The 72,089-nt window shown below is 45.7% G+C and overlaps 1 protein-coding gene across 2 annotated transcripts; it reads left to right on the forward strand.

Annotated features, from left to right (window-relative positions):
* Positions 1-4,265: 4,265 nt before the first annotated feature.
* Positions 4,266-55,144, forward strand: LOC144495281 (serine protease inhibitor Kazal-type 1-like). 2 transcript variants are annotated; one of them, XM_078215353.1, is made up of 4 exons: positions 4,266-4,355; positions 14,657-14,682; positions 47,324-47,436; positions 54,377-55,144. In XM_078215353.1, exons 1-4 carry the CDS (start codon positions 4,301-4,303, stop codon positions 54,441-54,443), a joined length of 261 nt encoding a protein of 86 aa, XP_078071479.1. In that variant the 5' UTR covers positions 4,266-4,300; the 3' UTR covers positions 54,444-55,144. The 2 variants fall into 2 exon arrangements, 1 of the variants encoding a protein (XP_078071479.1); XR_013498224.1 differs by lacking the exons at positions 4,266-4,355; positions 14,657-14,682 and adding an exon at positions 27,176-27,291.
* Positions 55,145-72,089: the final 16,945 nt, after the last annotated feature.

Raw genomic sequence — 72,089 nt, forward strand, 5'->3', positions numbered from 1 at the left:
TACTCTTTATGTAGAGATTCCCATGAAAGGAGCAGTGTGCTGTACCAGTTTTTAACTGCTATCATTTTGACATGCCCATGGTATAGTACTGAGATAACTCTTACAACGATTTCTACTTTCGGGATTGAATTTTCATCGTGATGGAAGGAATTTAGCCAAAATGATGCCAAATCCCTGATTCCACAAGTAGTTCCCCCCACTGAACCCAGCACCCTTGATTTTTTGCCAGTGTGGGGTTGGGCGGCGGTGGGTGGGGGTTGGGGGGGCGGGGGGGGGGGGGTGGTGCGTGGGTGGCAGGGGAAAGGGTGGGTTGTAGTTTGCCCATCATAGTTACAGCGACAGCTGCTTTCAGTCAGATGTGTTTTCATTACCCAGGTTTCTGAAATATGACTTGTAGGCATATACACTCTTCATGAGAAGATCTAAAGTTAATAATAGATTTTTGGGGAGGTAGGATACACTTTGGTGAGGTTCGGAAGCCTTTGGGGCAGGTCCAGGGATTCCTTTTGGAGAGCTAAGTACCCTATGGAATGGTTAAAAATATACATGTATGTGCGTAAAATGTGGGTCAACTCATAAAATTTGTCAAGCTGTTATGGTGTTTAAATCTCCCTCCTTTAAATCTAAAAGAACCTGTAGTTTAAAAGAATCAGTGCTTGCTATTTAACTTTGTTTGTTGACATTAAACTGAAGGCGAACATTATAGGATTTGTGCTGCATGACTGATTTCACAATCTATCATTATCACAGAGGGGTGTCTGTCAGTTCACAGTTTGACTGAGAGCTCCAATTGGTTATAGTTTTTTGATATGGGGTTATGAATACAAGTGTTTATTATTATATGGGTTAAATACTTAAAACATTGCTTGTTTATTATAGGGGATTAATTAGTTGAGGGAACTTAAGCTAAGTGAATGGATTTTTAATCATGAATTCTTAAAAAAACAGTGACGTCATCAGTAGACGCTTAGAACTTTATTTGTTTAACCTCACTATGGCTTTTGAAGTCTACCCATAGGTAGACTGGGTAAGTTGGCAATGAAAGCTTAAGGGCAAAGGGTGGTGAGTGATGGCATGTGCTGGTATTAGTTGGCACTAAGTTGGCATAGGGCCTATAAAGGCTTATGGGGTGGGTAGAGGGATGTAGGTTGCATGGAAGTTATGGGGGCCAGAGGGGTGGGTAGAGGTTTATATGTTGGCATAGAGGGTTTGAGGGGCTATGGAGATGACATGAAATGGCATGGATGGGGCTTAGGGAGTGTGTGGGGTGTGAGGGGTGAGGGCTGTTTTTTGATTTATTCTTTCCTTTATTAGTATTAAAGCAGCAAGTCTGACCATTCACATTGCCATTCACGTGGTCTGATTCCTACTGTCTCCAAACATCTGGAGAACTTCTTACCTCTGTCAGGTTTGCAGAATCGGACATTTTCCCTACTCTGTGCACCCACATTGGGAGTGAAAATCTGGGGCTTTCTATCTTATTGCTGCCTTTCAGCTTAACAAAGTGGAAAATAAGAAATCATATCTGTCAATGTTCATTATGGTAAGACAGCTAGGAATCACTCCATTTACTCACATCAAAAATGATGGGTTAGAAGGGAAACAGGCGTGGAATCCTTCAGAAAATTAGTTGATTTAAAGGGCAGAGTGATTCCCTGTGTTCCCTAAATTCCCTAAATTTTAGGATTTATTACTCCTGGGAGACAACTTCAGGTGGCGGAAACTTTGAGTGAGAGGCAGGACTTGTGTTACTGAGCCACGGTTGACATGTTGAAAGATTGGTAAGGAATCCATGCTTCAGTTAGCTGTTGTCTTAACGTATACCTGTAGAGATACATCTGAAATGACCAATACACCCAGTATACACTGATGGATCTATATAAGATTAACCAGACCTTCTCCATTACACATTTACAGCAAACTGACTTTAATAAGGGAAGCAGTTTGGGTGTCATTTGATATCATGAGTAATATAAAAGAGAATTTTACTTTATGTTTATTATGGGTGCGACATTTGTGAGTTATGTTTGCCATGGCATTAGATCCTGAAAGAGCTGCAGACTGCGATTAAGGTATGAAAGCCCGGTAGGACCAGTGCCCCTTAGAATTGCTAATCGTGAAAATACTTCGCCACACGTTTAGTACTCCAATGGACTCCAATGGATTTCTGGCTTCTCAGTGAGACTTGGCTGAAAACCAGAGGTCCATTAGCCTATTAAAATTCCTGAGCTCCAGGGAAAACATTGCTTGGTGAACAACTCTGTTTCTCTGATCTATGCTGTCAATGTCACAATGTTTATTTCCACAAAATAAAAATGGTTCCAGTGCTTGCTGTTTCAGCTATTCATACATTAAAGGGTCTGAATTATCAACACTTTTATTGGCTGCAGTAAAAAAAGTTTTTTTAAGAGAGTGAAAAGTTATCAATGAATGGATCATAGAGTCATAGAAACCCTACAGTGCAGAAAGAGGCTATTGGGCCCTTCGAGTCTGCACTGACCACAATCCCACCCAGGCCCCACCCCCATATCCCTACATATTTACCCGCTAATCCCTCTAACCTACACATCTCAGGACACTAAGGTGCAATTTTAGCATGGCCAATCAACCTAACCCGCACATCTTTGGACTGTGGGAGGAAACCGGAACACCCAGAGGAAACCCACGCAGACAGGAGGAGAATGTGCAAACTCCACACAGACAGTGACCCAAGCCGGGAATCGAACCCAGGTCCCTGGAGCTGTGAGGCAGCAATGCTAACCATTGTGCTACTGTGCCGCCCCTTTGTTTTAACATATTTTATTTATATACCCTACTGTCACCATAGTGTTCTTTGCTTCTATGCAGTGTATTGTGGGTGAATGGGTATGGATGTGCTTAGTATGGGGGAATGAGGGACCAAAATGATTGTTTGGTGGACATACATTGGCATGCGAAGCATGAGAGGTCATGGGATTGTTTGAAAGGCATCATTGGCATGGAGCATGAGGGTTCGTAGGGGTTGTTTGGGACATAAATTGATATGGGGGGTGGGGCGGGGAGGGGGGAGCTGGTTGGTGAGGAGAACATTTCAGAATGTAGACTTTGAGGTACCATGAATCACAACTCTTCGAAAAGCTGGTCCGATTCCATGAAGATCGCCTATCACTGTACTGAAGCCGACCATGTAGAAACAGGGTGTGGGCTAACGACCAGAACCAGTCCCCAACCTTTAAAGTCATGCTCCAAGAATGGACGAGATTGAGGGAGATGGACCCTGATTCTTTTTCTTCAGAGCTGAACCTAAACCTGGGCATTCCCAGCTATGGATTCAATAAAGGGAGTGGATTATTTACATTATTTACACTGATCGGAAGAAATGTGCAAGGCGAAATTTCAGTTTATCGTTTGAAGTTGCAATTATCTCTTGAAGTAATTCCAGTCATTTTGAATATACGTGATGATTTTCTGAGATGTCGTATATCTTCCCTTCATTCCTAATGTGCTGCAAAATGTGGCCTCACACTTGAGGAAGTATGTTCCACTACCAGTATGAGGGGCGGGGAGGGGAGAGGAGGGGGGGGGGGGGGGGGAGGGTGGTGGTGGTGGGGGGGGGGGGGGTGGGTGGCATAAAGCCAGCTTCTGCTTCCACCACAATGATACCAGCCGCTGTGATGGGGGGTGCTGGGGGTTAGTACTTGGCTCCCTGTCTGCCTGTGGGCCAATTGAGGCCTTTAACCAGGCAATTAATTCCCACTCTTAAGCGCCTTGTCCTGCTATTACCATGCAGCAGTCATGTTGGGGTCATGTTAGGGTCTACTGCTGTCATGTTAAGCTCCTGGCAAATCGATCGACAGGTTGCAGCCTCGCACGACAAGCCCGGTGATAGTTGGCCTCTCAGATTGGTTTCCAAGACAATGGCAGAGAAAGTATTTGCATCCTGTGTGGAGCTGAGAGGGAGGCACTGAGGTGTACATGACTGTTTGGACACGCTCAGAAAAATGTTAAAAATAGCATCAGGGACACATGGGCCCTTGGTAAGATCTGTAAGCATCACATGGCCCTGTTAACTGGAGGCAATCACACTCCCCAATCCTTCCCTTACACCCCCACTCTCTATACCAGAGGCAGCCCTTGCTCCAGCCCAGCCCCAAGTCCAGCTGGATTTGTGTAAACGTTAGGCAGCTGTACATTTCACATTGCTCAGTGAGTCAGTGAACAGCCCTCCCTTTATATTTAAACCAGCTCCATTCTCTGAGACAAGTGTTAGTACAAGTGGGTGACTGCACAGTTACTGACCCAACGCTTCCACTGCACGAGAATGAAACTATCCTCAGCTTTTGCTCTACTCTCACCGTTCTTGTTCTCTACAGTGGGTAAGTTCCTCTTAAGACTTTCCTTCTCACGCTCATATTTATTCATTACCATTTTGTTTCTGAGTTCAATAAGAACTGGAGTCAACACGTTCAGTTGGTGCTTTATATCATCTGATCAGCAATTGATTAAGACTTGAAGTGTCAGTGAGGGATTAACTGTTCTGGTTGCTTTCGATCTCAGCTTCATCAACACGTGTTGTTTTTAAAATGTATCTGCGATGCTGCTACACTTGTTCACAGAACATTTCATTTCCCACTGTTGATTGGTGAAGAGTCTGACTCCCAGCTTTGAATGGTGACTGGCTCTAACTGAGCTGAGTGTTGTGAATGGTCTTCATCCTTCTGAACCACCTGTAGCCCATGCCAAGAAGGGGTGTCACCCCGGTATGTTTAGTAAAAAATTCTCAACAGCATAATGAAATGGATTCACACCCTCCCCATATTCATTGTGTATGCTCCAAATGAGGCCAGTTCCAACAAGCAGGCTTGCAGTAGTGTAAGTACTTCTTAGCTGCACTGTTAATGAATTCTAATTTGGGATGTTCTCGGTAGATATTGAAGGAAGAGACTGATGACCCTTCCTTCAACTCCCTAAAATATATCAATGCCGAGAAATTTGGCCATGCTTTGTTTTTCAGGCCTCTTAACCTTCCCGGGTGGGAAGAGTATCGTCATTACAGGCCAGAAGTGCGCCTCCCACCATATTGGTGTAAAGGAGGTGTGGTTGCGTCAGGAATATGAGCCTTGATTCTGCTAATAATGGAACTTGTTATTTAAATTAGGGCCCTGTGTAATTTGTAAGGTCCGTGTTCAATATTTTTATTCTCCAGCACATTGCTCACAACACTTTGAACTTAACGCAATGTGGCACTAATCAGCAGGACGGCCCTGATATGTGGCTGAATGCAAAAATACTCCAGAAACCCACGTTACAAGAATGTGGGCAGCTTAGCTGCCAGATAGAAATCACCCCCCCCCCCTCACCGACCACTGTTAGTGACCAACCCCCCCACCCCCCTCCACCAACCACTGCTAGAGACCACCCCACCAATTCCCCCCTCCACCGATCACTGCTAATGATCATCCCCCCTCCAATGACCACTGTTACCATTACCCCCCAGATCCGGCCACTGCCAGCCACCACCCCCCGGCCACTGACCACTGCCAGCCACCACCTCTCTCATCACACACCCCCCCTGCACTGACCACTGCTAGCCACACCCCCCGCACTCCCTCTCCAATGACCACTGCTAGCCACCCCCCTCCACTGACCACTGTTACCATCATCCCCCTGATCCAGCCACTGCCAGCCACCTGCCCTCCCTCCATCGACCACTGTCAGCCACCACCCCCCTCCACCCCTCGCCCCAAATTGCCAATTGCCCCAATCCACACCCCAAGGCCCAGTCGCCCAGCCTTTCGCATTCAGATGCAGGGGCAACGGATCCGGCAGCAACTTGATCTTCATGAATGATTCTGTTTCCACTGAAATGTGGCCTGAAGATCAATATCAGGCTCTTCAGCATTCAAGCTCAGGGCCTGTAACCTGTGCATGGAATTCTCGAACAAACATCAGGATGATAATGAGCTGAAAGCGGGTCACTGACCTTCAACACGAACAATGCTTAACCTGAGAGGGGAGTGCTCCTTCATTACAGAGCTAGCGTTCTCTGTGTGATTCCATGCTACAAGCTCTGTTCATCCTCTACAGATTTTCTACTGTTCAAAGGCAGAAACAGGATGGTGACTTTGAAGCCTTTGAAAGAAAAGCCTTGCTGTTCAATATTATTAATCGTTGATCTTGTTCTCTTACCTTTCCATTTACTTCACCTTCAGAGGATGTTAAACATCCATCTTTTCACCTTTTCCTAAATTGTGTTTCTTTTCCTGACTTTTCTTTTGCTCTGAGAACTTTGATTCATATTTACTCCATTATTTCCCTCCTTATCATTTCTCCCTCTTTTCTTTTCAAGCTTACTGATTTTCATGGATTTATTTTTAAAGTTTTCTTCTGTAGTTTTTGATCTTGTTTCCTCCCCAATGATCAGCAATAGTCACCACTTGCACGGTCACCACAGACTGCACAGCACCAGAGTAAGGTCACAGTCCAAAGGTTGTGTAATTGGCATCATAAGTGTATCCCTGTTTTAGTGCACAGACAGCAGTGCTCAATTTATAATCACCTGTTTTGGTTGACAGGATCTCCATTTATTGCTGTCGTGTGAAATAGTGCATTTAAGTAATCATAAGAACATAAGAAATAGGAGCAGGAGTAGGCCATCTAGCCCCTCGAGCCTGCCCCGCCATTCAATAAGATCATGGCTGATCTGACGTGGATCAGTACCACTTACCCGCCTGATCCCCATAACCCTTAATTCCCTTACCGATCAGGAATCCATCCATCCGCGCTTTAAACATATTCAGCGAGGTAGCCTCCACCACCTCAGTGGGCAGAGAATTCCAGAGATTCACCACCCTCTGGGAGAAGTTCCTCCTCAACTCTGTCTTAAACCGACCCCCCTTTATTTTGAGGCTGTGTCCTCTAGTTTTAACTTCCTTACTAACTGGAAAGAATCTCTCCGCCTCCACCCTATCCAGCCCCCGCATTATCTTATAAGTCTCCATAAGATCCCCCCTCATCCTTCTAAACTCCAACGAGTACAAACCCAATCTCCTCAGCCTCTCCTCATAATCCAAACCCCTCATCTCCGGTATCAACCTGGTGAACCTTCTCTGCACTCCCTCCAATGCCAATATATCCCTCCTCATATAAGAGGACCAATACTGCACACAGTATTCCAGCTGCGGCCTCACCAATGCCCTGTACAGGTGCATCAAGACATCCCTGCTTTTATATTCTATCCCCCTCGCGATATAGGCCAACATCCCATTTGCCTTCTTGATCACCTGTTGTACCTTGGTGATAGCTCTCTGTAATCTCTGAGTTATAACATGTGTCCAGAGGGGCAATTTTTTCACACAGAGGGTGGTGAGTGTCTGGAACAAGCTGCCAGATGTAGTACTAGAGGCAGGTACAATTTTATCTTTTAAAAAGCATTTAGACAGTTACATGGGCACGATGGGTATAGAGGGATATGGGCCAAATGCGGGCAATTGGGATTAGTTTAGGGGTTTTAAAAAAAAAGGGCGGCATGGACAAGTTGGGCCAAAGGGCCTGTTTCCATGCTGTAAACCTGTGTGACTCTATGACTCGATGTGTGTCTTGAAGTCTTGAAGTCCTATTCCAGAGACTTGTAGCTTCATCAGGTTGACACCTCATTTTTTAGGCATGCCTGGTGTTCCTTCTGGAATGCACTCCTGTAGTCTCAATGGAGAGGACAGGAGTGCATTCCAGGAGGAACACCAGCTTGCCTAAAAATGAGGTGTCAACCTGGTGAAGATACAACCCATGACTATTTGAGTGCCAAACAGCTTAAGTATCAAGTGATAGAGATAATAAATTCCACAACCAACGGATCAGATCTAAGCTCTGCAGTCCTGCCACATCCAGTCATGAATGGTGGTGGACAATTAAACCAATCACAGGAGGAGGAGGCTCCACAAATATCCCTATCCTCAATAATGGAGGAGCCCAGCACATCAGTGCAAAAGATAAGGTTGAAGCATTTGCTATAATCTTCATGGAATCATAGAATCTCTACAGTGCAGAAGGAGGCCATTCGGCCCATTGAGTCTGCACCGACCACAATCCTACCCAGCCCCTACCCCCATAACCGCACATATTTATCCTGCTAGTCCCCCTGACACTAAGGGGCAATTTAGCATGGCCAATCAAACTGACCTACACATCTTTGGAGTGTGGGAGGAAACCGGGGCACCCAGAGGAAACCAACGCAGACATGGGGAGACCATAAGATATAGGAGCAGAATTAGGCCACTCGGCCCATCGAGTCTGCTCCATTCAATCATGACTGATATTTTTCTCATCCCCATTCTCCTGCCTTTTCCCCATAACCCCTGATCCCTTTATTAATCAAGAACCTATCTCTCTCTGTCTTAAAGACACTCAAATACCTGGCCTCCACAGCCTTTTGTGACAAAGAGTTCCACAGATTTACCACTCTCTGGCTGAAGAAATTCCTCCTCATCTCTGTTTTAAAGGATCATCCCTTTAGCCTGAGGTTGTGCCCTCTGGTTCTAGTTTTTCCTACTAATGGAAACATCCTCTCCACGTCCATTCTATACAGGCCTCGCAGTATCCTGTAAGTTTCAATAAGGTCACCCCTCATCCTTCTAAACTCCAATGAGTACAGACCCAGAATCCTCAACCGTTCCTCATACAACAGGCTCTTAATTCCAGGAATCATTCTTGTGAACCTCCTCTGGGCCCTTTCCAAGACCAGCACATCCTTCCTTAGATATGGGGCCCAAAACTGCTCACAATATTCCAAATGGGGTCTGACCAGAGCCTCAGAAGTACATCCCTGCTCTTGTATTCTAGCCCTCTCGACATCAACGCTAACATTGCATTTGCCTTCCTAACTGCCGACTGGAGCTGCACGTTAACCTTAAGAGAATCTTGAACAATGACTCCCAAATCCTTTTGTGTTTCTGATTTCCTAAGCATTTCCCATTTAGAAAATAGTCTATGTCCCCATTCCTCCTTCAAAAGTGCATAACCTCACTTTTTTCCACATTGTATTCCATCTGCCACTTCTTTGCCCACTCTCCTAACCTGTCCAAGTCCTTCTGCAGCCCCCCTGCCTCCTCAATACTACCTTTCCCTCTACATATCTTTGTATCATCTGCAAACTTAGCAACAGTGCCTTCGGTTCCTTCCTCCAAATCGTTAATGTATATTGTGAAAATTTGTGGTCCCAGCACCGACCCCAAGGCACACCACTAGTCACCGGCTGCCATCCTGAAAAAAAACCTTTATCCCCACTCTCTTCTGCCAGTCAGCCAATCCTGTATCCATGCCAGGATCTTACCCTTAACACCATGGGATCTTAATTTATTTAACAGCCTCCTGTGCGGCATCTTGTCAAAGGCCTTTTGGAAATCTAAATAAATCACGTCCATTGGTTCTCCTTTATCTAACTTCCTTGTTACCTCCTCAAAGTACTCTACCAGATTTGTCAGACATGATCTCCCCTTGACAAAGCCGTGCTGACACAGTCCTATTTTATCATGCACTTCCAAGTACTCTGCGATCTCATCTTTAATAATGGATTCTAAAATCTTGGCAATGACCGAAGTCAGGCTAACCGGCCTATAATTTCCCGTCTGCTGCCTCCCTCCCTTCCTGAACAGCGGTTTTACATTAGCTACTTTCCAGTCCTCTGGGACCCTCCCAGCCTCCAGTGATTCCTGAAAGATCACCATCAATGTCTCCATAATTTCCTCAGCTATCTCTTTTAGAATCCTGAGGTGTAGCCCATCTGGTCCAGGTGATTTATCCACCTTCAGACCTTGAACGTGCAGACTCCACACAGACAGTGACCCAAGCCGGGATTTGGCGCTGTGAGGCAGCAGTGCTAACCACTGTGCCACCATGCTGCCCCACTTCAGCTAGAAGTGTCGTGTGGATGACCCATCCTGGTCTCCTCCAGTGTCCCCAATCATCACAGATGCCAGAGTTCATCCAACTTGATTAACTCTGATATTATGGGCAGCACGGTGGCACAGTAGTTAGTACTGCTGTCTCACAGTGCCAGAGACCCAGGTTCAATTCTGGCCTTAGATGGTAACTGTCTATGTGGAGTTTGCATTTTCTCCCCGTATCTGTGTGCGTTTCCTCCAGGTGCTCCGGTTTTCTCCCACAGCCCAAAGATGTGCAGGTTAGGTTGATTGACCATCTATATTGCTCTTTAACGTCAGTGGGATTAGCAGGAGAAGTACTTGGGGTTATGGGAATAGGATCTGGGTGGGATTGTTGTCGGTGCGGACTTGATGGACCAAATGGCCTCCTTCTGCACTGTAGGGTGATTCAAGAAACGGTTGGAGGCACTGGATATTGCAAAATCTATGAGCCCTGACAATATTCCGGCAATAGTCCTGAAGACTCCAGAACTTGCCGCACTCCTAGCCAAGCTGTTCCAGTACAGCTACAACACTGGCGTCTACCCAGCAATGAGGGTATTGCCCAGGTATGTTCTGTTCTCAAGAAACAGGGCAAATCCAACCCGCCAATTACTGCCCAATCAGTCCACTCTTGATCATCAATAAAGTGATGGAAGGGGTCATCAACAATGCAACTGAGCGGCACTTACTCAGCAATAACCTATTCGGTGACGCCCAGTTTGGGTTCTGTCAGGGTCGCTCAGCTCCTGACCTCATTACAGCTTCGATTCAAACAAAAAGAGCTGAATTTCAGAGGTGAGGTGAGAGTGATAGCCCTTGACATCAAGGCAGCATTCGACTGAGTGTGGCATCAAGGAGCCCTAGCAAAACTGGAATCAATGGATATCAGGGGCAAACTCTCTGCTGATTGGAGTCATACCTGGTATATAGGAAGATGGTTGTGGTTGTTGAGGGTCAATCATCTCAGCTCAAGGACATCTCTGCAGGAGTTCCTCATGACAGTGTCCTAGGCACAGCCAGCTCCAGCTTCTTCACCAATGGCCTTTCTTCCATCATAAGATAGAAGTGAAGATGTTCGCTGATGATTACACAATGTTCAGTACCATTTGTGACTCCTCAGATACTGAAGCAACCCATGTCCAAAGGCAACAAGATATAGAGGCCAATATTAACCCGCATTTCCTCCTGTGGACGCAAAGGTGAGTATAGCCTCCGGGGCAGAGGGACATGGCCAGGCAGTGGCCCTGGCAATGCCCCTTGCCACTGACCCCTAGCACAGGTTGGTTTGTGGCACAGTACCAGTCTGGTGTGCCAACCTATGTCAGGGGGCAGTGCCAAGGTCTGGCCCTATGGAGAGCCTCATGTACGGTGACTCATTTATTTTTATGCCAGTGAAGGGGAGAAGGGTTGGAAGAGAGATGCTGGTGATGGGGGGATGGGCAGGGCGGAGATGCTGGTGATGAGGGGGTGGGGAGAGTGGAGATGCTGGCGATGACAGTTTTGAGGGGGGGGGGCGGTGGAGTGAGCCATGGTGGGAGGGTGAGTACGTTATTTCTTGGTCTGACGGGGGCATTTTGACCTCAGTGGAACTAGCTTTACCAGCATTGAGGCCCTGCTCCTCAAAATGATGCGTGAAAACAGTTGCCTCCCTTCTGCACCACCCAGCTCCCCCTCCCCCCCTCGCCCACCCACCCTGTGCTACCGTGCCGCCCTGGTAGCACGGTAGCATTTTCTAAATGGTAAGTAACATTCATGCCACGCAAGTGCCAGGCAATGACAATCTGCAACAATAGGGAATCTACTATCGCCTCTCGACATTTAATGGCATTACCATCATTGAATCTCCCACGCTTAATACTTGGGGTTGCCATTGACCAGAAACTGAATGGGACTAGCCATATAAATACTGTGGCTACCAGACCAGGTTAGAGGTTGGGAATCCTGTGGCGAGTAACTCATTTCCTGACCTCGCAAAGTCTATCCACCAACTACAAGGACAAGTCAGGAGTGTGATGGAAAACTCTCCACTTGCCTGGATGGGTGCAGCTCTAACAACACTCAAGAAGCTTGACACCATCCACGACAAAGCAGCCTTGCTTGATTAGCACCACATCCACAAACATCCACTCCCTCTACCAGGAATACATAATGGCATCAGTGTGTACCATCTATAAGATACACTGCAGGAACTCACCAAAGCTCCCAAAGCAGCACCTTCCAAACCCACGACCACTACCATCTAGAATGACAAGAGAAGCAGATACCTGGGAATACCATCACCTGGAAGTTCCCCTCCAAGCCACTCACCAACAACTGTCCTGGTCCCTCCATGCGGATGCTATAGTTAAGAAAGCCCACCAATGCCTTTACTTTCTCAGGAGAGTGAGGAAATTTGGCATGTCCACTACAACTCTCACCAACTTCTACAGATGCAACATAGGAAACATTCTTTCTGGTTATATCACAGCTTGGTATGGCTCCTGCTCTGTCTAAGACCGCAAGAAGTTATAAAGGGTCTTGAATTAAGCCCAGTCCATCACTCAAACCAGCCTCCCATCCACTGACACTGTCTACACTTCCCACTGCCTCGGAAAAGCAGCCAGCATAATCAAGGATCCCACGCACCCTGGACATACTCTCTTCCACCTTCTTCCATCGGGGAAAAGATACAAAAGTCTGAAATCACGTACCAACTGACTCAAAAACAGCTTCTTCCCTGCTGCCATCAGACTTTTGAATGGACCTACCTGTAAGTTTTAGGGCAAATCCTCCATGATTAAAGAACCCAGGGAGAAGGAAAATGGCCGGCTGGCTGTCAGGAACTTTACAGCCACATGAATATGCAAGAGGCTGGGAATAACGAGAAGGTCGAGACAGGGATGATCTAATCAACAGGAAACAAAGGAGAAACCATGGCCAGCAGACGAGGAGTAAATAGCCCAGCAGCAAGACAATGAGAACAGAGATCAGTCCATCCACGGACAACATTAAGACCCATCTCGCTGATGGGATACCAATCAGCCTGATTCAGAAAACATTTAAAAGACATTAAAATATCGATTAAGGGCGGCCCCGACAGTTCCGGCCCTTTGTTCCAGTCGATCGAAACTACCAGTGATCAGAAACTGTTTTATGTGAGAGAATCACCGGTGAGGTTTCAAAAAGGGACAAGCAAGCTCTCACTCACTCTCTCTCTCTCTCGCTCCCGATGTGTGCTCTCTTAGCTCTTCGCCTCTTCCTCATGGCACTTGGCTCTTCAGCTCTCGCACCACGTGTCCCCGCTCCTGCCCGCCAGCTGGACTCGCATCAAGACAAGTAAAACCGCTCTCAAAGTTGTAAGCACCTCCGCCGGCTGAAGTTCCCGATATAAGGTAGAGGACGAGGGTTGAAAGAGGGTGGTGTTTAGTGAAGTTAAGTGTGATAAGACTGTGTAAAAGTAAGAGTTTACGTTGTGCCGATAGTGTTTCCTCCCATAGAAAATAGTTTAAAGTATAAGCTTTATTATTGTATGGTGTGGTGTTGGGAAGGTTGATTTGCTGTTTGAATAAATTAGTGTAACTTTGAAACCCGTTTGGAGCTCGTCTTGCTTTTCTGTTCTCTCATCCGTGTACTCTGGCGGGGTCACAATTTCAAGGGCTCTCACTGTAATTCCGGAGTCTAGAACCAAGGGTGTTCTGAACGCCTCGAAAACGCTCACTCGGGAGAAACGACTGGTCAGGGATAAACAGTGCAGTTTCCCTCTTTCTCTCTCTCGTGGAAACTACCTGAGTGAGGTGGTTACAGGGTGGCTGTTTGCTCCACAGAGAGAGAATCACCCAGGCGTTGGTGGTGGTCAGGATACCTGGTGTGGAATAAGGTCCAGGTCACTGGTTAGGTATCAACAGTGAGCCTGGCCCAGCACTCTCTCCAGCGGAAGCTGCCCCAGTGCGGCGTTCCTCGGCTTTGAAGTTTCAGAGCCCGCTGGAAAGAGACCCCATCGGTATTGCTGCACACCGATACCAGCCTGTGCGTGGAGTAAAGGAAACAGACCCGCTACATACCTCGCATTAAGTTGATCTTTCTCTACACCCTAGCTATGACTGTAACACTACATTCTGCAGTCTCTCCTTTCCTTCTCCATGTACTGTCTGGTTTGTCTATATAGTGCGCAAGAAACAATACTTTTCACTGCATACTAATATACGTGACAATAATAAATCAAATCAAAATCAGATTAGGAAATATATCGCCTTTCCTTCACTGTCACTGGGTCAAAATTTGGAATTCCTTCCCTAACATTGTGGGTGTACCTACACCACAGGGACTACAGCGGTTCAAGAAGGCAGCTTGCCATCACCCTCCCAAGGACAATTAGGGATGGGCAATAAACACTGCCTACCCTGAGACGCCCGCCTCCCTTGAATGAATAAAAGAAAAACTCTGGGCACAAACGAGCAGGTAGGGAATAAAGGGGAAAAGGGGATTCAATCCACTAGCTGCTCTCTCTATATGAAAGCAGTTGCTCAGAGAGTAACAAAGAGATGAAGCTGCCGCCTGGCCAGACAGTAAACAAGAAAAAATAACAAAATGTTGGGTTAAAATTAATTCTTATTCAAGCGATCAGTGTAAAAGTGAAAGACAGATTAAATATGTTGTTTGGAATATTTTATCATATTATTGTTCAGATACAGCTAAAGATGAAAATGTGTTGTGTTTATGAGTGATGATATTAACCAGTGCAGTAACTATTTCTCTTCGCGCTATTTTGATCATTACAGTTGCAAACACTGACAGAGGAATGGAGGTAGGAAGTGTATATTTCACCTTCAAATTTAAAGCATTTATGTTTTAGTATGTATATATGTTTATTCTGAATAGATTTTATGCACACACATCTAAAAAAATAAGATTCCAGGGTGGCACATTGCTTAGCGATCTGCCTCACAGCGCCAGGAACCCAGCTTCAACAAAGTTTATTTAAGAATATAGTTGACATGTATGGTAAAAATATTAGCAATAACTTCCATCAATTACAAACAACACAAAAACAACCACGATAATGTATAAACCCTTAACGAATATAGGAGCTGTCCCAATCAAACCAATCCCATGAAGAAGACCCTTCAAACAGGTTGAATACAGCATAGACTAATGCTCACATGATACTGGAATTGAGTCCTTTGGATGAAGTTTTCAGTTCTCTGGATAGACTCAGAACAGTTTAAAGTCAGAACAGCTTCCCAAAATACCAGGGACTCTCGGCAAGCCGCCAACAGCAGATTCCTCCCTTCAGATAGGCTAAACCTTGCTTTCAGATAGCCAGCAGAATTTCCAAAACCAGGGAGCTAGAGAGAGAGTGACAGCTTCTTCCAGCCTAATGTCCCTTCTAAAACCCAACTAAACAGCAGCTCAAACTCAAAATGAAACCTTACACTCACTCGAAAGGAAAAAAGAAGCTGTCCAAAAACACGACTACACCGTCCTCTTCATAATGCAAGATCAATGTAGAGTTAAAATAAACAAACCCATTTAAGCTATTGAAGTAGCAATAAAAGGACATCTCCAGACAAGCCAGTGCCAAAATGACATTAGCCACGGCTGTGAGCTGAGAAACACTGAAGCTGTGAGAGCCATGATGTGGAGATGCCGGCGTTGGACTGGGGTAAACACAGTAAGAAGTTTAACAACACCAGGTTAAAGTCCAACAGGTTTATTTGGTAGCAAATTGTGTGGCTTTTGCTACCAAATAAACCTGTTGGACTTTAACCTGGTGTTGTTAAACTTCTTGCTGTGAGAGCTGCAGAGATCATGATTTTAAAACAACCTTCTTAAAGGTACATTAACGTCACACCGCTTTAGAACATTTGTGTTTCATCCTCAATTGTATGTTTCTGATTTTCATTCTCCATTTGAGATTGCTCCTATCTCCTTCTCCATTTTGTGATGCCTATGCTTCTCTCTCTAGCTTGTAGTGCTAATGTTTCAGTATCTAATTCTGGAGCAATTACATTTCACTATCAATACTGGAACACCCCTTTTTACTGTCCATTGGTGAATGATTTAGCTTCAGAGTATTCAATAGTCACAACTGGTTCCATTTGATGTTGCAGCCAAACTGTGGACGATCAAGCCAGGTGTATGAAATATGTACCATCCAATACGATCCAGTCTGTGGAACTGATGGAATTACTTATAGCAACAAATGCATCTTGTGTGAAGCCAGAAGGTACGACCTTATTCTTTATACTCTTCCAGCAAAAATAGAAACTTGATGCCCTTGAATGTTTTAGATTTTGTAAAATGGGGGCATCCCATTGGAGGATAAGCTGACAAAATATTTATTTTTTGTGTCTGTTAAAAAACAAAGTTTAGAAGATTGTTACATGTTGGGAATGTCTCCTTAATTAAAGATGATCATGTAACCTACTCTGAACTCTGCCCGACAACCAGTCTTGGTGGCTTGGTTGCTTTGGGGACAAGAGATGCTGAGAAAGCGCAAGAATAGCAGGAGAATCCAGACTGACGGTGCAAGACTATTAGTCCTCAAGTTTCAAAGGGTGGTGTTTGGAATATCAGATTTTGTAGATGGTTATACTTTAAACTGCCTGTTTAATTCCAAGACAGAATGGTGTTGGGGGTCTAGAGAATAGCTAATCACCATTTCTAATTGGATACAAGGGTCATGTGATATACATTATCATGGAGATGGATTTGAGAAGGGAAGAAATCCATTGTAGTATTAGGGTTTCCTAAAGTCTCACTGAACATCACAGACAGAAGTCAAAGTGCAAGAATCTGAGAGAGAGAACAGGAAAATGCAGGCAGCCAGTGAAGCCACACAAAGCAGAGAAAATGCTGAGGCTAATTTTCATCACAAAGAATGCTGGTGGAAGCTGGTGCTCAGATTGAAGAGATTGGGTTTGAGAGGATTAAGTGGAGTTTGAGAGATCCAGTTATCTTGGTGTGGTGAACCATAGATGGTTACCACAATGGGTACTTGTACATATGTTACTCTTGTTACTGTTGGGGTTAGGGTTGGGGTGTTCTACCTGTTGGTATTGTTCTGTGGTACACTCCGGTTGGCTCCACCTTCCTATAGGAGTATAAAGGTCACTGCACTTCCTAGTGACCCTTTAGTCTGGGATTGTATTGTTAAGCAGTATGCTCTATTCTTGTTGCTAATAAAAGCCTTTATTTCCCGGGTACGATCCAGCCTCCCGAGTGAATTAATTGCGCATCACTTGGGTTAGAGATCAGGAATCCCCAGTGTAACCCTCACAATGAAAGTCAGTTCTGGGATTCGAAGTTCCCTTGCTGGGAAAGGGAAAGAAGAGAAGATAGCTATTAGGAGTGAAAAATAGCTGTGGACAAGTTCCGAGAGAATGCAGTGTGCACTTAAAGAACAGAGTACAGTGGAGCAATGGAGTGAGATTGTCACATGAGGAAACTTTTCTGTAATTCAGAGTACATATGCCTAAAATATAATGTTTAGTCAATGTTGATTTTTGTGTTGGAATCTCATTGTGCTTCAGTCAGTCACTGGAAATTCAAATATCTTTTTAAAAGTTATTGGTCTCTACAGAAATTGCAACATTGCCATGATGCTGGATATATTACACTTGGGGACTCTTAGGGAGTTGGTGATGTAGTGGTATTCTCATTGAGAGAGTAATCCAAAAACCCAGAGTAATGTTCAGGGGACCTGGATTCAAATCCCACTGGGGCTAAATTGAAATTGAATTCAATCAATTAAAAAAAATCTGGAATTAGAAGTCTAATGATGTTCATGAAACCATTGTTATTGTAAAAACACTTTAGGAAAGGAAATCTGCCATCTCTGCCTGGCCTAGCGTCGCCTACACGTTACTCCAGACCCACAGCAACATGATTGACTCTTAATTGCCCTCTGAAATGGCCTGGTAAGCCAGTTACTTATATCAAACCACTAGAGAGTCAATAAGGATTGAAACCAGACAGATCAAACTACTTTGAACTAAGGAGCTGAGATAATAAGAGCAAACTCAGTTCTGTTGACTTTGCAAAGCCCTTCTTACTGATATCTGGGACTTATCAAAATTGGGAGAGCTACCCCACAGATTAGTCAAGCAACAGTCTGACATTGCCATACTCAGAATTATCCCTTACAGGAAATGTTCCCGATCCATCCCTGGATATTCTTTGTCCCATGGGTAGGTTGGGTCCAGCACAGGTGGTGGCACAGTGGTACACAGTCAAGAGGAAGTTGCTCTGGGAGTCCTCAACATTGACTCTGGATGGCATCAGGTCAAGCATAGGCAAGGAAACTTCCTGCTGAGATCAAGGACCTCCTTCCAACCCTCCCCACCCACCCTGTCCACTGGCCTATCCCCAGATACTTCAAATTTCCCCTACCCTACTCTCGCTGGATGTCTACCACCTACCTGGCCTCCATGTCCTAACACTTAACACCAGGCACATCACTGCAGTGCCTCTTCCAGCTGCTGGAAGGGCCTTGGAGAGCTGTTGGCCAACAACTCCACAAGGTGCCAACCAATGCTCATTCGAGCATAAAATGGCAGCGGGCCTGTTGGATCCCCACTGGATCTCCAGCTGGTGGGGATTGATCCCCCCATCTTCCTAAAAATTCAGCCCAGGGAGTCGGGAGGCCGTGCAAGAAGTTGAAAACAAGGGTGGAAATTGTACATTTTAGGCTGGTTGTGGAGCTAGTACAGGTCAATGAACAGAGGGTTGATGAATGAATGGGATAGTGCGATTTGGGAAATGGGCAACAGAGCATTGAAGGTGCTCAAATTTTCAGAGGATGGCAGATTAGAGCAGCCATTGGAATAGTGAAGTCTGGAAGTAACAAAATTATGAGTGAGGTTTCAGCAATAGGTTGACTTGGGCAGAGTAGATGGGTGATAATAAGGAGGGGGATTTAGAGGTTCTTGGTGATGCAGCTGAAATGGCATTCGAAGCTCATTTTGGGGTCAAAAAAGATGAGTTGTGAGTAGTTTGGTGCAATATCCAATAGTCAGAGAGGCAAATGGAATAACTAGGGAGTTGAGTTGGTGACGGGAGCCAGGATTTTGTCAATAGCATGCTGTTCATCATGCTGTAACTGTAACTGCACAACCCTCGTTTTCCATTTCCCATAATTTTCCAGTTAAAATTCAAATTTCTGGCGGCATGCACAGAAAACATGTGCAATTTAATTTAAAGCTTTTTGTTGGTTAAACCTGTCACCAGTTGACAGTGCTGCATCTACACTCAGCTAAAGAACCTCTTGGTCATCACAACTTACCTGCCCGATACCATTGTCATTAACACAAGATCTGAGAGGCTCAAAGATGTTTTTCAAAAATAAATTTCTCTTGTCACATTGGTTTCATGTTATTCATGAGTGTGTCATTTTATTTTGTTGAGATTAGCTGTGTCAGAGAGCTAAATGTACTGGCGTGTCACATGGTTGGCTAGCACTGAGGATTTAGGGACATTTCCTTTATTGTTTCTTCCACGATGTTGTGTTGTTTGGTTTATTGTTTATGGAATGTTCATGTTAATATACAATGTTGTATCCACCACTCTGGAGGATATGACTGAACCCATAGGCCCAGCTTACCCGCTCTTCAATCCATTGTAAAGGACATTGTCCCAGTTCATTCTTACTGGGGAGAATTAAGTCACCCCACATGCCAGGTTATCCATTCCTGTGGTATTTTACAGTAAGGAGTCTAACAACACCAGGTTAAAGTCCAACAGGTTTATTTGGTAGCAAATGCCACTAGCTTTCGGAGCGCTGCTCCTTCGTCAGATGGAGTGGAAATCTGCAGATTTTCACTCCATCTGACGAAGGAGCAGCGCTCCGAAAGCTAGTGGCGTTTGCTACCAAATAAACCTGTTGGACTTTCACCTGGTGTTGTTAGACTCCTTACTGTGTTTACCCCAGTCCAACGCCGGCATTTCCACATCATCTTTTACAGAGGCAGAGGAATGAAGAATATTTTTATTTAGGAAGGTGTGTTGACAGTATAGAGGAGAGGGAATCATTTAAATCTGGTGGGGAAATGAGCAAGAAGCTGTTTTAATGTAAAGTAGTCCTTTGTTGAGGAAAGTTAAGAATTTGCATTTACATGGCACTTCTAACTTCAATATAAGAAGGTTTTTCATAACCAATGGGTTATTTTAGATGTGTTGTCCTTGCTGTTATGTCAGCAAACTCAACAACCAAATAATATACAAGTTCCCCCAAACACCCCATTAAAAAACTGTTCTTGGGATGTGGGCGGGGCTACATTTATAGCCCGTTCCATCTTCCCCGGAGAAGGTTGTGGTGATGGATCCCCTCCTTCAGTGATTCTTTACAACTGGCTGTACACACAGTTTTACACATTACCTACAGCACAGAAAAGGCCCTTCATGTCTACAGGTCCATGCTGATGTTTCTGCTTGACATGAGCCTCCTCACAATGTACCTCACCTCGCACCACCAACATAGGATGGCATGAAAAATGAAGGAAATTGGGCAGGATGTAAAGTAGCATCCTGTACATACAACCCTTTATCTGTCCCAGTAATAAAGGTTAAAATAACCCCCACTGCGTTTGGTGGCCATTAGAGCACAGTAAAATAAGTGAGAGCTGCAGGAGTGTCCTACAACCTAGCAGCAAGGCTGTACTACAGGTAGATTCAACAACATTGTACACTGGCAATAACTCCCTTCATTCTAGACTGTGACTTTGCTGATGCTCTGCTGCTATTCCAGGGAAACCGGGATGAATATCCGGATCCAACAGAACGGAGAATGCGGGAGTAACAATAAAGGCAAATGAAGGCTTTCATCAAACCAGGATTCCTGCGATTCAGATTGACTTTGTTCTTTAAGAATCATTCAGCCTTTTGTGTGCAATTAATTAATCCATTTTAATAAGAACATAAGAACATAAGAAATAGGAGCAGGAGTAGGCCATCTAGCCCCTCGAGCCTGCCCCGCCATTCAATAAGATCATGGCTGATCTGACGTGGATCAGTACCACTTACCCGCCTGATCCCCATAACCCTAAATTCCCTTACCGATCAGGAATCCATCCATCCGCGCTTTAAACATATTCAGCGAGGTAGCCTCCACCACCTCAGTGGGCAGAGAATTCCAGAGATTCACCACCCTCTGGGAGAAGAAGTTCCTCCTCAACTCTGTCTTAAACCGACCCCCCTTTATTTTGAGGCTGTGTCCTCTAGTTTTAACTTCCTTACTAAGTGGAAAGAATCTCTCCGCCTCCACCCTATCCAGCCCCCGCATTATCTTATAAGTCTCCATAAGATCCCCCCTCATCCTTCTAAACTCCAACGAGTACAAACCCAATCTCCTCAGCCTCTCCTCATAATCCAAACCCCTCATCTCTGGTATCAACCTGGTGAACCTTCTCTGCACTCCCTCCAATGCCAATATATCCTTCCTCATATAAGGGGACCAATACTGCACACAGTATTCCAGCTGCGGCCTCACCAATGCCCTGTACAGGTGCATCAAGACATCCCTGCTTTTATATTCTATCCCCCTCGCGATATAGGCCAACATCCCATTTGCCTTCTTGATCACCTGTTGTACCTGCAGACTGGGCTTTTGCGTCTCATGCACAAGGACCCCTTGTGTAGTCACCATTGGTGATAAAATGTAGTCACCATTGGTGATAAAATTGATAAACAATGAAATAAACAGTGTCATTAAAGAACTCTGCTATATTGATGATATTACAATTTCAATTTTGAGACGGCATTTACCAGGAGCAAAGAAAATCCCATTGAAGAGGCATTTTTAAACTAAGCAATTTGAACATATCCTTAATGTCTCTCAAGATCAAAGACATTTACTGGTGAGGAAGGTGATCTTCACCCACCCAACTTCCCATATCCCATTTCAGAATTTAATTGATTCTTAAATTAAAGGTAAAGTCACCACTGCCCCAGATGACTATATGCCGCTCTCCTCTTAGAGGGGGAGAGCTGACTGGTGGTGATTCAACCTGAGGATCACTGCACCTCAGGCAAGGAACAGCGTTGAGAAAGCAAGCCTTTATGTATAACCTCAGCCGGCATGGGAATCAAGCCCATGGTGTTGGTCTCACTCTGCATCACTAACCAGCCATCCAGCCAACTGAGCTAATCCCCCCCCCCCACCCCCCCCCCAATTCTTAAGCTGCTCTATTCTGGTGTGATCTTTGTATGGTTATTACATTTTGATTTTACTACATAGCTATGCCTCTCTGGTCTCCTCTCACTCCTTGGTGTAATATTCTCGATTTACTTTCTGAGGTGTCAACTTGGTTCATTGGTGGCTTTTTTGTAGTTGGGTTAGGAAATTGTGGCTATAAGCCCCACACCAGAGAGCTGAGGACATAATCTCAGCAGATGCTGGAAAATGGGATTCAATGAGTGGCTAGTTTCTTTTTCTCTTTTTTGGCTGGCGCAGACAGGTTGGGCTGAATGGCCTCGTTCTACACCATAACTTGTCTATGGTTCTAGGTTGGCAGTCCTGTTAAGAGTACATTGTCAGAGGAGCCATGTTTTGGAAGAGATGTTGAACTGTTGTCTTTTTCCTCCAAGATTGGTATCATTTCCAAATGTCATTAATTTGCATTGAGTTTCTGAATCCAACTCAATGATGTAAGCTGGCAACGGAAGTGATCCCAACATTGAACCTTGACAATTCCGCTGAGTACTTCACTCCATCCCAACATAACTCCTTCAACAAGTTATCATTCATTTCTACTCTTCAGCCAATTCCTTACCTACTTTAACAAATTATCTTGAATCACCACAACACGGGTTTAACTATTAGCATTTCATGGGGAACTTCCCCAAATGCTTTTCAACAGTCCAGGTACATCATTGCATAACACTTATGCAGCATGGTGGCACAGGGAGGTCCAGTGGCACAGGGTGGCACAGTGGTTAGCACTGCTGCCTCACAGCGCCAGTGACCTGGGTTCAATTCATGGCTTGGGTCACTGTCAGTGCAGAGACTGCATGTTCTCCTGGTGTGTGTGTGGATTTCCTCTGGGTGCTCCGGTTTCCTCCCACATTCCGAAAGATGTAGTGGTTAGGTGCACTGGCCATGCTAAATTCTCCCTCAGTGTACCCGAACAGGCGCCAGAGTGTGACGACTAGGGGATTTTCACAGTAACTTCATTGCTGTGTTAATGTAAGCCCACTTGTGGCATTAATAAATAAACTTATATAGCATAGTTGAGATGTTAAGATGGCACTTTATGAGATCATAGAATCATAGAAACCTTACAGCACAGAAAGAGGCCATTCGGCCCATTGAGTCTGCACCGACCACAATCCCACCCAGGCCCCACTCCCACATCCCCCCACCCAATTTCTCCAACCTACGCATCTCAGGACACTAAGGGCAATTTTTAGCATGGCCAATCAACCTAACCCGCACATCTTTGGACTGTGGGAGGAAACCGGAGCACCCGGAGGAAACCCACGCAAACACGAGGAGAATGTGCAAACTCCACACAGACAGTGACCCAAGCCAGGAATCGAACCCAGATCCCTGGAGCTGTGAAGCAGCAGTGCTAACCACTGTGCTACCGTGCCGCCCTGCTGATGTAGGGAAATCAGCAGGATTTCTCCTCCTGAATTCATACGGACAGCTGTTAACTAACCAGTTGTCGATTTTGATAATTAATTCCAATCATGTGCATGGAATTGAGGTAAAACTCTTAACAATTAAATAGGATACGATGGGTTGCCCCAGTACCACCAAAACCCCAATCTTAAATGTGCCCCACTGTTTCTTTAAAGGAGCAGAACTGGTAAAAGAATTTAATCATAAACTCAACAAAACAAGAAGACTTATAAAGCTAAATCCTATTTTTTTCTGAGGTCTGGGGAATTCATCAATTCTTGCAATAACCCAAGTTATAGAAGGGGCAATTGGGTCTGTATTGCTTACATCACCACTTTCAAAATAAGAAAACCACATTAGCCTGGTTTCAGTCTATTGGCATCTTCCAGAGTCTAATGACTCCCGGATTTGAGTATCAAAGCCTCACAAAGCTCCCGACTAAAGACTCTCAGCTTACTAAGATAAATGTTGTTTACCCCGAGAGATTTATCTCTTCTGGGTCTTTAAGCCTCTCTTGTTCTTCCTTCTCATTTCTTTCAAAGCCATTCATTTTGCTTTGCTTAACTCTCTTTGGCGAGGACTTCAACAGATGCTAATCTGAGAATTTATTTGAATGCTATTTTCAAATGGTTTCATTTGTGCTCAATGTGTTCAAACTCTGTTGTTTCCTACCACACTCACTATCTGGATTGGATATAGTAAGAGACAGAGATGTGAGCCTGTTGCATCCTAAATGCTCTTCTCGATCTTGACTTGGGTGTGTAGGGGACAATTTCAAAATTTGTGGATGTCACAAAACTTGGTAGCATTGTGAACTGTGAGGAAATAGTGATGACCTTCAAGAGGATATAGGCTGGTTGAACGGGTGGACAGATGGCAGATGAAATCTAATGTGAAGTGATACATATTGATAGAAAGAATGAGGCGCGGCAATAAAACATAAAGGGAGAATAAGAATGTGGAATATATTTGTATAAACTGTTGAAATAACAGAGCAGGTTCAGAAAGTAGTTTGTTACAGTCAGGTGAGGAGGGGTTGGATAGCTCCCCTCTCTTCCTTTTCCTCATTTGACCACAACAGTTTTTTAATAATGGACGCACTTGCCAATACTGAGAGATTAACTCTTTATGGGCTATGTCCATAAAAACATAGACAGGTTATCTTGAGTTTTTTTTTAAAAGAGATTTTTAATTGTACTTAACCCAGTCTAAGCAAAGGATATGCTCTGCCTTTCACGTATACTTACACAAATTCAAAGTTCACACAAGCGAATAGATTACAGAGAGGGGAGGATGAATTATGTAACTTAGGGTCCAGTAAAATTAAAGTGATGTACAACTCTTGAAGGTTGGTGACTTTGATTTGGCTTCAGACTGAACTTGCTGGTTTGTTGCTTTCACCCCACTGCTTTCAGACTTGAGGTGGTTTAAAGCAGTAGATAGAATATTTATCTGTTCTTCTGGGGACATCAGCGCTGGTTTGAGATATTTTTACAATCTCCATCCATGGCAACTGGATAGTCAAAATCAGCAGACAGGGTTCAAAACGTGCAGGCTGAATGGAGGGAGGGAGAGTAGGGGATGCATTCCATGGTGGAGTGGGGGGATGTTACATGGAGAGGGTGAATAGGGGGTGGGGGGTTTGTGTCTGCGGGGTATGGGGAGTTCTGTGGATGGGGAGGAGGCAGTTCTGTGGTGGGGGAGGGGGCAGTTCTGTGGTTGGGGAGGGGGCAGTTCTGTGGTTGGGGAGGGGGCAGTTCTGTGGTGGGGAAGGGACAGGACTGTGATGGGGTGGGGACAGTTCTGTTGTGGGGAGGGGGAAGTTCTGTGATGGGAGGGGCAGTTCTGTGATGGGAGGGGCAGTTCTGTGATGGGAGGGGCAGTTCTGTGGTGGGGTGGGGGTAGTTCTGTGATAAGGAGGGGGCAGTTCTATGTTTGGGGTGGGGCAGTTCTGTTGTGTGGGAGGGGGTAGTTCAGTGGTGGGGAGGTTGCGTGGAGGGGCTGTTACTATTTTTATTTAAAAAGGGCATTGTTCAAGTCTTGATGCATGTGGGGACACATTGTCCAAATCCTCACTGAGTACTGTGCCACCATCGGCAACCATCCGGCAACATGGTCTCTCATAACCACAACCACACTATTAATTCATGATATGTCAGACATGGATATTGTCAACAGTCATTATTCAGAGCACTACCATTCTACACGTAATCCAATCACTCTGGGCAAAATCTCACCAAAAAAATGGCAGCGTGTTTGTTCCAGTGTGAAAATTGGAGTGTTTCCCGCCCATGGCAATGACGTGTTTTGATCGAATCTTAAGCCTCATTTGTGAAAATTTCCATGCTCACAAGTTTCATACTGTTCCAGTGGTGTGTTCCCTCTGATTCTCCCACCCTGCAACAACTGAACTGCTGCACGCAATGGGGAGCTCCATATAAACGGCTCTCCAGCACTTGTTCCACGGTGACTGCAGGGAATGGCAGCCAAGAAACCCACACTGTGCTTTTCGAAGGGGGCCCTCACCAGGATGCTGGATGGAGTGGAGCAGAGGCGGGACACACTCTACTCCTGCTCCAGGACACAGCCTTCCAGCAGGGTCACCACCCCCGCCTGGGATACAGTGGCAGCCCTGGTCAGTGCAAGCGCACTCCAGAAGAGGATGGGGTAGCAGTGCTGGAAGAAGATGAATGATCTTCTTCACTCAGCCAGAGTAAGTCAACCACCTCCAGTCTCCCACTGGGACATTTTGCACATCCCTTGCACCTCCAACCCTTTCACTCGCTCAGCCACCTTGGCCTCTGCCATCAGCAGGCACCAGTTCCCCTCCCACAATCGCCATATTCCCCCCAGTAGCTGCTAAGCTCCTCACACTCCAGCTCCCATCCAAGCCCCACGCTTGCTGCACCTCATCACCATCTTAAATGCCCACATTCCCACCTATACTCTGCCTGGATGAGATTCTCCGGCTTCCCAGTTGCGTGTTTCCTGCCGGCAGGAGATGGTGCATTGTTTGCTGGCGGTGGGATTCTCTGGTCCTGTTGCTGTCAATGGGAATTCCCATTGACGTCACTCACACTTCCACAAAACCCCGGGCAGGGGTGCATTGCTCGTGGGACTCTTCCTGTTAATAAAAATATCATCTGACAGAAGGCAGCTGCAGTTTTATTTGTTGCTGCTGTCCCCATGAACATGAACACACATGTCTAAAGTGTGAGAACCCCACCCTTTCCCCAACCCGCAGCGGTAGGAGTGGATTAGGTTTGGGGGAGGGACTTCTGGATTTGGCATAATTTTGGATAAGACCCTCTGCATCATGGTGAACGTTTTAGCTTCAATATTTATAAAGACAAATCAGAGGGAGATGTAAGTGCTTCATCAAAACTTTATAAACATGGGCATTTCCGACTGTCGTTATTTTGTTTCTTTCAGCTTTGGAGGGGAGTGGGATGAGATGAGATAAACAGTTCACCCTTTACTCCAGTGAAAGGGTAAACACTCTGTGTGACCCTCTACCGATTGTGTCCTTGTAAATTTGATGTTTACCTGTATCAGTGACTCATTTCTGCTCAGAATCACACAGTCATTTTGTGTAAACATAAAGCTGTACATTTCACATTGCTCAGTGAGTCAGTGAACAGCCCTCCCTTTATATATAAACCAGCTCCATTCTCTGAGACAAGTGTTAGTACAAGTGGGTGACTGCACAGTTACTGACCCAACGCTTCCACTGCACGAGAATGAAACTATCCTCAGCTTTTGCTCTTCTTTCGCTGCTCTTATTCTCGACAGTGGGTAAGTTCCTCTTAAGACTTTGCTTCTCACTCTCGTATTTATTTATTATCATTTTGAGTTTAATAAAAACTGGAGTCAACACATTCAGTTGGTGCCTTATATCATCTGATCAGCAATCGCTTAAGACTGGAAGTGTCAATGAGGGATTAACTGTTCTGGTTGTAGGGCCCATGTTACAACAAACAAAGAACAAAGAATAATACAGCACAGGAACAGACCCTTCGGCCCTCCAAGCCCACGCCGCTCCCTGGTCCAAACCAGACCATTCTTTTGTATCCCTCCATTCCCACTCCGTTCATATGGCTGTCTAGATAAGTCTTAAACGTTCCCAGTGTGTCTGCCTCCACCACCTTGCCTGGCAGCGCATTCCAGGCCCCCACCACCCTCTGTGTAAAATACATCCTTCTGATAACCGTGTTAAACCTACCCCCCCTCACCTTGAACCTATGACCCCTTGTGAACGTCACCACCGACCTGGGAAAAAGCTTCCCACCGTTCACCCCATCTATGCCTTTCATAATTTTATACACCTCCATTAGGTCACCCCTCATCCTCCGTCTTTCCAGTGAGAACAACCCCAGTTTACCCAATCTCTCCTCATAACTAAGCCCCTCCATACCAGGCAACATCCTGGTAAACCTCCTCTGCACTCTCTCTAAAGCCTCCACGTCCTTCTGGTAATGTGGCGACCAGAACTGGATGCAGTATTCCAGATGCGGCCGAACCAACGTTCAACCGCAACATCAGACCCCAAACTTTTATACTCTATGCCCCGTCCCATAAAGGCAAGCGTGCCATATGCCTTCTTCACCACCTTCTCCAGCTGTGATGTCACCTTCAAGGATCTGTGGACTTGCACACCCAGGTCCCTCTGCGTATCTACACCCTTTATGGTTCTGCCATTTATCGTATAGCTCCCCCCTACGTTAGTTCTACCAAAATGCATCACTTCGCATTTATCTGGATTGAACTCCATCTGGCATTTCTTTGCCCAAATTTCCAGTTCAATACTTCTTCAATACATATCTTCAATATGTTCAATACTTCTTTCGCCAGCACATTGCTCATAACACTCTGAACTTAATACAACGTGGCACTAATCAGCAGGAAGGCCCTGATACTTAACTGAATCTAGAATTGAGATGCTTTACACAAATGTGGTCAACTCCCCCCCACCCCCAGACAAATATTGCCCCTCACCCAACCACTGCTACCCGCTGCCAGCCACCGATTGCCCCTGCCACCTGCCCCAGGCCCTTAATCACCCAGCCTTCCTCACTCAACAGTAGCAAGTTCATGAATGATTCGGGCGGCACAGTGGTTAGCACTGCTGCCTCACAGCACCAGTGACCCAGATTCGATTCCCGGCTTAGGGCACCGTCTGTGTGGACTTTGTACATTCTCCCCGTGTCTGTGTGGGTTTCCTTCCACAGTCCAAAGATGTGCGGGTTAGGTGGATTGGCCACACTAAAATGCCCCCTAGTGTCAGGGGGACTAGCTAGGGTAAATGCATTGGGTTGTGGGGATAGGGCCTGGGTGGGATTGTAGTCACTGCAGACTCGATGGGCCAAATGGCCTCCTTCTGCACTGTAGGGATTCTATGATTCTGTCTCCACTGAAATAAAACTCGAGCACCAATATCGGCCTAAATTTAGAAGCCTTAGAAATAAACCCCTTGCAGTTTTGTGTTATTAATCATTAACCCTGTTCTCTTATCTTTACTTTTACATCAAGTTAGCAGGATGTCAGGCAGTTTATTTTACGTTTTCCTAAATTGTGTTCTTTCTCCTACCTTTGCTTTTCCTCTTTGTAACTTTGATTCACTTTTACTCCATTGTTTCTCCTTTTTATTTACATTTCACCCTCCGTTTTTGTGCTCACTGATTTCTACGCTGTTATTTTCAATGTTTTTTTCCTGTAGCTTTTAGCTCTTTTCCTCTCTGATGATCAGCAATACTGAATGATAGAACACTCACCACGCACTGCACAGGACACAGTAAGGTCACAGTTCAAAGGTTGGGCAATCACTATTATTTGCGAGTCTTTAAAAAAATTAAATTTGCTGAACTTTCCAAGCTGAGAGAGCAAAACAAGCGCTGTCAAGAGAAACAACCAAGTTGATACAGCCCAGTGAGAAGCATTAATGTTAGAGTTATGGAGTGAATTGAGATAGGATGAAGCCCTGTGTTACAGAACAGTATAAACACATTTATATTGACTGTATGGGCTTAATGTCACAGAAAATTACTGGAGAAAGCAAAAGAAAAATGAACAACTTTCTGGGCGGATGCAGATTATGATTTAAACAATGGCTACAGAAAATAACTGGGTGTTTGTGATTGAAAAGAAGCTTCATTGGGTGGAATGGATAGGAAATGAATGCCACCTCCCTTGTAAAAAGATATAAAAGGTTGAACCCTTCGGAGACCTGTACTGCAGTCAAAGTAGTTCCCACAATTCGGTGAAAGGAAATGTCAAGGAGAAAGAGAGAGAGAGAGAGAAAGAGAGAAGGCCACCCGATCATTAGAAGAGGAGATAGCTACAAGAGCCAGTCAGTTTTGGTGCTTGTGTGACCACAGTTAGTAACACATTTGAGCTCGATATTGGTGAAATGTTTACTTGCTGGAAAATATTTGTACACTCTGATGCTAAATATCAGTGGAGAGTTGATTTTGCTGACAAGGCAGCTGCTTTCTGATATTATTTTAAATTATTTCAATTCCTCTTCTTTCTTTCAACCTATGAAATCTGCCATTGTTTTCTGTAAGCATTTTAATATTAAGTGTAACGGCCTTTTGAGCTTTTTCTATACTTTCATGGAATGTGAGCATCACTGGCTGGGACAGCATTTGTTCACAGTAAGGAGTCTCACAACACCAGGTTAAAGTCCAACAGGTTTATTTGGTAGCAAAAGCCACACAAGCTTTTGGAGCGCTGCCCCTTCGTCAGGTGAGTGGGATTTCAGTTCACAAACAGTGCATATAAAGACACAAACTCAATTTACAAAATAAACCCTCCGTGCTCTCATCCCAAGTACTCCCCGCGTTGGAGATCTCTACTGCCTCCCGAAGATACACAAGGCAAACACACCCGGCAGTCCCATCGTATCGGGCAATGGGACCCTGTGCGAGAACCTCTCCGGCTACGTTGAGGGCATCCTGAAACCCATTGTACAAAGAACCCCCAGCTTCTGTCGCGACACTATGGCCTTCCTACAGAAACTCAGCACACATGGAGCAGTTGAACCAGGAGCACTCCTCGTCGCAATGGATATCTTGGCACTCTACACCAGCATCCCCCACGACGATAGCATCGCTGCAACTGTCTCAGTACTCAACGCCGACAACTGCCAATCTCCAGATGCAATTTTACAACTCATCCACTTCATCCTGGACCACAATGTCTTCACCTTCAAAAACCAATTCTTCATCTAGACACACGGAACAGCCATGGGAACCAAATTCGCACCTCAATATGCCAACATCTTCATGCACAGGTTCGAACAAGACCTCTTCACCGCACAGGACCTTCAACCGATGCTATACACTAGATACATCGATGACATTTTCTTGCTTTGGACTCGTGGTGAACAATCACTGAAACAACTATATGATGACGTCAACAAGTTCCATCCCACCATCAGACTCACCATGGACTACTCTCCGGAATCGGTTGCATTCTTGGACACACGCATCTCCATTAAGGACGGTCACCTCAGCACTTCACTGTACCGCAAGCCCACGGATAACCTCACGATGCTCCACTTCTCCAGCTTCCACCCTAAACACGTTAAAGAAGCCATCCCCTACGGACAAGCCCTCCGTATACACAGGATCTGCTCGGATGAGGAGGATCACAACAGACACCTGCAGACGCTGAAAGATGCCCCTTGACTCATCGATCGACAGTTCCGACGCGCCACAGCGAAAAACCGCACCGACCTCTTCAGAAGACAAACACGGGACATGGCGTACAGAGTACCCTTCATCGTCCAGTACTTCCCCGGAGCGGAGAAGCTACGACATCTTCTCCGGAGCCTTCAGCATGTCATTGATGAAGACGAACATCTCACCAAGGCCATCCCCACACCCCCACTTCTTGCCTTCAAACAACCACACAACCTCAAACAGACCATTGTCCGCAGCAAACTACCCAGCCTTCAGGAGAACAGTGACCACGACACCACACAACCCTGCCACAGCAACCTCTGCAAGACGTGCCGGATCATCAACACGGATGCCATCATCTCACATGAGAACACCATCCACCAGGTACACGGTACCTACTCTTGCAACTCGGCCAACGTTGTCTCCCTGATACGCTACAGGAAAGGATGTCCCGAGGCATGGTACATTGGGGAGACCATGCAGACGCTATGACAACGGATGAATGAACACTGCTTGACAATCACCAGGCAGCAGTGTTCTCTTCCTGTTGGGGAGCACTTCAGCAGTCACGGGCATTCGGCCTCTGATCTTCGGGTAAGTGTTCTCCAAGGCGGCTTCATGACACATGACGGCGCAGAGTCGCTGAGCAGAGACTGATAGCCAAGTTCCGCACACGTGAGGATGGCCTCAACCGGGATCTTGGGTTCATGTCACACTATCTGTAACCCCCACGACTTGCCTGGGCTTGCAAAATCTCACTAACTGTCCCGGCTGGAGACAATACACATCTCTTTAACCTGTGCTTAACGCTCTTTCCACTCACATTGTCTGTACCTTTAAGACTTGATTACCTGTAAAGACTCGCATTCCAACCATTATTCTCTAAATTGAGTTTGTGTCTTTATATGCCCTGTTTGTGAACTGAAATCCCACTTACCTGATGAAGGGGCAGTGCTCCAAAAGCTAGTGGCCTGTGCTACCAAATAAACCTGTTGGACTTTAACCTGGTGTTGTGAGACTTCTTACTGTGTTTACCCCAGTCCAACGCCGGCATCTCCAGATCACAGCATTTGTTGCCATCCCTAACTGCCCGTAAACTGAATGCTGGGCCATTTCAGAGGGCAAATAAGTGTCAACCACATTGCTGTAGGTCTGGTGTCACATGTAGGCTAGACCAGGAACGGACAGCAGATTTCCCTCCCTAAAGGACATCAGTGAACCAAATGGATTTTTACAAGAATCCACAATGTTTTCAGGTTAGATTTTTAATTCCAGATTTTTATTTTAATCCTACCGTGGTGGGATTCGAATCCAGGCCCTCAGAACATTATCCTGGTTCTCTGGATTATCAGCCCAGCGACAACACAACTATGCCACCTGTCAGTCAGTTAGTTCTCTTGTAGTTCGCAGATTGAATGAACTATAATTTGAGTGTTTTATAAAAGATAGAAATTACTATACTCATAAAGTTTTGGGTTGAAATCCCAGTCCAGAGATTTGACCACATAGTCTTGGCTGGTGATTCGGTAGAATACTGAGGGGTTGCTAAGGGCTTTCTTTTAGATGAGACATTAAACCAAGACCCCATCTTCCCTCTCAAGTAGGTGCAAGAGACTATGGTGCTATTTGATGCAGGGAGAAATCTTGGCCAATATTTATTCAGCAATCAATATCTAAAAACAAGTTATCATAGAATCTGGTGCAGAAGAAGGCCATTTGGCCCATTGAATCCGCACCAACTCAGCATCTTACCCATGCCCACCCCCTTGTTCTATGCCCATTACCGCAAACATTTACCATGGCCAATCAACCTAACCCACACATCTTTGGACTGTGGGAGGAAACTGGAGCACCCGGAGGAAACCCACGCAGACACGAGGAGAATGTGCAAACTCCACACAGACAGTGACCCAAGGCTGGAATTGAACCCAGGTCCCTCGCACTGTGAGGCAGCAGTGCTACCCCCTGTGCCACCCTGGACTGATATTTCACTGCAATTTGTGGAATGTTGGTATGCGCAAATTGGCTGCTGCATCTTCAAGATTACAACAGTGGGGGGAGTTTTACCATTCAGTCTCTAAGGGCCGGATCCGGGCGTAATACAGATCCGAGCCCAGAATCCTCTTTGCAGCGTGCCCAGACGCTTTTTGCCGGCTCCGGTCCGATCCGTGCTGTGGGCGGGGCTTAGCGCTGCCGGACCAATCGGAGCTCTGAACTGCGCATGCGCAGTTCACAAAAAAATCCGAGGCAGCACGCCCGGGCGCGAAAGGGAAAAACAGCAGAGGGAGCAGAGAGGATGGACTTGGGAGAATCTTGCAAACTGAAAATAATGTAGCATCTTCTTTGTGCTGCCTAATTATCTATGGAAAAGGTAATTAAACTACAGTGATCTAGTGAGCAATTAGTGACCTGTATAATACATTTGTGGTCTGTAACTGGATTGTTGATGCTCAAATGTTCAGAGTCATGTGGTGAACTTGGAAGAATTGTTCCCGTGGTGGAACTTGGTTGGAAATAAGATTCAAGGAGATTACTAAATCTTGTTTTCATCTGAACATTGCACAGAATTAGAGGAATCCCCTTTGGAAGATAATGTCAAAATTATAATCGCAGGAACTAAAAACCTGACAGTCAAATATTTGGGAAAATATTTCAAAATATATGTCCCCCCATCCATATTTTGAAATATTTTCCCAAATATTTGACTGTCAGGTTTTTAGTTCCTGAGATTATAATTTTGACATTATCTTCCAAAAGGGAATTCCTCTAATTCTGTGCAATGTTCAGATGAAAATGGGGGGGGGGTCTGCTGAGGGGGGCCTGCCTTCCAGGGGGGTCTGATCCGGGGGGGGGGTCTGCCGGGGTGGTTAGCGGGGGGGGTCTGCGAAGTATGGTCGAGGAGGATGGTGACTTCACAAGGGCAGAGAGGGCTTCGGAGGTTCCTCTGCAGAATAGAAATCCGCTTCGGACTTTTATTCTGCAGGTCGCTAAAAGCGCGGATGCGGAATGGGCCAGAAGACGGTAAAGTGGGATTTGGCGGTAGGGTTGGGCGCACGGTTCATTAAGTCGATTTAAATGCATGCAAATGCATTTAAATCGTCGGGCCGCCCAATCGGGTGTCGGTAAAGCCGCGATCTGCTTGGATTCTGGTGCAGATCGCGTTAAAGGCCCGACACCCGACTTTATCGCGATTTCGCACCCGTTTTTGGTAAAATCGGGCCCAGTGACTGCACTTCAAAAATTCTTCATAAGTTGTGAGTTGCTTTGGGACATTTTGAATCCTACTCCAAAGTTTAATCTTCCTCTCAATCTTAGATATAGGAGGCGATTTTACCATTTTTATTCAAAGTGCGGGGTGGACTTGAAACTGGGAGAGTTTCAGATCCAACTTTTAGGCCCGTTTTTAGTCCCCCCCCAATACGCACTCTGCATGCAAAATTTTGAGCATGTTAGATACTTGCTGCAAAAGCCGGTGGGTGGGGTTTAGCGCACCCAAAAGCCTGCAGAGGGAGGTATTGCGTGTGTGTAGACCTCCAATGCTGCACATGCACATTAGGAGTGGCAGGGGCAGACAAAGAGAGAGCTGTCAGGCCCCTGCTACTGCAGGCGGCCTGAAGCAGCACCTCCCCCCACCCCCCCACAATCACAGCCCCCGCTGATCCCCACCGCCCAGACTGATCGTGGACCCCCCTCCCCCACTGATCACAGGCCTGCCATCCTCCCCGCATCGATCACGGCAGAGTGGCAGCAGGCCCCCTCTCCCTCCATCTCCCCCCCCCCCACCGATCCCTGCAGAATGGCAGAGGGTCCCCTCTCCCTCCCTCCCCCACACAAATTCCTGCGAGTGGCAGCGGGCCCCCTCCCACCATTAACCCCTCCCATTATTAGACCCTCCCACCATTAGCCCCTCTCCCATTAGCCCCCATTAGTCCTTCTCCATTAGCTTTCCATTAGCCTTTCCTTGTAGGCCTCACCCCCAAAAGCCCCACCCCCACTGGCCCCACCCCATTGGCCCCTCCCTCTGTTTGCCCCACCCCCTTTCACTGCCCAGTGGGCATTGCCCAGGTGCCAGTCTGTCACTGCCCAAGGGGCACCCCCCCCTCCCCCGGCCTCCCCAAAGGGCCTCAATGGTTTCCAGTTCCACCAGTGATGTCAAGTCGACTGTTCTCTGTACATGGAGAGCATGTCCATTCCTCGCCGGCGAGAACCTTTCCCCGAGAGGTCATGATGGGGGTGCTGAGCCTGAACAATTGAGCGCCGGGCTTGCTGAGCCGATGCTGCATGGTGGCACAGTGGTTAGCACTGCTGCCTCACAGTGCCAGGGACCCGGGTTCGATTCCCGGCTTGGGTCACTGTTTGTGCGGAGTTTGCACGTTCTCCCCGTGTCTGTGTGGGTTTCTTCCGGGTGCTCCAGTTTCCTCCCACAGTCTGAAAGACGTGCTGGTTAGGTGCATTGACCCGAGCAGGCACCGGAGTGAGGCAACTAGGGGAATTTCACAGTAACTTCATTGCAGTGTTAATGTAAGCCTAATGAATAAACTTTAGTTTTACTTTACCTCAGATGCAAATCATCATTCCAATAGATTTAAATATATTAACCTGCCTCTCGTCCATTTCCGGTGAGAAGCTGACCACGTCAGATATCCGCTCAGCGCTTTACGGCCCACTTTACCACCGTGTTGCACCCGAAAGCGGGCACCACGCGATGGTAAAATCGCCCCCATAGGATCACCTTTCAAAACACTGAACCTTCGTTGACTTTAAAGGCAGGCTTTTCAGCCAATAAAATACCCACAATGTAAATCACTGTCACATTTTTGTGCATCCAATATTGTCAGTAAACTTGTATTTGCCCCCAGTCCAATGAGTCTGGATAATGAACTCGTTTCCAATGGAGAAAGTCAGTTTCAGATCATAGAACAATAATAATTTGCCTTTTTACAGCATTTTTATCATAGAAAAATATCCCAAGGAGCTTCACAGAAGCCTAATCAAACAAATATCCACATCGAGCAAAAGAAGGAAATATTAGGAGAATGATTATAATCTTGATCAAAAGAGATAGGTACTAAGAGTGGAAATGAGAGAGTAATGGAAAGGTTTAGGTTGTCAATTCCAGAACTTTATATCTAGATATCTGACGCACAGCACCATTTGTGGGAAAAAGAGGATGGGTGGTGTGTGGGAGTCCAGCATTGGAGGAACACAGAATTTTTGTTATGTTGTTTAGCTGGAGGTGAATGCAGAGATAGGAATGAGTGAGGAGACAGGGGCGTTTCAACATGAGAATGTTAAACTGAAACACCGATTAAGCAGGAGCCAATGTAGACCAACGTTCAGACGGTAATGAATATAAAGGGTCTGGTGTGGAGTAGGATAGGAGTAAAGTTTGGGTGATATCAGAAGGTGAAGGAAGTGAATCCAAGTCATTCAGTCTAGAAGTAACCAGGTCATGGATGAGGGTTCCAGCAGCAGATGAGCTGAGGTAGGGCAGAGTGGAGATGTTACAATGTGATTGTCAGATATATCATATTGCCAATCCATGGGTCCATCGAGATATTGCCCTGTGTGTTTATAGATTTCTATTTTCAAACTCAATCACTTTGAAAATAATATTACAATTACCTCAGTGGTGTGGATATCAATGGCCAATGGTAGATTGCCATCAATTGCATAATCCAGGTCTTCATGAAAAGAGATGTGTTATTAAAATTGCTTTCCAAGTAAAAACACAGCATTGGCTGAAAGTTGTTCAGTCAGGCACCATATCTAGTTGGCGTTGGTAGTCGGGAGCATGGGGGTCAGAAGGCACATGGTCACTCATGATTCCTCACTCTGGGCATCAAGCGGCGTTGAAGCCACAGGATGAGGCTTTCACCCTGGGGAATGAAGGGGAAATGGGGATTCAATCCACTCGCTGCTCTCTCTATATGAAAGCAGTTGTTCAGAGAATAACAAAGAGATGAAGCTGCCGCCAAGCCAGACAGTAAACAAGAAAAAATAACAAAATGTTGGGTTAAAGTTAATTGTTATTCAAGTGTAAAAGTGAAAGTCAGATTAAATACGTTGTTTGGAATATTTTATCATATCATTGTTCAGATACAGCTAAAGAATGGAAACGTGTTGTGTTTGCGTGATGTTATTAACCAGTGCAGTAACTCTTTCTCTTTCCACCATTTTGATCATTACAGTTGCAAACATGGACAGAGGAATGGAGGTAGGAAGCATATATTTCACCTTCCAATTTAAAGCATTTATGTTTTAGAATGCATTTTTTAAACTGTGATTTAGATTTTATGTGCCCTTCTGGCAGTGGTAGAGGGGCACATAAGCACAGCACTTTCCTCCCTACCCTCGTCTTGGAGTCCAAGATGCCAGGTCGATGTGTCACTGCCAGGATGCCAGTGGGCAGTGCAAGGTTGGGGTCCCCTCAGGGGCCCCACTTTAAAATGTCTCTCTTGGCGGGGGGTGGGGTTGAGGCCTCTGGCTGGGTAAGGGGCTGTCGGGTCATCCTCATGCCTGTGTAGTAAAGTAAAGTAGAGTTTATTTATTAGTCACAAGTAAGGCTTACATTAACACTGCAATGCAGTTACTGTGAAATTCCCCTAGTCGCCCGGCGCCTGTTCGTGTCAATGCACCTAACCTAGTGTGGGGGGTGGATGGGTGACCTGTTCTTTCAGTGGTGGTGGGGAGGATGCCCCTCTGTGCTGAGGGGTTGGGGGTTCTCCCCTTGTCAGTGGGGGTAGCCATGCGGAGGAGGACCTGTCTCTCAGCGCTGAGATTGCAATGCCTTTTAAGAAAGGGTGTCCCGATCTCTGTAAAGCAGGGCTGGCCCGTGTGTTTAATGTTTCCAATGTTATAATCATAAAGGTGGGTGAATCCCACCTGACAGGCGCTACTAACATTCCGGTATTCCTGCTGGCTGGAATAGAGCGCAAACAGGAGAAACCCAGTCACTATATCCTACTTGGTAAATGAGAGGCATGTTGTGTTTCAATGGTTTGTTTTCAAAAATGTAAAAAATATAAATAATAAACTTAAACTTAATGTCACATTCACAAGTAACACTGTCACAGATATAAACCTACACTAACTTAAAATTCATTCAGTCCTGGACAAGGAAATGAAAGATTTTTCCACATCTGAGAATAGTTTACTTTCATAGAATCCCCACAGTGCAGAAGGAGGGCATTCACCAATTGAGTCTGCACTGACCACAAACCCACCCAGTTCCAACCACCATAACCCCATGCATTTACCCCAGCTAGTCCCCCTGACACTAAGGGGCAATGTATCATGGCCAATGCACCTGACCCGCATATCTTTGGGGTGTTGGAGGAAACCGGAGCACCCGGAGGAAACCCACGCAGACACAGGGAGAATGTGCAAACTCCACACAGACAGTGACCCGAGCCGGGAATCGAACTTAGGTCCCTGGCACTGTGGGGCAGCGGTGCTAACCACTGTGCCACCGTGCCGGTATGGAGGGACCAGGACAGGTTGTTGGTGATCTAGACACCTAAAAACTTGAAGCTTGAACTTGAACTTTGTAACATAATCGCTTGAGTAAGGAGGAAGTTTCCTCTCACGAGCATGGTACTGACATCTGAAATCAGGTGTAGTCTCACTTAACTGATGTTCTTCATCTGAGATTCCAGTGGCTGAATCCCACTGACTGCTTTGAAGAATGATGTATTTCCTGTGATGTAGACCACTCCCAGCCATCGAATCTCGAGAACACCTTCCCTCCTGCCTTTCTGAATTTCATGCATTTGCTTCTGTCCTCAATCGCCATCATGTTTGTGTTGATCATTTGCTTTGCAGGGTAGCACAGGAAGCACATATGTACAGTGTGTGCAAAGGTGAGTATAGCTGGAGGCTTTGTGTGAGGAACGATCATCCTCAACACCGGTGCCCCACAAGGCTGTGTCCTCAGCCCCCTGCTACACTCCTTGTACACCTGTGACTGAGGGGCCAAATTCCCCTCCAATTCGATTTTCAAGTTTGCTGATGACACCACTGTAGGGGGTCGGATCTCAAACAATGGTGAGACAGAGAACAGGAATGAGATAGAGAATCTGGTGAACTGGTGCGGTGACAATAATCCCTCCTTCAATGTCAACAAAACGAAGGAGATAGTCATCGACTTCAGGAAGTGTAGTGGAGAACATGCCCCTGTCTACATCAACGGGGATGAAGTAGAAATGGTCAAGAGTTTCAAGTTTTTAGGTGTCCAGATCACCAACAACCTGTCCTAGTCTCCCATGCCTACACTATAGTTAAGAAAGCCCACCAACACCATGTCAGCTACAACTCTCACCCACTTTTACAGATGCACCATAGAAAGCATTCTTTCTGGTTGTATTGCATCTTGGTATGCATCCTGCTCTGCCCAAGACCGCAAGGAACTACAAAAGGTCGTGAATGTAGCCCAATCTATCATGCAAACCAGCCTCTCATCCATTGACTCTGTCTGCACTTCCTGCTGCCTCGGCAAAGCAGCCAGCATAATTAAGGACCCCACGCACCCCGGACATCCTGTCTTTCACCTTCTTCCATCGGGAAAAAAGTACAAAAGTCTGAGGTCACATACCAACCAACTCAAGAGCAGCTTCTTCCCTGCTGCCGTCAGACTTTTGAATGGACCTACCTCGTATTAAGTTGATCTTTCTCTACACCCTAGCTCTGACTGTAACACTGCATTCTGCACTCTCTCCTTTCCTTCTCTATGAACGGTATGTTTTGTCTGTATAGCGTGCAAGAAGCAATACTTTTCACTGTATGCTAATACGTGTGACAATAATAAATCAAATTAAATCAAGGGAATTGCTCTGTAACTGTGAAGGGAGCAATACAACTCTTGCTTCCGTGACTAGCTCTCAGCTGACTACTTTATTCAGGCTATGCATCAACCTCTCGGCTTTTCCATCCACCCTTGGCCAAGTGGGGTGTGATTTTTCACTGAGTGATATCCAGCTGTTTCACAAATTTGCTCAACTCATCACTGCGGAATGGGAGCCCCTGTCACTCTCCATTGTTTGCAGGGCTCTAAACAAAGCAAAAATCTGGTCAACTTTGGAATGAATGCTTTCACTGAAATAGACACGACTCTTTCTACAACTCAAAGCTACTGTAATGGTCAGTGACAACAAGCAGCTGATCAGTGTGAAAGTCTGGGAAATCACCACTAACTTCAATTCATGGTCCTGTAGGTAGCTTAGATATGTTGATACGATCATGAAGGTTTGACATTATGGTTGCTTGACCTGGTAAACACTGATTTTGTGCTCTTCCATGCATTCAATTCCTGGGATTCATAACTTTTCCCAAAAGCATTGTTTGATTATCATGGAATCCCTACAGTGCCAAAGGAGGCCATTCAACCCATCAAGTCTGCACCGACCACAATTCCACCCAGGCCCTATCCCCATAACCCCATGCATTTTAGCTTGCTAATCCCCCTGACACTAAGGGACAATTTAGCATGGCCAGTCTACCTAAACTGCACATCTTTGAACTGTGGGAGTAAACCGGAGCACCCGGAGGAAACCCACAGACAGTGACCCAAGCCCGGAATCGAACTCAGATCCCTGGTGCTGTGAGACAGCAGTGCTAACCACTGTGCCACCGTGCCTCCTGGTAACTTTCATGTAATTTATGAACAATACATTGAGAGAATGATTGTAGAATAACAGTAAAAATGCCACAAAACACAAGCTCAGATGTGACTGTAACTGTGAACATTGTGATGACTTTGTATTGTATATGTGATTTTGTTTGTAAGCGCTCTCTCTATCACATCTTTCCAGTTTCATGATTGCATAACTGTCAAACATTGCTGCAACACTCATTTTGTTTTGCTTTAATGTCAGCTAGTTTTAGCAATTGCAGCATTGCACTTAGGCTTATGTAGTTAAGATGCTGTTCAGCAACCTTTTCTTCACCACTAGTGGGACTGACTGTCAGTGAAGGATGTCATGAAAGATAGCAGCTGATTTTTGACATGGAATTCACACTCTAGACTTTGCATAATGAACTCTTTATTTGAGTAGGTGGTATGTGGATTGTCCAACAAGCTTACTAATGGTCTATGATAACTTATTACTTCAAAACCACTTCCACACAAGTGGAGATAAGTGTCAGATAGAATCATAGAATCCTACAGTATAGAAGGAGGCCATTCGGCCCATCGAGTCTGCTCCAACCACAATCCCACCCAGGCTCTATCCCCGTAACCCTATGCATTTACCCTAGTTAGTCCTCCTGACACTAAGGGGCAATTTAGCATGGGCAATCCACCTAACCCGCACGTGTTTGGACTGTGGGAGGAAACTGGAGCACCCGGTGAAAACCCACGCAGACATGGGGAGAATGTGCAAACTCCACACAGACAGTGACCCAAGCTGGGAATCGAACCCGGGTCCCTGGTGCTGTCCCATGTGATTGAGTGTGTTTCTCTCTTTGCCTCCAAATAACATTGCTCTATGGGTGTTAGCGACCAACTTGCTATAGCAGTGTTTGAGAAGCACCTGCCTTCTCTTTCTGCATGTGAACTGCAGCTAAACTGAACTTGCATTCACAGCTAACTGGCTGGTTTTCTCAGAGTCCGGGTAGCCATTTGTGCAACTTGTTGACAACTGTTGTTTGATTGCGTTTACAGCCAGTTTGGCAATTTAGCCCACTCTCACTTGATGGCCTCCTTTGTCAGATTGCATGGTGGAGATAGCGGTGGGGCACAGTCAATGTAGCAAAGTCAGGAATGAAGCAACTACAGTCTGAGTTGAACCCGAGCATCCTGTGGACTTCCAATACGGTTGTTAGATCTGTAGTGTTTGCAGCAGCTTTAACTTTCTGTGGATCAGGTGATACTCTTTCACTGTTGAACCCATGATTGAAGAATTAAATTTGGCTTTCATTGAATGTGAACGTATCTTTGTTCAAGACGAGGTTGCGTTCTCTAAGATGTTGTAAACATGCATGTTGACATGTCGCAAATTGATTTTCATAGCAACCATAGATGAGAATGTCATCACTAATATTCAGCATGCCTTCACGTTCTTGCCGTACAGACTGAACCATGTACTGAAGTACCTCAGCTGGGTTGACACCAAAGTTGAGCCTCTGGCGTCGAAAAAGTCCAACGTGAGTGGAGAACACTGTAATAAAGCTTGATTCTCTGCAAGTTGGATTTGATGATAGCCTGCATTGAGATCAGGCTTAGCAAAGTGTTTAGCATCATTCACTATCTGTATGATATTAGTTGACAGCATCATGTCTTTCTTGTTGTACGATTTTGTTTGGTCATTGCATTTCAACGCAGATTCGAATCTTGTTCTTGCCCTTGGGTTTCTTGATGACTTGTATGGGTGAGACGCCAGGGTATGCTCAGCCACAACTTTCTCAAACTATGTCAAGGTCAAGTGAGCACTAAGGTCCTTCTCTGTATCTTTTCTGACATGAAATAGTATTTGACTATGGTGATGTGTACATAGAACATAGAAAAACTACAGCACAAACAGGCCCTTCGGCCCACAAGTTGTGCCGAACACATCCCTACCTTCTAGACCTACCTATAACCCTCCATCCTATTAAGCTCCATGTACTCATCCAGGAGTCTCCTAAAAGGCCCGATTGAGTTCGCCTCCACCACCACTGACGGCAGCCGATTCCACTTGCCCACCACCCTCTGTGTGAAAAACTTACCCCTAACATCTCCCCTGTACCTACCCCCCAGTAAGAAGTTTAACAACACCAGGTTAAAGTCCAACAGGTTTATTTGGTAGCAAAAGTCACACAAGCTTTCGGAGCTCCAAGCCCCTTCTTCAGGTGAGTGGGAATTCTGTTCACAAACAGAGCATATAAAGACACAAACTCAATTTACATGAATAATGGTTGGAATGCGAATACTTACAACTAATCAAGTCTTTAAGAAACAAAACAATGTGAGTGGAGAGAGCATCAAGACAGGCTAAAAAGATGTGTATTGTCTCCAGACAAGACAGCCAGTGAAACTCTGCAGGTCCAGGCAACTGTGGGGGTTACAAATAGTGTGACATGAACCCAATATCCCGGTTGAGGCCGTCCTCGTGTGTGCGGAACTTGGCTATCAGTTTCTGCTCAGCGACTCTGCGCCGTCGTGTGTCGCGAAGGCCGCCTTGGAGAACGCTTACCTGAATATCGGAGGCCGAATGCCCGTGACCGCTGAAGTGCTCCCCAACAGGAAGAGAACAGTCTTGCCTGGTGATTGTCGAGCGGTGTTCATTCATCCGTTGTCGCAGCGTCTGCATAGTTTCCCCAATGTACCTGTTGTTCTTGCAATGTAACTTGCAATGTACAATGTAACTGTTGTTAAACTTCTTACTGTGTTTACCCCAGTCCAACGCCGGCATCTCCACATCATGACTACCACCTACCCCCCAGCACATGGGAGCACATTAGGGTCTACGTGCAGCTTGCATGTAACACTTTTCAGTTTGCTGATAGCAGTGAAGCAGTCAGCATACAACTCAAGAGTGTGGCTAGTCTGCATAGGAACTGCATGAGAATACAACTATTGAACAATCTGTCACTATATGGAAATTGAGAAGCCTGTCGTTTTCTCTCGATATAATATAGAATTCAGAATTTGTTGTGGCGTCTAAATGAGATTGACTGGTTTCCGAAAGTGAGACAGTCCTGAACAACATGTCTCCCATGACATTGACTGATGTACCTGTTTCTACGAGAGCATCTATACAAATAAATATGTATATACATATGGATACAAAATTGGTTCAGTTGCAGGAAACAGAAGGTAATTTTTGACGGGTCTTGTTTGAGATGGAAAGCTGTTTCGAGTGGGGTTCTGCAGCATCAGCACTAGGTCTCCTGTTTTTTGTGATATATATTAATGATTTCAACATTAATGTAGGGGGTATGCAGACAACACAAAATAGCAGTAACCTGCAGGAAGGTATTAATGTACTGGTCAGATGGGCAGGAAAATGACAAATGGAATCCAACCTGGAAAAGCGTGAGATTATGTATTTGGGGAGGTCAAACAAGATAAAGAAATTCACAATAGAAAAATGTTGTGAGGTGTAGAAAAAGTGAAGGACTTTTGTACAAAATTGTGAAGAGCCTGAATAGGGTGGATAGGAAGGGCTTGTTTACTTTAGCGGAGAGATCAGTGACTTTGGAGCATAGCTTTAAATTAAAATCAGAAAATGGTGAAAAATGGTAAAAGTTCAACAGGTCTGGCAGCATCTATGGAGAGAGAGTAGGTATGATTCTGCTTTAGATTGGTAGAAAGATTAGAGGATTCACCCAGAGGATGGTAGAGATCTGGAACTTATTGCCTGAAAGGGCAGCAGAGGCAGAAACCCTCAGCTGAATGGAAAGGTGTCTGGGGATGTACCTGCTATGCCACTCCCTGCAGAGTTCCAGACCAGGTGCTGGAGAGTGGGATTAGGCTGAGTGCCTCATTTCCAGCTGGTCAAGTGACCTCTTTCTGTGATTCTATCAACTTCCAAGCAGCCAGTGTGGCTCACAGTCACATGTGGCTGGTTACTGTGTCCAAAAGAGGGCACAAAAAGTATATTGTGGGCCGTTCACCTCGACATTACTGCGTATTCTCACCCTTTCACTGTGGTGCATGTATGTGGAACCCTTATGTTGGCATTGGTCTCACTAGGTGAGGTTGCTGATGAGTGGTAAGCAGGAGCAAAGTTGAGTTTTCCACAAGCTTTACACTCTTTGCCAGCAACTGGACTTTCTGTTGTGGTGTGGCAAGCACTGCCAATTTGGACAATCCATAATTGTATTTGTGAGACTGCTGTTGCTGCTTTTCAGGTGGTCTCCTGACACATGAGGGACCAACAGTGTTCACAGGAGTTGGAGTTGGAGTGTGGCAATTTACTGTTGGCAGCATCAACTTCTGTAGCTTTTGTCTCATTGGTGGCTCGGTGGCACAATGGTTAGCACTGCTGCCTCACAGCTCCAAGGATCTGGGTTCAATTCTCGGCTTGGGTCACAGTCTGTGTGGAGTCTGCATGTTTTCCCTGTGTCTGTATGGGTTTCCTCTGGGTACTCCGGTTTCCTCCCACAGTCCAAAAGATGTGCTGGTTAGGTGCATTGGCCATGCTGAATTCTCCCTCAGTGTATCCGAACAGGCACCAGAGTGTGGCAACAAGGGGATTTTCACAGTAACTTCATTGCATTAAGTCTACTTGTGACTCTAATAAATAAACTTTAAACCTTTGTTTCGTAGGTTGTTTATCTTGGGTATGAAAGTGCATTTTTAACTGAACCAGAGTCATTTTGCCTGAATGTAAGTGAGTCAAAAATATCTTCCAATTTCCCACCTCCATAATAGAGAAGTAAAGTCTTCCTCTTGACATCTATGCTTGCAAAACCTGCCATTGCACCTTCAAAATGTCATGGTCACTTCTGCCACTGTGGGAAAACAGGTGATGGTTCAGAGTGCTCATCAAAAAGTGATAGATTCGGCATCTAAAACACCACCTTGATCAGCGGTGCAGTGATGGTGTTTAATCAAGGATCCAGGATTGCACTCCAGTCAAAGGAAACTTTTCTGTTCGGATCCAAAATATATTTTTTTGGAGTTTGAATGGTAATTTTTGTGAGATCAGTGTGTGGAGTTTGCACATTCTCCTCGTATCTACGTGGCTTTCCTCCGGGTGCTCCGGTTTCCTCCCACAGTCCAAAGATGTGCGGGTTAGGTTGATTGGCCGTGCTAAAATTGCCCCTTAGTGTCCTGGGATGTGTAGATTAGAGGGATTAGCGGGTAAAATATGTTGGGATATGGGGGTAGGGCCTGGGTGGGATTGTGGTCGGTGCAGACTCGATGGGCCGAATGGCCTCTTTCTGTACTGTAGGGTTTCTATGATTTCTATGATTCTGTGTGTACTCTGTGCAGGCCTCTGTGTTGCTAACCCTGAGCTGGAGCTGTGTGAGTCTAACAACAGACTATCGTAGAAGTGGGCAGCCTCCAGCCCCCGGGCCTCATGAAGCCCATCTGGGTTCAGAGTGCGGCCCTGGAGACATTTTGTTGATTGTTGCCCACGCTCAGTGTCGCCAAATTCTGCTGATTTCCGTCCGTGTAGTTTTTTTTTCCTACTTGTCTGACTGAAGGGATCCGCACGTAAGTGAGGTGAGGTGCATGCTGGTTGCACACATTGACTGTGAGAGCCGTGTACTCCCTCTGTGTCCAAAGTGCCAATATTTATTTTGTTTTACTATTTGAAGTTGATCATAGTTCTTTTAATTAATGATCAAGCATTTTCTATAATTCAATATGAAATATTCAGTGTGTATTAAATGCATTTAACCTTATTCATGGTGAACAAGCCTGACTTCAATCTTGTGGCCCACTCACTAACCTAGATTGCCATCATTGGGCTCGACATGTTCACCAAATCCCTAATATAAAATGCAGTCTCCACAAAGTTGACCTCCCAGAAGGAGCTGAAAGTATTGTTTTATAATTTTACCAGCCTCATTGCCATGGTAAAGGTTTTGGAAAGGTTTTGGAAAGGAAACATTAAAGAACGGGCGGCACAGTAGCACAGTGGTTAGCACTGCTGCTTCACAGCTCCAGGGACCTGGGTTCGATTCCCGGCTTGGGTCACTGTCTGTGTGGAGTTTGCACATTCTCCTCGTGTCTGCGTGGGTTTCCTCCGGGTGCTCCGGTTTCCTCCCACAGTCCAAAGATGTGCGGGTTAGGTTGATTGGCCATGCTAAAATTGCCCCTTAGTGTCCTGAGATGTGTAGGTTAGAGGGATTAGCGGGTAAATGTGTAGGGATATGGGGGTAGGGCCTGGGTGGGGTTGTGGTCGGTGCAGACTCGATGGGCCGAATGGCCTCTTCCTGCACTGTAGGGATTCTATGATTTCTATGAACAGTAAGAAACATTCAGAAACAGAACTGCATGTGCTGTTCAAGCGATGGATGCCTTTAATCTTCTGTTACTCCCTCTGGTGGTGCATGCATCTTAAGCCAATACCTCTGTTTCACTCTCCATTCTGGACTGCTTGTTATTCACATTTCACTATCAATTCTAGAACACCTGTGCTTCCTGTCCTTTTCAGAACAATGTTTATGTGAAAGTATTCAATAGTCACCAATAACTCTGTTTGATGTTACAGCCGCATTGTACAACCAGCCACATTGGAGGAAGGTGCACCCGAAACTACGTTCCAGTCTGTGGAACTGACGGCATTACGTATAGCAATGAATGCACACTGTGTGCAAAACGATGGTACGGCCACATTCTTACTGCCCTACTCGAACAAGATAGACACTTGCTGCCCTCGAATGACTGGGGTTTTACAAAATGGGAACATTCTTAACGGTACAAACAAATCTGGGCATAAACTATGAAATGAATTACCTCTTCTGATATGATTCTCAATATCTTATACTTGGTGCCTTATACTCTGGTGATATTTATTTCATTGGGTAACCTGATTATTCCAAGCAATTGCAATCAATGCCTTTCAATGTGTGGGTTTCCTCCGGGTGCTCCGGTTTCCTCCCACAGTCCCAAAGACGTGCTGGTTAGGTGCATTGGCCATGCTAAATTCCCCCTCAGTCTACCCGAACAGGTGCCAGAGTGTGGCGGCTTGGGGATTTTCACAGTAACTTCATTGCACTGTTAATATAAGCCTAACTATGACACGAATAAATAAACTTTAAAACTTTAAACAATGACTTTGGATTCAGCAGCTGTGTAGGTTGGTTGTGTCTTGTACAAGAGGTCAGTCCTAAATAAAACCAAAGATCATTTTTTAAAATGACAGCATAGTTCAGTAGGCAGAAATCTTGCCTCTAAATCGGAAAGTAGTGGGTTCAAAGACCTACTCAATTATATAATCTACTCTGACACTTCATTGTTGTGATGGTGGAAGCTAACATCGGAACCTACAGCAGGATCATTAAAGGTAGGCCGGGATTCTCCCAAAACAATTCTACGTCACCAACATGTGGGAAAATGGGAGTAAATCCCGCTGCTTTTTTAGTGTGATTTCCAGAATGAATCTTCCACACTCTGAGCATCACAGAGTGTCCGAGCAGAATTCACTCTGGAAATCAGGGGGCGGGGCCTATTCCCACTGAGAGGCCGGCAGCATAGCAGTAAGTGGGCCATTGTGCATGCGCCGATCTGTCAGCTTGGAGATCGGCGCATCTGCAGTGGCCCCGAATAGCTGGCCTCCCAATTGCTGGCCAGCCCTGCGACTCCCTATTTCTGGCATTCTGAACCCCCCACCCCACAATCACTGGCCTCCCAGACCTTCCTGGGCCAGCCCGTATGTCCCCCCCACCCTCAGCCAGCCCCAATCCCCCCCGACAATCCTGAGCTCCCCTGCGGACAGTCCCGCCCTCCCCCCGCCCCGATCACGTCCTCCCTCCCTCTGCCACTGATCCTCTTGCAGAGTAGCAGAGGGGGCCTCCCACCGATCGCCCCAATAGGCCCCACCCAAATCGGCCCCATCCCCTTGGCACTGCCCCGTGCACGGTGGGCAGTGCCAAGATGCCCTCCTGGGCAGTGTTGGTTTACACTTGGACAGTGTCAGGGAGCCAAGCTGGCACTCCCCAAGGGGCAACCCCCTTACCCATGACCCCCTCGGGGAGACCTCAATTACCTCTCTTCCCTCCAGTGGGATCGGGCTGCCTGTTCCACATTAGTGGGGAGCAGGAATGAATCCTGCTGGAGTGAACCACTCCTGGCGGGAGGAGAGATGCTAGTGGGCCCAGAGAACTCAGTGCCAGGCCTACTAATTGAATGCAAATGGGGATTTCCATATTGTAATCAGCTCCGTGTTGAGTTCCAGTGCAGAGCTGATTACGCTGGAAATCTTGGTCTTGGAGACTCACGGAAGCCATGACGCCCAGTGGGAAGCTCACAAAACAGCCCCCGTTGATAGTGCAGCAGGCTGGGAGAATCGCCCCTGCAATCTCCTTTTTCCTAATTATTCCAGGAACTTTAGAGTTTAACAAGTCATGTTTTGATAAATGCCCATCTACCGGATTGTCTTTGTAGTTCAAAGGCTTTCTTTACAGCGAGTGCTGAAAGGAAAGTGCCAACAACTTGCATTTATGTAGCTTGTTAAACACAGTAACGTGTTCCAAAGTGCTTCAGAGAAGCATTAATAGGCCTGATTTTAACACCAAACAACACATGGAGATAGCAAGACAGGTGATCAAAAACTTGTTCAAACAGCTAGATATTGAGGAAATCTTAAAGGAGGAGAGAGATGGGAGAGAGACCGAGAGGTTTAGGGAGGGAATTCCAAAGATTGGGATCTAGACAGTTGAATGCACAGCCACCAATGATGGAGGAAAGAATCCCAGAAACAGATACAGGGATCATTTGAGGTTAATGGTGGAATGTCACAAAAGTCCATGCTGAGGTGTCAATTATTTACAATCTATATTAATAACTTGGATGAAGAGATCAATTGTATCATAGCCAAATTTGCTGATGATACAGAGATAGGTATCATAGAATCATAGAAACCCTACAGTGCAGAAAGAGGCCATCTGGCCCATCGAGTCTGCACCGACCACAATCCCACCCAGGCCCCACCCCCATATCCCTACACATTTACCCGCTAATTCCTCTAACCTACGCATCTCAGGACACTAAGGGGCAATTTTAGCCAATCAACCTAACCCGCACATCTTTGGACTGTGGGAGGAAGCCAGAGCACCCGGAGGAAACCCACGCAGACACAAGGAGAATGTGCAAATTATTCACAGACAGTGACCCAAGCTGGGAATCGAACTCAGGTTCCTGGAGCTGTGAAGCAGCAGTGCTAACCACTGTGCTACCGTGCCACCCAGGTAGGAAAGTAAATTATGAGGAGGGTATAAAGCAGAATATTTTTTAAACGGAGAGAAACCATACTATGCTGCAATACAAAGGGTGTCCCTGCACATACATTACAAAAACTGTACAGCAAGCAATTAAGAGGAAAAATTGAATATTAGTCTCATTGCAACGGGGAATGAAGTATAAAAATAGAGAAGTACAGGGCACTCGTGAGGCCGCAACTGGAGTATCGTGCAAAGTTTTGGTCTCCTTGTTTAAGAAGGGATATATTTGCATTAGAAGCAGTTCAGCAAAGATTCAATTGGCTGATCCTCTGGATGAAGGATTGTCTTATGAGGAAGGGCTGCACAGGTTGGGCCTGTACTCATTGGAGTTTGGAAGAAAGAGAGTTGATCTTATTGAAACATATCGGATTCTGAGAGGACTCAACTGGGTGAATGCTGAGAAGACATTTCCCCTTGTGGGAGAGTCTAGAACAAGGCATGGTGACACAATGGTGAGCACTGCTGCCTCACAGTGCCAGGGACCCGAGTTCAATTCTGGCTTTGGGCCACTGTCTGTGTGGAGTTTGCACAATTCTCCCCATGTCTGCGTGGGTTTCCTCTGGGTGCTCCGATTTCCTCCCACATTCCAAACTGTGCGGGTTAGGTTGATTGACCATGCTAAAATTGCCCCTTAGTGTTAGGGGGATGCCAGGGGATTAGTAGGATAAATATGTGGGGTTATGGGGATAGGGCCTGGGTGGGATTGCTGTCGGTGCAGGCTCGATGGACAGAATGGCCTCCTTCTGCACTGTAGGGTTCTATGATTCTATGAAAAGGACACAGTTTAAAAATAAGGGCTGGGATTCTCCCAAAAAAATTCGAAGTGTCGAATCCATGTAAAAATTGGAGTAAATCCCACGGCATTCTCAAAATGAATCTCCCATGTTCTGTGCAGTGCAGAGTGCACTCACGAGAATTACGCTACAAAGCTCGGGGTGAGGCCTATTCTCGCTGGAGAGGCCGGCAGCAGAGCGCTGAGTGGGCCAATGCACAGAATATCTTAGCCTGACCCTCCTCCCTGCTCTATCCCTGTATCCCCACACATTAACCTCGGCTAATCCATCTAACCTACACATCTCTGGAGTGTGGGAGAAAACCGGAGCACCCGGAGGAAACCCACACAAACACAGGGTGAACATACAAACCCCTCACAGTCACCCGAGGCTGGAACTGTACCCTGGTCCCTGGCGCTGTGTGGCAGCAGTGCTAACCACTGTGCCACCGTGCCGCCTGGTCAGAGAGAGGAATGAATATCCAGGGTGTTGAATTGTTGATAGAAGCTGAAGACAGTGATTTCAGTCTCAGATATTTAATTGAAGAAGATTTCTGCTCATAAAACACTGGATGTCAGCCGAGCACTGAACAAATCAGAGGCCGTGTTGGGGGTTGAGTGTTTGAGAAAGGTAGCGGTGAGATAGTGCTGGGTGTAGTCTGGGTGTTGAGTTTGACCTGGTTTCAGATGATGTTGCCAAGAAGCAGCGTGTAGGTAAGAAATAGAAGAGAGTTCAGCTCCTTAGGGATCTACAAAGGGAAGAGTGAGGAAGAGGGAGGGAAAACCATTGCAGCAGATTCTGTGGCTACAACTTGATAAGAGTAGAACCAGGTGAGAGCTGTCCCATCCAGTTGGACAAGAAAGGAGAGGTGATGGGTGGATGAAGGTGGTGCGGTAAACCAGATGAAAGGCTGCAGACAGCTGGAAAAAGATGAGGAGGGATAGTTACTACGGTCACAGAGCGTGCCATCTGTGATTTTGATAACGACCAGTGCCAGAGGTGGAAACCTGATTTCAAATATCCAAATATGGAGCTACGGGAAAGCTGGGACAGATGTAAGAGGTGACAACATATACAAGGGAATTGGAAAGGAAAAGCCATTGGGGATTCTATTTTACAGGGGCAGAGGAGCCAAGAATATTTTTATTTATGTTGACAGTATCGAGGAGAGGGAATTATTTACATCTAGCATGGGGGGCAGAATGGGAGCTGAGTGGTCAGCAGCTAGTGGGGAAAAGAAGCTACTTTAATGTAAAGTAGTCCTTTGTTGAGGAAAATTAGGAATTTTTATTTGCATAGCACTTCTAACTTTAACATAATCATAAAATCCCTATAGTGTAAAAGGAGGCCATTTTTATTAATGACTTAGAGGAGGGGGCTGAAGGGTGGATCAGTAAATTTGCTGATGACACCAAGATTGGTGGAGTAGTGGATGAGGTGGAGGGCTGTTGTAGGCTGCAAAGAGACATAGATAGGATGCAAAGCTGGGCTGAAAAATGGCAAATGGAGTTTAACCCTGATAAATGTGAGGTGATTCATTTTGGTAGGACTAATTTAAATGTGGATTACAGGGTCAAAGGTAGGGTTCTGAAGACTGTGGAGGAACAGAGAGATCTTGGGGTCCATATCCACAGATCTCAAAAGGTTGCCACTCAAGTGGATAGAGCTGTGAAGAAGGCCTATAGTGTGTTAGCTTTTATTAACAGGGGGTTGGAGCTTAAGAGCCGTGGGGTTATGCTGCAACTGTACAGGACCTTGGTGAGACCACATTTGGAATATTGTGTGCAGTTCTGGTCACCTCACTATAAGAAGGATGTGGAAGCGCTGGAAAGAGTGCAGAGGAGATTTACCAGGATGCTGCCTGGTTTGGAGGGTAAGTCTTATGAGGAAAGGTTGAGGGAGATAGGGCTGTTCTCTCTGGAGCGGAGGAGGCTGAGGGGATACTTAATAGAGGTTTATAAAATGATGAAGGGGATAGATAGAGTGAACGTTCAAAGACTATTTCCTCGGGTGGGTGGAGCTATTACAAGGGGGCATAACTATAGGGTTCGTGGTGGGAGATACAGGAAGGATATCAGAGGTAGGTTCTTTACGCAGAGAGTGGTTGGGGTGTGGAATGGACTGCCTGCAGTGATAGTGGAGTCAGACACTTTAGGAACATTTAAGCGGTTATTGGATAGGCACATGGAGCACACCAGGATGATAGGGAGTGGGATAGCTTGATCTTGGTTTCAGATAAAGCTCGGCACAACATCGTGGGCCGAAGGGCCTGTTCTGTGCTGTACTGTTCTATGTTCTATGTTCTATTTGGCCCATTGTGTCCGCACCAACCACAATCCTACCCAGGCTCTATCGCCCAAACTCAACCCCCCGTATTCACCCTGCTAATCCCCCTACCACCGAGGAACAATTTTGCATGGCCAATCCACCTACCTGCACATCTTTGGAGTGTGCGAGGAAACTGGAATACCCGGAGGAAAACACACACAGACACGGGGAGAATGTGCAAACTCCACACAGTCACCCAAGGCCAGAATCGAGCCTGCGTCCCTGGCACTGTGAGGCAGCAGTGCTAACCACTGTGTCACCATGCCTCCCCAGAGCAGTTGAAGCCAAAACCTGTATGCTTTCAGGAAGGAGTTAGATATATCTCTTGGACAAAGGTGATCAAGGGATATGGGCGGGGGGGGGGGGGGGGCTGGTGTGCGGGCAGGGAATGCTGGAATATGCTATTGAATTGGATGATTCGCCATGATCATAATGAATGGGTGAGGAGGTTAAAAGGGACGAATGGCCTACTCCTACTTATATTTCTGTGCATTCATTACATTTCCCTGCAGTTCCCTGGGGAGCCAGAAGCATCACCCAGACGGGAATTGAACCCTGGACCCTCAGGTTAAAAATCTGATGCTTTACTGACAGCTACCCAGGCCCAGCTAATGAAGGTTTTTCATAACCAATGGGTTATTTTAGATGTGTTGTCCTTGCTGTTATGTCAGCAAACTCAACAACCAAATAATATACAAGTTCCCCCAAACACCTCATTAAAAAACTGTTCTTGGGATGTGGGCGGGGCTACATTTATTGTCCGTTCCATCTTGCCCGGAGAAGGTTGTGGTGATGGATCCCTTCCTTCAGTGATTCTTTACACCTGGCTGTATACACAGTTTTACACATTACCTACAGCACAGAAAAGGCCCTTCATGTCTACAGGTCAATGCTGATGTTTCTGCTTGACACGAGCCTCCTCACAATGTACCTCACCTCGCACCACCAACATAGGATGGCATGAAAAATGAAGGAAATTGGGCAGGATGTAAAGTAGCATCCTGTACATACAACCCTTTATCTGTCCCAGTAATAAAGGTTAAAATAACCCCCACTGCGTTTGGTGGCCATTAGAGCACAGTAAAATAAGTGAGAGCTGCAGGAGTGCCCTGCAACCTAGCAGCAAGGCTGTACTACAGGTAGATTCAACAACATTGTACACTGGCAATAACTCCCTCCATTCTAGACTGTGACTTTGCTGATGCTCTGCTGCTATTCCAGGCAAACCGGGATGAATATCCGGATCCAACAGAACGGAGAATGCGGGAGTAACAATAAAGGCAAATGAAGGCTTTCATCAAACCAGGATTTCTGCGATTCAGATTGACTTTGTTCTTTAAGAATCATTCAGCCTTTTGTGTGCAATTAATTAATTAATCCATTTTAAAATTGAGAAACAACAAACCATTTACAAACTGTCTTTAAAGAATTTTGGTTTAGTCACCAATAAGTCAGTTCTTTGACGAAATTACAATCTCAACATTGCTTATTGGAATTCCCTGTTTAAACAGTAACCTATTGTTGTGGGGTAAATCGAGATGGTCAGTACTGTCATAACTATAGACAATACAAAGCTCACAAGGCAGATACCTCTGTATAAAGACGTAACATTTATTCAAACCAAAAACACAACAAGCTGATGCTTGGAGATCACCAAAAGGGTTAAGTAGCTCTGAAATAGAGCAACAGAGGCTCTCTGATGAATCTGATATATACAATCAAAAACAGATCAATTATAGTTTTTCTTATCAATTATTCCTGCCTTAGATTAGTTTAAAATCAAATCATCTTCATCATATACAAATCAATAATAATAATTGTCATGTACTCCAGTCAATCGGCATTTACCATCCATAGAATCATAGAATTCCTACAGTGCAGAAAGAGGCCATTTGGTCCATCAAGTCTTCACCGACAACAATCCCACCCATGTCCTATCCCCGTAACCCCATGTATTTACCCCGCGAATCCCTCTAACCTACACATCCCAGGACACTAAGAGGCAATTTAGCATGGCCAATCAACCTAACCCGCACATCCAGAACTGGCTTGCCTGCAGAAGGCAGAGAGTGGTTGTAGATGGGTCTTTTTCTGAATGGAGGTCGGTCACCAGTGGAGTGCCCCAGGGATCTGTTCTGGGACCCTTGCTGTTTGTCATTTTCATAAATGACCTGGATGAGGAAGTGGAGGGATGGGTTGGTAAGTTAGCCGATGCCACGAAGGTTGGTGGTGTTGTGGATAGGTTGGAGGGATGTCAGAAGCTGCAGCGTGACATAGATAGGATGCAAGACTGGGTGGAGAAGTGGCAGATGGACTTCAACCCCCGGATAAATGTGCAGTGGTCCATTTTGGCAGGTCAAATGGGATGAAGGAGTATAATATCAAGGGTAAGACTCTTAGCAGTGTAGAGAATCAGAAGGACCTTGGGGTCTGGGTCCATAGGACTCTTAAATCGGCCTCGCAGGTAGAGGAGGTGGTTAAGAAGACGTATGGTGTGCTGGCCTTCATCAATCGAGGGATTGAGTTTAGGAGTCAGGAGATAATGATGCAGCTTTATAAGACCCTCGTCAGACCCCACTTGGAGTACTGTTCTGGTCGCCTCATTACAGGAGGGATGTGGAAATGATTGAAAGGGTGCAGAAAAGATTTACAAGGATGTTGCCTGGATTGGTTGGCATGCCTTATGAGGATAGGTTGAGGGAGCTCGGTCTTTTCTCCTTGGAGAGACAAAGGATGAGAGGTGACCTGATAGAGGTGTACAAGATGTTGAGAGGTATAGATCGGGTGGATTCTCGGAGGCTTTTTCCCAGGGCTGAAATGGCTGCTACGAGAGGACACAGGTTTAAGGTACTGGGGAGTAGGTACAGAGGAGATGTCAGGGGTAAGTTTTTCACTCAGAGGGTGGTGGGTGAGTGGAATCTGCTGCCATCAGTGACGGTGGAGGCAAACTCGATAGGGTCTTTTCAGAGACTTCTGGATGAGTACATGGGACTTAATAGGATTGAGGGTTATAGGTAAGCCTATATATAAGCCTAGGTAGGTAGAAGCATGACCGGCGCAACTTGTGGGGCGAAGGGCCTGTTTGTGCTGTATTTTTTCTATGTTCTATGTTCAATCTTTGGATTGTGGGAGGAAGCCGGAGCACCTGGAGGAAACCCACGCAGACACGGGGAGAATGTGTAAACTCCACACAGACAGTGACCCAAGCCAGGAATCAAACCCAGGTCCCTGGCACTGTGAGGCAACAGTGTTAACCAATGTGCCACCATGCTGTCCACCATGCATTATGGTATTCTATTTGTCCATTAAATCCAGACGCTACCACCTATTCTGGCTAGGACTAACTTTCCATTGCTAAGTTACCTTGAATGCCTTCTGGAAAGGTCAGAGTGAATGTTCTCATGGGTTCATTTTTAGGTCACTGTTAAATTAGACAGCCATGCATTCCCGCGTCTGGGTGCATTACCAGCTGATCTGAACAATGAAAAGCCAATTCATAAATGTTTCACTTTCTGTCCTTGTTTAAGACCCTATCTGATATCAGTCTGCTTACTCTAAGGTTTTTCAAAGACGCTAATAAGCCCTTCACCTAAATCATCATGCCTTGCAGTAACTTGCCTTGACTAACTTTGTTTATAATTCATATAATACTTAAAATGCATTCAAAATATCTGTATATATGTTTTAAACAATAGTCACTTGTTTAAATCTCTTTACTGCATTTCATATGTGTGTAAACTATTCTCTTGTTGGCTTATAGTCTTGCTTTATGAATCATTTAACTCTTTGCTGCTAGCCCTGTCAGTACCTTAATGTCTACTGTCTAAAAATCTTATTGACTGGTTAGTAATTTCCCACTTTACCCATTGAAGGACCATAGGATCAAAATGAAACTCACAATTCGCAAGGATACATTGATTGTCCTAGTATCATCAACAAAACCCCATTTAAATCTGCCCCTGTTTCTTTAAAGGAGCAGAACTAATGAAAGAATTAAACAATAAAGTCAGTGAAACAAAAGGAAACTTATAAAGCTGAATAATCATTTTCCTGGTGTTGGTGAAACACACAAATCCTTGTAGAGTCCAGCAGGTAGATTGGGCTGTATTTGTCTATGTTTATTTTTAAATATGTAGACAAAATTAGCCTGTTGCTCCATTGGACCATTGGTCTCCCAAATTAGTCTATTGGTATCTCCCAGTGTCTAATGGCTCTCAGGTAAAGCTTCACAAATCTCCCTACTGATTTCTCTCTACACCCTCAGGTGGTTCGATATATTTCTCTTAAGTGTTATGATCCTAGTGGATGTTAAGGCTGGATCCAGTCAGGTCCCGGAGCGGTACCAGAGCTTGGTTGACAGATCCTCGGGGGCAATCCTATCTTCTCACCCCATCGGTCGATGGATGGGACGAGCTGGTAAGATCACCGGAGAGCCGAGAAATTGGGTCTGCGCCCCATTTCTCACCTTTTGTGACCTGACCAGTACCGGATACCTGCGAGATCAGCCTCATGCCTGAAAAGGAGGTGAGGCTGATTATAATATTTAAATTCAATGTAAAATGGAACTTAAATATTACAAGTGGACCTGGGATATAATTGTCCAGATTCACTTCCGAGGATTACGTATGGTCCCCATCAATGGGGACCTGTCATGAAGGCTCCCCCAGGAGGTCAGGGGCAGGGCGTGCTCTTTGGGCAGTGCCAGCCTGGTACCTGCAGTGCCCACCAGGCACCAGGGGAGTGCCAATGGGGGAGTGGGGCCTGAGGGGGTGGGGCCTAAGGAAAAGTGGGTGCAGGGATGCTGCGCACTCTGCAAGCGGGGTCGGGTGGGAGGGAATGCAGTGCACTCTGCAACTGGCATCGGGGGGGGGGAAACGCTGCACACTCTGCAACCGGCGATCTGCCGAACCGTGCGCCGTGCATGGGGGGAGTGATCCACTGTGGAGGCCAATGATTGCTGAGGGGAGACAGTGACAGATCTCTCTGTTTTGTGCTGCTGCACAGTACAGAGAGATCTGCACATGTGCAATGGCGCTCTCTGCTGTAATCAGCTGGGTTTCTGTGAGCTTAGACCCTGCCCTCTCCCCTGCTGGTGGGAAACAGATCTTGCTTCATCTTTTCCTCAGAGTGTGGTAAGATTGGATTTTTAACTCGCCCAAAGAATCAGCACGATTCTCTCCCGTTTTCACACTTGTTTGGCACTTTAAATCTTTTTGGTAAGATCGCCCCTTACATTTTGTTTAGCAACGTGGATGAACCAGAGCCACAGGGCTGCTGGTGAACTTTCAATAAAATAAAGTATTTATTAAACAAAAAAAGAACAGATATCAATCCTCAATCTATGATAATAGATTATCTCCAGTCACATGAGTCCTAATTGTGAGTAGCAAGTTCTTGTGTACTTTTTGATAATTCAATACATCACATCAATCGGGTCCCACTTATCAGTTACCATCTTATTAGTTACATCCTCAAAAACTCTGAATAGCCCTGTCAACCACAATTCCTTTCCATAAAGCTGTGTTGACTCTGCTTCATCATATGATTTTCTAAGCCCCCTGTTACCACGTCTCTAATTGATTTGAGCATTTTGCCGACTACTGATATTAAACCAACAAGACTACGGTCCCTGAACTGCTCGCTTCCTCCTTGCTTAAATGGAAGAGTTAAGGTCTAGACCTCGTCCTAGAGCTCCTGCGAGAGATTCAATTAAAAACTAAGGATCTAAGTGAGAAAGATAACCCATCCACTGAGGGGTTCAATGCCTCAGCACTCCAGAGGTCAATGCCTACATCTCAGGGAGAAGGTGTAGCGTGAAGGATCAACATCCAAAACATCCATGATGCTGATGTGATAATGATGTCAGATCCAACCGACTCAAGAACAGCTTCTTCAGACTTTTGAATGGACCTTCCTCGTATTAAGGTGATCTTTCTCCACACCCTAGCTATGACTGTAACACTACATTCTGCACGCTCTCCTTTCCTTCTCTATGAACGGTGTGTTTTGTCTGTATAGTGCGCAAGAAACAATACTTTTCACTGTATAACAATACATGTGACAATAATAAATCAAATCATATCAAAAGAAAGATCATATGACTGAGAAGTAAGCGATCTGGAAGGAGGAGAGGCTCCAACCTCGTGTAGAAATCCAAATGTGTGAATAGTTACTGTAATTAAAGCGTAATGATTTTCAGAATCTACAGATTGGTGTAGCATACTTTGGCAGAATAGACAATCCCTAAAACCGTGTCTAAATCACTATCATACGACAAAACAGAAGGAGATTGACTCAATCATGCCAATTGTTAGGTTAAGGGGCGTAATTCAGTGTAAGCTACATAGAAAAAAGATTATCAGTGATTTCCCTTTCTAGAATGAAGCAACCTCCACCTAAACTGAGAGCTATATTATTGAAATATTTCCATATTGTGCTTTGGACAATGTGTTATTTTATACTGTCAATCTAAGGTAAAATAATGGCAGCAACATAGTGTATCCACCTGTGAGTTAATGGGAACAGGGAACGGGCTGCTTTGATCCAAACAAAGGTAATCATGTGGTACATCACTTGCTGAGACTCCTGACCTCTGGTATTTAAAGGTAAGGGCGATGGGCAGGGTTCAGCGCTTCACCCAAAGCTGATGTCCGAGGATGTTGCTCATTGCTTCTTTCAGCTTCGGAGGGGATGCGGTGAGGCAAATGGCACAATTTTCCTGGCCTGCTGCGCATCGGGCCGGGAGATGTCAACGGGAGGGTTGAAGCAGGAGCCAGTCAGGACTTTCCCAAGTCATTTTTTATGGCATAATCAGCCTCGTGTGGGGGAACAGCGCAAGGCTGATTAGAATATTGAAATTTCCATCTCATTAGCAAGCCCAGGACGGTATCATCTGGTTTCGCTAATGTTTCTGCCTCTGCTCGGAGAGGATCCCACCAGCTGCTCCACATCAACAGGGACCAGGCGTGATCACCTTGCTGGTGGGGGACAGAGGCCATAGAGGCCCCTCCGGGAGGTCAGGGGCAGGGGAGGTGTCCCTTGGGCAGTGCCAGACTGGTACCCTGTCACTGCCCACTGGCAACCCAGCCAAGGAGGTGATGCCTTCTGGGGCGGGACCTTCTGGGGTGGGGCCAGATTGGGAGTCGGCTGATCAGTGGTGTTGGGGGGGGGGGGGTGATCCGCTGTGCACTCTGCAGCAGCAATCAGTGGGAGAGGGAGGTGGGCGATTGGGGCTAGCCATGGGGGCGGAGTCAGGCTGGCCATCGAGAGGGGCAATTGGGGCTGGCCAGGTGAGTGTGGAGGGGAGAATCGGGGATGCCATCGGGGTGTTGATGCCTCTTGGGGAGGATTAGCCTCCACCCTCCCCGCCACCTTACCAGCAGTAATTGGGATTTTGTTATGGCATCAAGGACCATTCTTACATCAATGCCACCTTTTGTGTTTTGCCCATTTTTGAAATGGTCTTCAGCAGGGAGCGGGGTTCTCAGCCAGGAGTTCAAGCCCCCAATGGGAGTTGGTGAGCATATTTCAAAGGGTCCACCAGAAATACACTTTGCCATGCCTGCTCACTGCCACAGCAACTCATCTGCCACAAAAATTCAACTATTCACCCAATCTTGCTTCGTCTCATTCCAGCCATCTTCTCCATGGCCTTCCTGTGTGTGTGTAATAGTAAATGCAACAAAAGCAATGTTGCTGATGTATTGCCCACTTTGAAACCTCACCGCACCATGTGGTTAGCAATGCTGAAAGCAGACAACAACCTTTGAAGGGGAAGGTAAGGCAGGTTCAGAAGGTTTGAGTGAAACAGTTCAACATTAGCCTTGAGGTCACGATAAAAGGATGGTGACCTGTATCTGGTTAATTGGTCCACAGGAAATTAGCTCATGTTCATGCCATGGAATGAGAAAGGATTTGGGGCAATGGTGGACATCAGCTAAGAGGGCTGCCCTGCTCAATTCACGAAGCAATGTCTAATCAGTGATATTCAGAGTAAGTCACATGTTTAAACTAACAAGAGTGACCCATTCCTAAAGCATGAGACTCACTCTGCCTCACTGTGTCATCATTTCATAGCTTTATCCTTCTGCCACAGTGTAGATATTGATTGTTCAATGTTCACCTGGGAAATTCCCATTCTGACCTTGCTTGGGGAAGGGAGGGATTATTGTGCTGCTCAGATTCCATGTACAAGCAGATATGTACAATTGCCACAATTGCTGGAAATGTGAAATGAAGAACATTCAGTAAGTGAAGAGGAAAATGGAGTTAAAAGGCTGGATTTTACTACCCCCTACTGATGGGCACATATATCCAGTGGGCACCTTACCTGCTGCCCATCTATTCATCCCAGCTCATCTGCAATTAAGCACACAACAGGGGAGGTGATGGGCAGCCAGCCCGCCTTTGGGCCAATTGAGGGCATGGTCTTCCCCTCCTTTACCCAAGGAGGTTTATTGGGATTGATAAAGGCCTTTGTCTGTGTAGAATTAAGCACCCCTAGCTGGAGAGTTTTAGTCGTACTCCAACAAGACCTTACCTTTCACCAAGACTCCTCACCCTCCCAGAGAGAGTCACTTTACCAGTCCAGAAACCAGAAACTTAATGCAATGGGCTTGTCAGACCAACCTCTTGATAATCTATGCAGAAGGCTCATCATTAACCAGGAAGATTGTCTCCTGACTCTCAGGAAGTACATTTTTTAATGAAATATTCTTTCAAACTTGTTGTTTTTTTCAAGCTTAACTGCTTTGCCACAACCTCCATGGAAGGTCATGAATTGTCACCTTGCTGTTGTTCTGCCAGCATTGCAGCTTTGAATGCTTTGTCTCTGCTATGGAGCTGTTTACATTCCCATCTTTATTAACTCATATAGTCACGGAACACAATGCAGACTTTTGTGCAGCATCAAGGGAGTGCTGCAGTGTGGAAGGCCTTGTCTTTCAGGGTAGTTCAGGCAGATGTTAAGGAACTCCCGGTGCTATTTAAAGTCAAACTCAAAGTTCTCCCAGTTCCCTGGCCAACATCTCATCAAGAACAGATTGACTGGTTTTCCAGCTCATTTGTGATTGCTGTGCACAAGTGGGTTGTTATCTTTGACGAAATAACAAACACTGTGGCTCATTGTATAAGAAATGTTTCAGAACTTCCTGGAAGATGCGATAAGACACAATGTAAATAGTGCAAAAGAAGCAAATCTGCTCCTTTTCTTCTTGAAGAATCATAGACACGTTTGAAGCAACTTTTCTGGATGTTTTAATTTGAAAAAAAAGCAATCAGTACATACGCAGAGACTACCATTTCAAGCAGAAAAGCTATTAAACAATGAATGGCCCAAGCATGTATATATATTTAAAAATTCTGCAAAACTTCTTTTAACTGAAGATCAAAGGAATTTTCATAGAACTTATCAAATTTGCAAATTATTTTTAACTGAACAACTTCATTGTTAACAGCAGCAACAGTCGAGTATTGTCATTAATATTATGTTCAAGAGTAAATGCCTGGTACTGGCACTGATCAGATGATCATGTCAGTTTGATTGATCGTAGTGATATTTAGCTGGGGTCCTTTGTTAGTCTCCATGAAGATGAATTCAACATTTCCCAAACTTTTAAGTCATGATTTTCACCCTTGTATCCCTGAAAGGCAAAAGGTGATCTGAAATTAAAGACATTGTGGTGATATAAACAGAGCCTAGTTTTAAGACTGATAAAATTGGATATCCTAAATTAAAGAATTGGGCATATTAAAATCAAACACAGTCAAACCTCAGGCAGGCCAATTGTACAAATACACAAACATGTCTGGGCCTGACCCATCAACCACCCATCAAAGGTCGTTACAATCTACTGATACTTAGCAGGAGATCATGGCACCTCATTGAAATGCACCGGCCCATTGTTAGAAGCCCAGATCGGGATAGACTTTCTGTCACCGACAGTTCCTGTAGATACCTTATCTGATAACAAGTTATACGTAAGCAACAGCATGGAGATGGGACACCTGGGGGGTGGACCCTGGTGTCCTGTCAGGCAGACATCAAGAAACCCACTGGGTATTGGAACCCCCTCCTGGGACCTCATTGGGCGGAAGCCAGAGAAGTTTCTGGAAAGGCAGGCAGGCAGGGGGATAAAGGAACACATTTTCAGACAGACCAGGAGCGAAGACTCGACGAGGGAGGCGGCCTTGACCATTCGGAAGACTGACCAGAGAAGGAAGGAAGGAAGAAGCTGCCATCGAGACTCACCTTCGTGACGACGCACCAGAGGGACTCAGAGAATCGGGCCTGTAGTTTAACCAAACCATCTTTACGGGTAGTATACTTGAATCTGGGGTATCCTCCTGTTTTATAGAATCATAGAATCCTACAGTACAGAAAGAGGCCATTCGGCCCATCGAGTCTGCACCAACCACAATCTCACCCAGGCCCTATCCACATATCCCTACATATTTACCCACTAACCCCTCTAACCTATGCATCCTGGGACACTAAGGGGCAATTTAGAATGGCCAATCAACCTAGCCCGCACATCTTTGGACTGAGGGAGGAAACCGGAGCACCCGGAGGAAACCCACGCAGACACAGGGAGAATGTGCAAACTCCACACAGACAGTGACCCGAGCCGGGATGCGAACCCAGGTCCCTAGAGCTGTGAAGCAGCAGTGCTAACCACTGTGCTACCGTGCCGCCCATGTGGGTACCCACCTATGTGGGTAATTTAAGGGTTAATAGTGTTATTATTAATAAACTTGTTGAACCTTTACTTGTGTTTGTCCTTTGTCCATCTTGCAAATAAGGGCACCGGGGTAAAACCTTAGAGTAAGCAAACTGGTCGAAAGTATCTGAGAATTAACAGGTACAACAATATACATGACAGAGTATGTGGCTGCTTGGTTGTTACATTGTCACCATTCCACCGTGATCTAATCAGCCAATCTACTCCAAAGATTATCGTTTCCAACAAGACAAGATTTCATACAGTTATCACTTAAGGAATGTTAAGCACTATGGAGGCAGCCTAGTATCCTGTCTGTGGAAGCAAGATAAATGTATTAGCACAGAAAGAGAGAAGCTAGTTACAATTAATGTTGACAATGCAACAAATGGAATTTCTGGCATCGCTAAAGGAGATAAGACCAAAGGGACAAGGTCTTCATCTGTCCTTCTTTCTAGTGACCTATATAACATGAACCACTATCTTGAAGATTTTGATGAGAAGTTCAAGGGTAATTACAGAATGACTTGACGTATATAGAGATGAAAATGACGAGTGGTGATGGCTGCTATAGGTCAACCACCTGCTGAGCAAAAATCTAACCGATAATGTACTTATGTACGATGAAGATGTTCTCTACTCCAGCGTGTAGGGTTTTTTTGCACAATGCTGCATTCACTTCCAGGCTGCATCAACACACACATAACTCAAAGTTTATTTATTAGTGTCACAAGTAGGCTTACATTAACACTGCAATGAATTTACTGTGAAAATCCCCTAGTCGCCACACTCCGACACCTGTGCAGGTAAACTGGGGAAGAGGTTAGCATGGTCAATGCACCTAACCAGCACGTCTTTCGGACTGTGGGAGGAAGCTCATGCAGACATGGAGATAACGTACAGACTCCACACAGACAGTGACCCTAGCTGGGAATTGAACCCAGGTCCCTGGTGCTGTGAGGCAGCAGCGCTAACCACAGTGGCACAGTTGTTCATCAGTTTATTTTCCCAAGTTATCTGATCATCCCCTCAAAATTCAACCAATTACCCCAGTCTTTGTCATGTTTATCTCTTTCTATAAGTAGGTTTAACAAGAACAATCACTGTTCAGTAGAAGCCCTTGAAAGGTACAAGTCATTGAGTGAAAAATGATAAGGGGAAATAAAATAAAATCATTTTGAAAATGTGCTTTATTTTTTGAGAGATTAAAAGATAAATGCTGCTGAAACCGGGAACCTGTAATAAGTTTTAGAAAATGCTGGAAAAGCCCAGCAGATCAAGTAGTATCTGTGGAGAGGGGAATGTAGACTTAACAAAGGATCAGCAGCCTGAAATTTTAACCTAGTTTTCTTTCCACACAGATGCCGTCTGACCTGCTGAGTGTCTCCGGCATTGTCTATTTTTTACTATTGTGTTCGCCTCACCAGATACAAACACGGGGCAGAGGATGGGGACAAGAAGGGCAAATTCATCATGTTTGCCTCACTGGAGGGCAGCATGAGTAAGGGCTAGAATAGTCACACTGTCGTACCTGTCCTCTGGCCCAAGCTCTTGCCTGATGAGTACAACCTTGCTGAATGTGCCATTTTTGGGCTGAAATATACGAGCCAAATGGGTGATTGTGCTTCTATAGAGGGAGCCTATTGCTACCCTCCATCCCATTTTCTTTTCCATTATCTTTGTACCTACTGTCCAAGAGTAATATTTGCCCAGATATTGTTTGAGCCATTCTCAAACTTCTGACCTCCAGCCCTGGGCTAAGTGTCCAGCTGTATAAAATATTCTCTCAGGATTCTGTTTTTCAAAGAACATAAAAGATGTTATTTTACCAAACTCTAACACAGCACTCATTGCCATAGTTCATCCCATTAGTTCCACATGCCGGTGCATAATTTGATCCCATATTGGGATTTTCTTGGCTACCTCTTTACAATACGATTCAATCTGAGGACAGAAACAACTGCATCAGTTTAAAGTCCCAGATTAGCAATATGAACATTCGGGAAAGGGAAGTAAAGTTGTACACCTTACAGTCATCTGTAGTTCATTCACTATAAGTGGAAGAATCAAAATAACAAAAAGCATCATTGCACAATAAGGATCAATGATAATCAAAAAATACCAAGTGCTAAATGTTTTTAACTGTACCACAAAAACCTCATATGCGCCATGTCATTTAAACAAAGCAAACATTTTACACATTAGTGTTTGAGTTACTCCACCCAGTATGCAATCAAATAGGAAATTTTAGGCTAACTCAAATTTTGAGCTCTGTCAGAGAGTTGGTGCAGATTGGATAGGCATTTATGATTTAAATTGCTTTGTATGAATTCCCTTTTGAATGGAGGCACCATTATACAAAAACATGGGGTCAGCTTTGATATGTATACTGATAACACCCAACTCTACTGTTCTACATCACTCAACCCATCCATTGCCTCCCAATTCTCATTTTCAACTGTAATCTCAACTGTCTAGGCTTTGGTCTGCTATTGACCATGACATTTCTACAGTAATGGATGCTGAAACTGCACCTGAGCCTCCATCTTTTATATCCTAGACTCCATTCTTTCACCTTGGCTGTTCCCCTGGTGTAGCCCACATCTCTACTCCTGTATGTCTAATGGACGAAGGTTTGAATGGAAATGGCAGGCAATTGGTTTTGTCATTCATTGCTAGATCTGGCTGGTCCACATAAAGCACAGTGGCACAGTGGTTAGCACTGCTGCCTCACAGAGCCAAGGACCCAGATTCAATTCCTGGCCTGGGTGACTGTGTGGAGTCTGCACATTCTCCCCATGCTTGCATGGGCTTCCTCCAGGTGCTCCGATTTCCTCCCACAGTCCTGCTGTCAGCCAGCCTCCATGGCCTCAATAGGCATCCCCTCCCCCACCCCCAGCTACCACGGGGGCCCACGGCCTATTAAGACCCCCCATCCGCCCAGACCAATCAACCACGCGACCTCCCCTCACCAATCACAATGCAGGTGGCAGCAGGCCCTGCCTCCCTCCCATCAGATCGCCAACCCAGGCCCCCCTGATGGCCAGCCTGGCCCCTCCCCCCATAGCCAGCTCCACCTCACCCCACCAATAGCCAGCCCCCCCCATGGCCAGCCTGACCCCTCATGGCCAGCCCCACTGCTCCCCCCCATGACCAGCCCCACTGCCCCCCCCATGGCCAGCCTGACCACCCCATGGCCAGCCCTGATTGCCCCCTCCTTCTCCTGATCGCATTGCTGAGTGCACAGTGGTCCCTCCCCCACCACCGATTGGCCCGCCCCCAACCTGACCCTAGTAGGCCCCACCCCCTCAGGCCCCACCCCCTTGACACTGCCCCGTGCACAGCGGGCAGTGCCAGGGTGCCAGGCTGGCACTGCCCAAAGGACACCTCCCCTTGCCCCCGACCTCCCCGGGGGGCCTCAATGGCCTTCAATTCTACATGCGAGACCATCACGCCTGATTCCCGTTACTGGGGGCCAGTTCTTGCCAGGGAGAATTTCTCCCAATGAGGCCACAGAGACAAGTGGGCCCAGATGATAATGTCCCAGGCTTGCTAATTTCATTTAAATTGTATCAAATTTCATTTCAATCACCTGTTCAGCCTCACACCGGAAATGGGTGTGAAGCTGATCGCGCCGGATATCCGGAGCCGGTAAGATCGTGAGAGGCAAGAAACTAGGCGTGAACCTGATTTCTCGACTTCCGCCCAATCTCACCGGCTGGCCCCGTCTATTGGCCGGAGGGGTGCGATGGTAAGATCATCCCCATTAACATGATTCCTATTGAACTGTAACAATGAGTACAGTCCAAAAGCACTTCATTAGCTGTAAACCCCTTTGGGATGTCCTTTGATTGCGAAAGACACCATAAAAATGCAAGTTTGTCTTTTCTTTCTATTTTAGTATCCAGCTTCCTTTATTCTTGCTGATGTTGTAAACAGTTTTGTCCCCTTTGGTGCAGTCCCCTTCTTTTCAAACCTGCCATCTTCACCCCCTCCTCAAAACTCTCACCCTTGATCCCTGTATCAATGCAATTGACCAACTCAAATCCAACCTCCCTCTCCTCTCCAAATAAACCCTCAATTGTATTCTCACCTTCAAAATGAGTGCCCATTTTCCCTCATGTTTGAACCTTTTGAATCAGTTTTCTGGTTTTGCCACAGTACTAAAACAACCCTACTCAAAGTCACAACTGAGCTGCTGGTATAGTGCTCCACATCCTTCTTAACCTCTCTGCAGCCTTTATATGTTCGACATCACCACCCTCTTTCAACCTCTGTTCATTCATTCCGTGGAGGTAACCTTGATTGATTCTACTCTTAAGTATCAGTCAAGGAACTACCTGCAAGTGCTTCTCTTTCCGTCTCCGTGCTGTCATAGATTCATAGAATCATAGAATCCTATGATCCTAGTGCAAAAGGAGGCCATTTGGCCCATTGAGTCTGTATCAACCAGGCCCTATCCCCATAACCCCACACATTTACCCTAGCTAGTCCCCCTGACACTAAGGGACAATTTAGCATGGCCAATCCACCTAACCTGCACATCTTTGGACTGTGGGAGAAAACCGGAGCACCCGGAGGAAACCCACGTAAAGATGGGGAGAATGTGCAAACTCCACACAGACAGTGACCCAAGCTGGGAATTGAAGCCGGGTCCATGGCACTGTGAGGCAGCAATGTTAACCACTGTGCCATCATGCTGACACTTCTGGAGATTTCCAAGGACCTATCCTGGCACGTTTTCTGTTTCTCAGCGACATGTTTCCCCTCAGCAGAATCCTCTGAGAGTGCAGTAAAGGGGTTCGGTGCTATAGGAATCAGTAACCTCGCGGAAAATGTAGTACAAGGGGGTACAGATGGAATTATCTCCACTCTAGAGAGTATAGTACAGGGAGAACATTCTCTTCTCCCATCACCTGATCACAACTGTAAGGTATCCCAAAACACTTTGCAACCAACTAAGTACTTTATGAAATACAGTTGCTATTGTTTTGTGGGCAAATGTGGGAAAAGTTTAGCAAACAGCAAGATATCCCAGACAACACAGACAAGTGACCAGCTAATCTATGTCGGCTGGTGCTAATTCAAGGATGAATATTGGCTCAGCTCATCTTTGGACTTTCCCCGTCTATTTGCGGCACTAGAACAGGCAGCCAGGCTTTGTTTCAATAGCTAATCTGGAGAATGGCATGTTGGAGCCCGCATTCAGACACGTACTGGAGCATTAGCGAGGATTGTGAACTCAGTCTTGGAGTGAGGCAAATCAGAAAAACAAAAAAAAACTAACAGTGGGACAAATATACTTCCTCGACTAACCGGTACTGGTCAAAACAACTTACCCACAGCACAGAGTAAGAACAGAGGGAGAAGAGTTAAAGGTGAGAATGGTTTCATTCTCCCGCAGAAGCAGCGCTGGGTCAGTTGCATAGACAGTATTGACACTTGTCTCTCAGTGTTACTGCACATGATGGAGCTGGTTTATATAAAGGGGAGGCTGGTCAGTGACTCATTATCAATATAAAACTCACAGGAGGGAAACATAGACTAAGGATGGCCAAGTGTATGAGTGAGGAAACAGTTAATCTGCTAAACTGGAACAAATGCTACAGCAATGTGTTGAACAATGCACAGCTCTAGGACAGTAAGAACCTACAAGGATACAATCGCTTGAAGGCCACCCAGAGTCACTACCCTTTTACTGACGTTCACAGCAAGCCCTTTATCTCACTCCACTCCTCCCTCAAACTGATTGTAACAAATAATGGCAATGGCTTGTGTGTAAAGTGTCAATGAAGCTCTGCCACTTCCCCACAGTCTCCTGTGTACTATGGGGAAAATGGAAACAGTTATAGAGCTCGGGCTGGAACTGTCTTTTTGTGCTGATTGTACAGAAAGCAGATTCTGAACACAAGACTCAGGAAAACTGTGTCACATCTACACGTGGGAATTTAACTCATTCAATGGTAAGTTTTTTTAAAATAATGTTTATAAATGCGAAGTGATGCATTTTGGAAGAAAATAGATGCGAAGTGATGCATTTTGGAAGAAAATAAATGCGAAGTGATGCATTTTGGAAGAAATAATGTAGGGAGGAGTTATACAATAAATGGCAGAGTCATCAGGAATATAGAAACACAGAGGGACCTAGGTGTGCAAGTCCACAAATCCTTGAAGGTGGCAACACAGGTGGAGAAGGTGGTGAAGAAGGCATATGGTATGCTTGCCTTTATAGGACGGGGTATAGAGTATAAAAGCTGGAGTCTGATGATGCAGCTGTATAGAACGCTGGTTAGGCCACATTTGGAGTACTGTGTCCAGTTCTGGTCGCCGCACTACCAGAAGGACATGGAGGCGTTAGAGAGAATGCAGAGAAGGTTTACCAGGATGTTGCCTGGTATGGAGGGTCTTAGCTATGAGGAGAGATTGGGTAGACTGGGGTTGTTCTCCTTGAAAAGACGGAGAATGAGGGGAGATCTAATAGAGGTGTATAAGATTATGAAGGGTATAGATAGGGTGAACAGTGGGAAGCTTTTTCCCAGGTCGGAGGTGACGATCACGAGGGGACACGGGCTCAAGCTGAGAGGGGCGAAGTATAACTCAGATATCAGAGGGACGTTTTTTACACAGAGGGTGGTGGGGGCCTGGAATGCGCTGCCAAGTAGGGTGGTGGAGGCAGGCACGCTGACATCGTTTAAGACTTACCTGGATAGTCACATGAGCAGCCTGGGAATGGAGGGATACAAACGATTGGTCTAGTTGGACCAAGGAGCGGCACAGGCTTGGAGGGCCGAAGGGCCTGTTTCCTGTGCTGTACTGTTCTTTGTTCTTTGTTCTTTGTTTTCATTAAGAGTTTTCAACATTATAGAAACATAGAAACTAGAAGCAGGAGGAGGCCATTCGGCCCTTTGGGTCTGCTCCGCCATTCATTTTGACCATGGCTGATCATCAAAATCAATATCCTGATTCCCCCCTTTCCCCCATATCCGTTGATACCTTTAGCCCCAAGATCTCTATCTAATTTCTTCTTGAAATCAGACAACATTTTGGCCTCAACTACATTCTGTAGTAGTGAATTTCACACGTTCACCACCCTCTGGGTGAAGAAATTTCTCCTCACCTCAGTCCTAAAAGGTTCACCCTTTATCCTCAAACTATGACCCCTCGTTCTGAACTCCCCACCATCGAGAATATTCTTTCTGAATCTACCCTGTCTAATCCTGTTAGAATTTTATACGTTTCTATGAGATCCCCTTCACTCTTCTAAACTCCAGTGAATATAATCCTAACCAATTTAGCCTCTACTCATATGACAGACCTGCCATCCCGGGAATCAGCCTGGTAAACCTTTGCTGTATTCCCTCTATAGCATGGACATCTTTTCTCAGATAAGGACACCAAAACTGCACACAATACTCCAGATGTAACCTCACCAGTGTCCTATACAATTGCAGCAGAATATCCCTATCCCTATATTCATATCCTCTCGCTATGAAGGCCAATATACCATTTGCCTTCTTTACTCCCGACTGTACCTGCCCGCTTACTTTCAGCAACTGATGCACAAGGGCACCAAGGTCTTGCTAAGTGTCCACCTCTCTCTATTTACACTCATTTAAGTAATAATCTGTCTTCCTATTATTGCTACCAAAATGGATAACCTCACGTTTATCCACATTATACTGTATCTGCCATGCAGTTGCCTACACACTCAGCCTGTCCAAATCACGCTGAAGCATCTCTGCATCCTCCTCAGAGCTCACCCTCCCACCCAACTTTGCATCAGCTGCAAATTTGGAGATAATACATTCAGTTCCCTCTTCCAAATCATTAATATATAATGTGAACAGTTGGGGTCCTGGCACAAATAATGAAAGGACCAACTTGTTCATGTAGTTAAACTATTTGAATCAGAAAGGCTAGTGATGAGTGATCATGATATTCAATAGCAGTATGGTGATACAGAAATATAGCAGATAGGAGCAGGAGGAGGCCATTTGGCTCTTCGAGCCTGCTCCGCCATTCATTACGATCATGGCTGATCATCCAACTCAATAGCCTAATCCTGCTTTCTCCCCATAACCTTTGATCCCATTTGCCCCAAGTGCTATACCCAGCTGGCTCTTGAATACATTCAATGTTTTGGCATCACTTACTCCCTGTGGTAATGAATTCCACAGGCTCCCCACTCTTTGGGTAAAGAAATGTCTCCTCACCTC

Source organism: Mustelus asterias, chromosome 6 (assembly GCF_964213995.1).
Source record: "Mustelus asterias chromosome 6, sMusAst1.hap1.1, whole genome shotgun sequence".
In the NCBI taxonomy this organism is placed as follows: domain Eukaryota; kingdom Metazoa; phylum Chordata; class Chondrichthyes; order Carcharhiniformes; family Triakidae; genus Mustelus; species Mustelus asterias.

Coding starts and splice junctions, on each gene's coding strand:
- LOC144495281 (XM_078215353.1), top strand. CDS start 4,301: ATGAAACTATCCTCAGCTTTTGCTCTACTCTCACCGTTCTTGTTCTCT. Junction 4,356..14,656: donor GTTCTTGTTCTCTACAGTGG/GTAAGTTCCTCT, acceptor TGATCATTACAG/TTGCAAACACTGACAGAGGA. Junction 47,437..54,376: donor ACACTGTGTGCAAAACGATG/GTACGGCCACAT, acceptor CTGCTATTCCAG/GCAAACCGGGATGAATATCC.